This window comes from Grus americana, unplaced genomic scaffold (assembly GCF_028858705.1).
Source record: "Grus americana isolate bGruAme1 unplaced genomic scaffold, bGruAme1.mat scaffold_569, whole genome shotgun sequence".
NCBI classification, from domain to species: domain Eukaryota; kingdom Metazoa; phylum Chordata; class Aves; order Gruiformes; family Gruidae; genus Grus; species Grus americana.
The window spans coordinates 1-52,472 of record NW_026561806.1 but is presented as its reverse complement, the minus strand read 5'-3'; the positions used below and the strand labels follow the sequence as shown (position 1 = coordinate 52,472).

General features: G+C 52.6%; 3 protein-coding genes and 1 long non-coding RNA gene across 10 annotated transcripts; 2 read left to right on the top strand and 2 right to left on the bottom strand.

The window, feature by feature from the left end:
* Nucleotides 1-1,763: 1,763 nt before the first annotated feature.
* On the bottom strand, nucleotides 1,764-6,446 carry LOC129200852 (stearoyl-CoA desaturase-like). Its single transcript, XM_054812103.1, has 2 exons — nucleotides 6,127-6,446; nucleotides 1,764-2,337 (listed from the first exon to the last, which is right to left on the bottom strand). Exons 1-2 carry the CDS (start codon nucleotides 6,151-6,153, stop codon nucleotides 1,942-1,944), a joined length of 423 nt encoding a protein of 140 aa, XP_054668078.1. The 5' UTR covers nucleotides 6,154-6,446; the 3' UTR covers nucleotides 1,764-1,941.
* An 18,516-nt stretch (nucleotides 6,447-24,962) lies between these two features.
* On the top strand, nucleotides 24,963-27,272 carry LOC129200853 (uncharacterized). The gene is made up of 3 exons (XR_008575131.1): nucleotides 24,963-25,288; nucleotides 25,791-25,856; nucleotides 26,207-27,272. It is a non-coding gene; the product is annotated as an uncharacterized LOC129200853 (long non-coding RNA).
* A 2,899-nt stretch (nucleotides 27,273-30,171) lies between these two features.
* On the top strand, nucleotides 30,172-48,709 carry LOC129200850 (uncharacterized). Of its 7 annotated transcripts, XM_054812098.1 has the most exons (5): nucleotides 30,188-30,677; nucleotides 39,682-39,965; nucleotides 44,084-44,148; nucleotides 45,923-46,093; nucleotides 48,372-48,709. In XM_054812098.1, exons 1-5 carry the CDS (start codon nucleotides 30,621-30,623, stop codon nucleotides 48,488-48,490), a joined length of 696 nt encoding a protein of 231 aa, XP_054668073.1. In that variant the 5' UTR covers nucleotides 30,188-30,620; the 3' UTR covers nucleotides 48,491-48,709. The 7 variants fall into 7 exon arrangements, 3 of the variants coding, with proteins under 3 accessions (XP_054668073.1, XP_054668075.1, XP_054668074.1); XR_008575129.1 differs by lacking the exons at nucleotides 44,084-44,148; nucleotides 48,372-48,709 and adding an exon at nucleotides 40,450-40,589 and having other exon boundaries at nucleotides 30,172-30,677; nucleotides 45,923-48,211; XR_008575130.1 differs by lacking the exons at nucleotides 44,084-44,148; nucleotides 48,372-48,709 and adding an exon at nucleotides 40,450-40,589 and having other exon boundaries at nucleotides 39,682-39,870; nucleotides 45,923-48,211.
* Nucleotides 40,233-48,818, bottom strand: LOC129200851 (stearoyl-CoA desaturase-like). The gene is made up of 5 exons (XM_054812101.1): nucleotides 48,687-48,818; nucleotides 44,616-44,898; nucleotides 43,008-43,075; nucleotides 40,469-40,628; nucleotides 40,233-40,367 (listed from the first exon to the last, which is right to left on the bottom strand). The coding sequence occupies exons 1-5, from the start codon at nucleotides 48,711-48,713 to the stop codon at nucleotides 40,333-40,335; spliced, it is 573 nt and encodes a 190-aa protein (XP_054668076.1). The 5' UTR covers nucleotides 48,714-48,818; the 3' UTR covers nucleotides 40,233-40,332.
* Nucleotides 48,819-52,472: the final 3,654 nt, after the last annotated feature.

Sequence of the window (52,472 nt, the reverse complement as noted above, 5' to 3'; positions counted from 1 at the left end):
TCTGCAGCCAGTCCAGAACAGTGCAGTCCCCCCAAACTTTGTGTCCTTCTCCCATTCCCTGAGCAGCTGTCATTCCAGAAGCCACCAAGGAATCTCATAGTGCCTCACAGTGGCAGGAGAGCAACTGGCACTTCACCTCAGAGTCGACTGAGGGAGGGGAGCAGGAGGGACTGGCATCAGGTAAAAAGCCAGGCAGATTCCCAGGAGGTGCCATGGGATGCCATACAGACCTCCCGAACAGGCACGCGGTTGCAGAGACACTGCCTCAGAGACCATTTTGCGGTAAGGTGGGGCTTAGCAGAATGCAAAGCAGCATTAACCTTCTAGATCAAGATGCTCGAGCCCACTTAAGTGTCTCAGCGGAGCTCAAGGGAGAAGGGTTGGATGGATTTGGAAATCACGGTGCATCTCAACAGCTTGACATGAAACCAGTAAACTCGACTCACCTTTTCCCTCCTCCTTGCCCCAATGCCCTGAGAACATCTGGCTGGGCTTGGAGGACCCAGGCTGTCAGCTGAGAGAGAGAGAGAGAGAGAGAAGCCAGCAGCTTCCTAGCCTGGCCTCCAGCTGGGAGCCCAGGGATGGGACACACAGAGCAGGACCGAGAGCCCTGAAACGCTCCTCCAAGGTCATGCTGAGGCTGCACGTTCTGCCCAGTGCTGCCACCCCAGCTAAAAGCACAGCCTGTCAGGTTTTCACAAGGGAAAGGCCCAGCAAAGTCTTCTTTCATAATGCCCCCCACACCCCAAAAGGCCGTGCTGGCTGCACAGGGAAGGTGTCGGCGCCTCTGCTTTTGCAGATGCTGTAGCCAGCCTCTGACCGAGTCCTGTAGCCTCCAGTGATGCTCCTCCCCCCGGCCTCTGCCTGTGAGATGGTCCAGGAGGTTTTAAAAGAGTCAGCCTGGCTGTCCAGGGAGCCATCTCCTTCCCGGTCCAGCTGTGATGCTCACTGCTTGCAGCCATCGGGAGGACGGACTTTGAGAGCATGACAGACCAGGTGACTAGCTCCAGGGCCTGTCCACAGCTGGGCTGGCCAGGACCCTGCTCCCCGCTGAGCTCTTTGCAGGACCACCGCTGAAACCAAAAGCCATGCCAGCAGGTCTCAAACTAGACTGTGGCTTTTTGTTTCAGGATGCTGTTTTACAGGAAGGCAGGGGCTGGATGCAATCTCTCGACCTCCCCACTGGGAGCCGTTTGGCTTCTTGACTCTTCCAGGGGTCCACACAAAGGCTCGTGGAAAGCAAGGCTCCCCTGCAGCGTGGGCCCTGCGCCCAGCTGCCTTTCAAGCAGTCAAAGGAGAAGTTTGGTTCCTACCCAGGACAAGGTCTCTGAGAAAGGGGAGCTTCGCCTAGCTACCTTCTGCTGGGATGTGCTTTCCACTGGAATTTGCTGCCTGGAGAGCTGCTTATTTATTTCTTGAAAGTTGTCAGGCTTAGTTCCGGGAGGATGGGGGCTAATCTGTGCTTTCGTAAGAATAATACAAGACCTGAGCTTCCAACTTAACTCTTGACTTTTATCTTCAGCACAACCGGATTTTGCCTCTTTTCCCTCACACCCGTGGAGGCTCTGCGTGATTTACCCTCCCTTGGTAAGAACAGGAATGGCTCTTGTCTCTGGGCAGCAGCCTCGTGCCGAACGATGCCCTGTACCTTGCCTCCCCAGCCGCCCCTTAAAGTGCTCTTGCTAGCATCTTTCTCCCTAACTTTCTGGGACTGTCAGTACTCCATCAAACATTTTCTATGCTTCACCCTAGAAGTGGCCGTGCATTTGGGTGCGGGCTACTTCCAAGCCTGATGCCTGTGAATCAAGTTTGCTCTCTAAGCAGCCAAGCAGTCCCCTGCCAAATCGTTCCCTCTCATGCATGACCTTACAAGAGACACTAGCAAGCCCTCCCACAGCTTGCTGCAAAGCTGGCTGAGTAGCTGCTTCTAACAGAAGGCTTCTACTTCCTTCTTTCTCCTCCCCGAGTGTGTGGGCCTGGAGGAAAACAAAAATACCACCTCGACCCATAAGGGGCTTGCAGATGCCAAGAAACAAATGGAGGAAGGTGCTTACCCCATGCCAGCGTCTGGATCTTTGCAGAAGGTATCAGCATCAACCCGAATACGGCCCCTAGATGCAGCAGGCTCATGAGGATGATATTCCTCCAGACGTATCGCATGGGGGGCTTGGGGCCCTCTTTCTCCCGGTAGGTCTCATCAAAGATATCGTCTATCATGCCCCGGTCTCCTGCCAGCTCCTCGTGATTGAGGAAGTCCTTCTCCGTGACGGCATCTCCATTCCTGGTCACCCGGGAGGTGACGGTGCCGACGGTGGTGCTGGAAGCGGAGGAGAACTCCTTCGAGAGGTGGCAACGGAGATTTTCAAGAAAGGAAAAAGGGAAAACAAAACAAGAAGTTGGTGGTTACCAATGCAGGGAATAGAAACACGAACAGCTAGGCCGGCAGTACCAAAACTCGTAGCCTGCAGTTTCCCTGGCAGGCTCCGTTCTTTCAGCTGAGCCCCTGGCACCAAGAAGAGCCCGCTCTGGCCCCATGGAGTCATGGCCTGAGAGGGAGGGGGCCTGATCTCTCTGAGGAGAGGAGGGGAATGATGGACAGCGTGCAGAAAGTAAAGCAAAAGACTTGAAAGCCAGTCTTTTTTCCACCAGTGGCTTTGGTGAAATCCTTTGCAGGCTGCAAGGATTTTTGTTTTCCTTCAGTTTTATTAGTGGGCGTTTTTAGGTGGGCTTGCGGTCTGGGCTTGCGCATAAGCAGACAACAATAAAGGAAATCTTGTGAATGAACAAAGAGGTGGGAGAGGAATATGGTCTGAAACACGGTTTTATTATAAATCATTGGGCTGCTCCAGATATCCTGCCTCTCTGTGTCCGCCCAATCCCTAGGTCAGCAATGTCAGCAAGAGCCACAGGGAGATTCCTCTGGGGTGCCTTCTCATCTCCCCTTGCCTCACCTTCCAGGCTGGGACGTGGCAGCCCCGACATGCTCGGAGATAGTGGACGGAAGCAGTCGAGCAGTGTGCTTCCAGTTAAACGTCCTATCCCATAGCTGCTGCTAAGCCTCTTATCCCTCTCCCGCTTTCCACCCACAGGCAAACTGAGGCACGGGAAGACAATCCTCTGAGCCGAGGCCACCAGCGTGCAGAGAGGAAGTTTTAAGCAGCAGGTTGGCTCAGCCTGGCTCCCGGCGCCCTCCTGTAACTGCGACACCACATTCCCTCTGCACACGCTTGTTTGCCCCGGCTGAGTGACAGACAGCCTGCCCGATCAGGCATGCATGACGAAAGGAGCAGGCAGGACTGACCCTAATGAGACCGCTCACTGAACCCTGAATCACCGATTTCCATCTCCATCTCTTTGGCAGGCTCGAGCCCAAAGCGCCCAACGGGGCTCGACCCCGGGGGTGCCAAGCACGTGGGACGCCAGCGGCGGGAGGGCACGCCGCCCCCATCCCCTCGCCTCCTGGGAACCTGCCCGAAGGACTCGTCCCTCTGCTAGCCGCACCGCCGCCTCCACGTGCGAAGGGGCAATAAAGGTCAGCCAGCAGGAACGGGAGAGCCGGGACCGCGGGAGGGAGCATGGCCAAGCTGGGAAACCTCCTTTCCCCATAGAAATCTCTCCTGAATTAGCAGCAGCTTCCCACCCAGGCACCCAGATTCATAACAGACCACCGTCCCGCCATGGCCTAGTTTCCCGGGGGAGGCATTAAAATCAGGCCAGGCGGCTTACGTGGCCACCCCAACTCCTCCCTTTCCCAAGGGTAGAAACTAGAGGGTTACAGACATACCTTCCTACGGGGAGGAGCTGGCAAAGCTGACAGATTCCCCACATTTGGGAAGTAAAATGATCTCTACAGGGGGAGCCCTCTAAGTTTTTCCTTCTGGAATCAGAGGTTAGGAAGGAAAAAACCTGGACACGAAGCAGCCTGCTGCTTTCACAGAACCCAGGCAGCTGCTGCTGAGCTCGGGAGCGGCTCCACTGCATCCCAGCTATAGGCTGTCTCTGCCTGCTTGCCTAATTAATGTTTAGAGGCTGTGATACTCTGAGCTGCTGGAGAATTTAGAGGCAATACCCCCCCTCCAAAAAAAAAAAACCAACCAGCCATGAGAAACATCTTCTCATCCAGAGATTAGGCAAGGAAAAATCCTGCCCGTTCCAAAGCGTCAGATATTCTCATCTGGCATTTTGGCAGGAAGGCACCATTTTCTTCCTTGGCTGGAAGACAATCTACCAAAAAGACCTAAGACTTGTCTATGCAGGAAAAATTCCCAACAGAGATCTGGTGGTATAATTAGACGGGCAACGCTCCCCATATGGACATGCTGCTTCCAGAGTAAGAGTGTGGGCTTGGAGTTGCAGTTTTCCTCCTCTGCGATAGCTTATGTCACTGTCAAAGTTACACAGGGGCAGAGGAGGAGGAGGAGGAGGAGGAGGGAGAGGGCAAAGGAAGTAGCAGAGAGGAAAAAACCCTCTTCTTCCAGAGTCATAGGAGCCACATGAGGAATTTTACCAGCAGACCTATGCTGCTGGAATTACACTGATATAATGGAACCGGTCATTTCTCACATGTAAACTAACCTGAAATCAAAAGGGCTATAAAGCAGCTGTAAAACACAGCTCCACCATTACAGACTTGGCAGGGGGAGCCTGGGGGGAAGAGGGAGGGCGAGTGGGCAGCTATTTAGCTGGAGACCGGGGAAATGAGGAGGAAAGAAAGCGGATTTTTATCCCCTTATGGTCCTAGTGGCTCCTGCGGCTCTCCCTGAGGAAAATGGGATGGGGACTGATCTGGGGTCTAGAGCTGAGAGGGGGAGGAGGCCAACTAAATCATTTTCATCAGCTCTCCCTCATTTCTGAATGACTTTGCAGCTCTCATCTGCAGAACAGATGTGCTCCCCCATCTCCACCCCCCCACCCCCCACCAGCATTGAACACGCCATAGGTGATCCTGGCACCCAGCCAGCTTATACAACCAACTGCAGCTCAAAGGCTCCGGTGCTGGGTTCAGCCTAGGGGCCCCAGGGCACTCCATCTCGGGTCCACTATATTTGAATATGCCCAGCGTGACCCAGGGACAGGATTCTTTCCAGCCTCCAGGATATGCCCCAAAATACGTGCCAACACCATGAAACGTGGTCTGAGCACGCTGCCCTTGGCATCCGTTTCGGGTGCGGAGAGGAGGAAAGTGCTTTCCATCACAGCATCCCTGGAAGGTCACGGCACCTGCACAAAAGGGCCGGGGGAGATCCTGCGTGCTGGCCACAGCCCAGAGAGCAGGGCTGTGATTTACCTCCACTCCTCTGCATAGGCAGGAGGGGGAAGGATGAGAAGGCGGGAGCGGGAATACCAGAATCAAGCCCCTGCCTCCCCTCAGGCAAAGGGTGGCTGCCAGGAGGGGCAAAAATAAAAAAATCAAATCTGTAAAGATCCAGCAACTCTACCTGTCTTCCTGGTGCCGGGTTGTTACCAAAAATGGGCAGTCTCCCCATTGCACATTTGCTTGGCTCAGGCAATGCGGACACAGTCATTCATTTCATCTGGGCAGCTGGCCGCTTTCACCTTGCGTCTGTCCTAGAGACGCTCCCTGCTGCAACATTTGCCTTAAAAATGCGGCAAGTGAAAGCCCTTTACTTATTTAAAAAAAAAAATAAGAGAAGAGGAAGAGAAGGGAAAAAAAAAAAAAAATCACAGCCTGAGCATTACTAAAACCCCCACGACCTCTTGGCACAAAAGACCTTCCTGAACAGCCCTCACCAGCACGCTCAGGCGGATGTTTTTAAGATAAACCTGTGTTTTATGCTCGGTCTATCCGAGGGCAGAGACTCCGCGGGGAGATAATCCCAGCGGCGGCGATCCCCGCTTCATTCACGGTCTTCCCGCGAGGCTTGGGTGATGTCTCAAGTGAGCACCGAATGACTTCGCCTCACGGCTGAGAAGCGGCACAGAGAGGACACGCGCGCACACATACGTGTGCATACGTGGATGTGTGCGTGCACGGACACGCGTGGATGCCCAGACCTTCTTCCCCGAGACAGCAGCAGCGCACCACTGCCGGAGCTGCGGAGGTGAAGGGGCGAGGGCAAGACAGAGCATCCGCACCCCCGGGCCCACCGGCTGCCCCCCGCTTACCTCCTCCTGCAGCAAGTGCGCAGGCATGGGGCCGCCCTGTCTCTGCTCCTCGGCGGCGGTACGCGGGCGCGCAGGTCCCCGGCGGCGGTGGCGGGAGGAGGCTGGCTCTTGTCGGCCCCTCGCCCGGCGAGCTGTGCGGCTCAGGGAGGCGGGCGCGGAGGTATTTAAGCGGGGCTGCTGGCTTGGCGGCTGGCGGGGCCGGGCTCTCTGCGCCCCGGCCTCCCGGTGACCCCCTGCCCGCGGTTGGGATGCGCGGGGTCAGCGCGGCGAGTCGCGGCGGGGGCCCGGCTCTCGGCGTGCCCGGGAGGGGAGGGGAGGGGAGGCGGGGAGGGGAGGCGAGGCGGGGAGGGGAGGCGGGGCGGGGGGCGGGAGAAAGGAAGGAAGGAGGGATGGATGGATGCTGAGGAAGAGGAGGATGGCGAGGGCCAGGCTCTCTCATGATGCCTGCCTGCCTTTTTTTTTCTTTTTTTTTTTCTTTCCTCGGTTTTTTTTTTTCCCCCTCCCCCTCGCGAGCCGATTGGCTGCAGGAAATTTGGTGCCACCTCGGCCTGCCCTCACCATTGGCTGCCCGCAATCTGCTGTTCGCTCCTCGCGGCGCGCACCCTGCGCGCCCGGTTCCGCGCCCGCCGTGGGGAGCGCAGCGCGGCCTGCGCGGGGGGTGCTGCCGGCCCTCCGCATGTCCCCCTTCTCCGCCGCGGGGGCTGCCCCTGATGAAGGAGGAGGCGCCCGAGGGGTGATGGAGCCCCAACCCCTTCCCCAGCTGGCTGCGGAGTGCGGCGGGGCAAGAAGGGGCTTCAGCGTAAAACATCTGCTCCGTACAGGGGATCTGTATGGGGAGCATTATATATGTATGTAGATATAAATCATACCTCTCTGCAAAGAAAAGCACACCCACAACTGTATATCCGGATAGGCATGTATATCTGTGTGCGGTTTATCTCGGGAAGCAACAACAGTCTGGAAAACGTTGGCTGTTGATGTTTTAAAATGAATCCTGGCCATTTCCCACCAGAACACAGTTCCTTTGGGGCAGAGAGCAGAAGGAAAAAGCAGCGGCTCAGTTTGCTATCAGCTATTTTCCATAACAACCTTCTCGCCAGCCAGTAATGCCAGCAACAGGAAAATCCAAGCTCTGTCCCAAGGAGATGTCCACCATTAAAAGTGAAAAAGAGAGCCCTTAGAAATAAAACCTCGCTGGTGGCAGAGCCTGGAGGCAGATCTCCTAACCCCACCGTGTGGTCACCGTGCCAGGCACCCTCAGCTGTTTGGCAGCAAGGCTTGGGGTGCCCTAGTGCCATCCCCCTGGCCAGGACCTGTTTCAGCTCCTTCCCTGTCTCATGGTGTGCCCCGTGTTCAATCTCTGCCCCCCCCCCCCCCCGGCCCCCGGCCCTGCTGACACATGAGTCATTCTGGGAGTGGAACAGGGATGTCAAAAGCCGTTTTGAAGTGTGTCCACATCCCCCTGACACATCTGCTGTCCAGGCAGCTATCCTGCAGCGATGGAGCTGACCACACGAGGTGCAGAGGGACAACCGAGAGACATCTTGATCTTGTAGAGTCTGTCCCTGGGCTCAGACATAGCGGGGCTGAATCGGTGGCAGCTGGCAAAAGTGAGCTGCATTGTAGTTATTGGGAGGGAAAAGCGACAATGCAAAACAACAGTAGCCCAGTTGTCCTCTGGATTTAGAGGTGTCCAGCAAAGGGGGATAAAGACGTCTTTCCTTTTTCATCTCGCTGCCATGGATGAAGAGGTCTGAGAGAAGTCTGTGTTTTAGTTTTACATTAGGAACTTGAGTCTTGGCTACTTTCTGAGACCCAGTATTAAAACAGAGAGCCCACATCAGAAGATGTTCCTAGACGGTGAAAGCTGACATGAGTCAGAGTCGGACTTTTAATACTCTGTGTTAAATGCTTGGTTAACAACACCGAGGGTTACTGAACACTGAGGAGAAAGGATGTTTTAATTAAAGATTCTACCTACTTTCTATGTGAGTGTTGGAAGAACTGTAAACTGTGATAAAAACTGCCCTAAGCAAATCAGACTCCTGCTATTTCCAAAAGAAAACCAGAAAGGAAATAAACAAGAAAAAAAAAAAAAGCAATACTTGTTGATTTAAAAAAATAATCTGCAGTTTATGCCACATGGGGAAAATAATCTCAGTGCTGCGAATGAGGGGGAGAACTGGAAACGATACTGGTGGGTGAAAATGAGGCTTCTGGGGATTCAAGGTTTGCAGATTTGCAGATACTCAGACCCACCAGAGCCCCTTCCTTTCCCACCTGTTTCTTTCCTCAGACGTGAAGCATGGCAAAGAGGGAACTTACAGGGCAGCTAGACTTTTCATCCTCTAAAATTAACACCAGGTCTGGCTGCCAAACACTTAAGAGAACCAAAATTAAAAAGTTACTTTCCCAAAGTTAAAAATAACCTGGGATCCAGAGAGCAGGGAGACATATCCATTCCGAGCTGATGTCTGAATCCCCGATGTTTCTTCTCCTTCTGGAGAGGTTTCCAATGGACTCCTGGTGGGGGAAGCAGGCATACCCTGATAGGGAGAAACTGGTGGGACTGCCCTGCGAATGCATAGGTGCTGCCAGTATGAGGAGCAGGAGGGACAGAGGGGGAACTCGCTGGACCCTCATCCCACCCTTCCCTACTCTACACTTAGCAGCGGCACACGAGGGAAAACCCCACAGATGGGGCGTGCCTCTCCCTGTCTGCCACCCCCAACTTTGCCTACATCCATACCACAGTGAATGCTCTCTTTCGTCTCGTGCGCTGGGAGTAGAGCAGAGAGCTGTCTTTGTATTCCTCCAGAGGCCAGCCCTGTTTTCCCTCCTCTCCCTCTTTGCTTATCCTGGTGAAGAGCTCTGTCTTGTGAGCAGCATTTTTTTAATCTATAAAGCAGGGGTGGTACTTGTGTCCTTTGTCCAAGTCCATTCACAACTGAAAATCGTTCAGGATTCCCACCTGAGCAGAGTGCCTCCCCACCGTGACGTGTGACGTGTGACGGGCTGCAGCAGTGTGCGTGGCTGGCCAAGGAAAGGGCATTCGGAGCCCTGAAGGAGAGAAGTGCTACAAGCTGCTACGTTCCTGGACGGGAACACATTCACGCATTCACACAGCAGGCGTTCGGTGTGTTTTATCGTGTCGGGCCGTTTTATCCCTGAGTCCATAAGAAGGTAAGGTAAGGACAAAGTAGCGGAGTCGTATGGCTTTTTGGTATAGAGTTACGTGATGTTATCACAGCTGTTCTTAGCCTCCTAGTTTTACCTAGATGAGGATGGTTGCAGAGGTTTTGGGAAGCAGGGCTAAGAGCACCCACTTTCAGTCTGAGGATTGCTGGAACGGCGTTGGGATCCATACCCGCAGTGTGGATCTCCGTGTTTCCCTGCTGCTATATGTGATGGAAGACAGATGAAGCTTCCTACTTCTGCAGACTGTACGGGACAAGGAGGAGGGGAAAATGTGTTGGAGGTCGCACTGCTTAGACTTCCAATAAGGTCTGGGCAAATGGGATGCACAGACTGCAATAAATAAGATGCAATTCACTCGACAAATACAAAGTTCTAGCTTGACGAGAAGAGTCACCTCTCCACACCTACACTGGGAGAGTAACTTGGTGAGATAGCAGTTCTGCAGATAAGGGTTTGGGGGCAACAGTGAAGCACGTGCTCATAACATCCTGCTACTGCAAGCAGAGCAAACTGTAGATGTAGAAAGAGTGGCATAGGAAAGGCACGTGGAGTATCCGTCTGGCTCTGCTTGGCACTGGGGACGCCTTAGCTCTGAGGTTTTGCTTTGTTGGTCCATTGTGCCATTCTGCTTTTTAAGTAGTCTGCTGGCTCTGTATTGCGCCTTGGGAATAACAACTCTGCAAGAGGAATTGTGCGTAAAGATTAGCAACCCTAAAACTTGGAAGAGCCTCCCTGAACAGAAGAAATAACACGGGCAGAACCCAGGCAAACTTCCCCTGTCCTGCATGCACAAAAGCTTTGGTTGCATGTGTGACACCAGGCTGTGCAGCTCTGGGGGATGGATGCCTGTCAGGATGGCACCTCTCAAACCACTAGCAAGGGACTGCAATGTCACGCACCACACCCCCTGCCCCGAGGATGTCCCCACCTGGTCACAACTTCAGAAAAACACTGAGAGCACCCCAGGATCCCAGCTAACGTGCCTGAATGCTGGGACAGAATAATCTGGAAAGCGCTGGCACACAGATAAGGGCTAGCTGGTGTGCAAACACACAATGTTGCCAGTGACTGGTAGGGCCCTGACTCCTCCTTCACCTCCTCTTTCTCAATCAGTCAAGTTTATCCTTCAAGACCTGGCTCAGCCAGGTGATGGGCTCATCCCTGAATATCAAGCACGTGCGGCATCTAATCCCAAAACTGATGCCAGCCTCTGGCTTTTCAGATGGTCACCTGAGCCCTGCCTAGCTTGTTTTCCCATCTGTAAAAGGGGACCTTCATGGATTATTTGGAATTACGTGCTCAGGAGTGCGTAGAGGAAGACAAGAGCTGTGCGGCACAGGACTCTGCAGGTTGAGTTGATATCGTTGAACTGAGGGCAATGGTCTTCATCTAAACAATGATTTGGTTACAGAAAACCAATGGACAGAGGTGGGAAGGTAGGGAATCATTTGCAGCTCCTGAGGAATCTGCCCCTCCGCTCTGTAGCCAGGACTTGGCCAGCACCGGCTCCCCCCAAAATCAGTGGAGTGAGCTCAGGACATGGTGGGGTAGGACTAGGGCTGCTCTTTGGTGCCTGGGGGGGGTCCCTGCCTTTGTTTGCAAAGATGCTAGGACTCCTTGTTGTGCATTGCCTCCCTGGGGCTCACAGCTGGATCTCAGGAGGTGCCAGGCCCTCAGGTGCAGGGACCCAGCTCTTCCCCTGGTGCTGCTGGTTCTATTATGGCCAGTTCTTTCCCCCTTGGGGACGGGGTCTCTCCTCTTCAGCACATGGGTGCTAGTGTGAGTCTCAGCCAAAATGTCAGTGGTTGACACCTGTGCAAAGGGCAGAGGGATACTCCTGCAGCAAGTGTCAGAGATGATTGGGGTTTTGCTCTGGAGGTCCCCGATCTCAGTGTGTCTCATCCCTTAAGTTTGCTCCAGGCATGACAGGAACAGGCAGAGTGAGTTCCCCTGGACAAGAATGAGTTACATGACAGTTAACCAGTGCTGAGGGTGTAAGTTTGAACTGCCAATCCACTTTTATCTCCCCCCTCTCCCCCCCAGCCCCACCCCTATGGCCTTTCCCTCAATTATCTGCATGGGCTATCTGCATTGTCTGCCCCTGCCAGAAGGCCCTGAGAGGTGGGAGGGTTCCCAAGGCCTCTCACCCAGCCCCTCTCAACATGCAGTGATTAAACTGCAAAGAGCCTGGCAACTTTCAGCAAGTAGCTGCTGGTGGGGACTGTATGTCCTCCAGGGCCTCCATGGCATGTGTCTGTCCCTCATGCTGCAGGGTGTGGATGACATGCAGGGAGCAGCAACCAGCCAGAAAAAGCTTTCCCAGGTGGAATAAATTGCACTCCCTTCATCCCAAACACCTGCACTGGTCCTCAGGCAGGGCTGATAGCTGAGTGCTGTGCTGGGCTCTTGAAGAAGCCTGGCTGCTTCTCACCTAGTTAGCAGCTGTCTCTGTAGCTCTGTCCTGGCAGTGACAGGATGGGTCTTGCTGGGGCTGTGCTGGCTCTGCTGGCATTGTCTTTGTTAACCAGGGTGACGGAGTAGGCAGTAATGGACTGTGTTTCATCGAATCCTAGAATGGTTTTGGCTTGGAAGGGGCCTTAAGGATCATCTAGTTCCAATCCCCCTGCTGTAAGCAGGGACGCCTTCCACTAGACCAGGCTGCCGAAAGCCCCGTCCAACTTGGCCTTTGGCAGAGGACAGCACCACTCTGGTGTGGGAGGTGAGTGCTGGTGGGACTGGGATTCCCGGTGCTTGTGGCTGCTGGGGGACGTGGTCCCAGGCAGTAGGAGCCACCTGAGGAGGGGGCCGCACAGGCAGGAACAACCAGCTGCACAAAGGGGACAAGGCAGCCTGTGCCTGGCCCAGGAGGCCTTTGTGGAGCTGCAGCTGGACCCAAGTCAGTAGTGCCAGAGGGCTGCTAAATAAGCTAACAAAGCTCAGGCTGTAGCAGCAGGAGCAGCAGAGGTCACTATGCAGAGTGATCCCAACACCATGATGGCACCAGCTGGAGAAATGTGCTCAGCAGTGGGTATGGTGCCCTCTAGGAGGGAGCAAATCTGAGGACAACTGAGAAGGAGTGAGGAAAATAGGAAGGAATGCGAGGTGTGTGCTCAGCCGGAAGGAGCTGGCTGGTGGCAGCCGCAGGAGACATGAAGGGAGGCAAGGGCAAGGTTGGAAGGAGATGATGATCCACTTCTTCTCTGCACTGAACAAGAGAGAGTGGGGTTATGTTGCAGTGAGATGTCGATCAGGCCTAACTCTGGCTCGCCAATCGTGCTTAACCTGGTGGTATGGTGGTCCGGCCGGTGCCTCCCCCCTGCTGTCCTCTGGCCTGACACGGGCAGGCACCTGGGGAAGTCAGTGGATGAGATGGTTTGCCATCACCCCGAGGTGCCATCTCCCCCTCTGCCCGTAACCTGCCTGGGACTGGGCGCACCCTTGAGGATAAGGCAGCAGCTCCAAAGCCCCGTTGCTGGGTGGCCCCTGGGACAGCAGTAGAGGTTTGTCCTCGCAGACGGGCTTTGCTGCACGTGCATCGGAGGTCTGGGCCACCCCTGCTCCTACGGAAGGACCACCCGGTCGTGGTGGGAAAACGGCGTTACCCGGCCGGGGTGAAGAGCACACGGCGGCCGTGGCGGCGGGAGGACGGAGCGCTGCTGCCACCCGGTGGCCGGGGCCCGGGCGGCACCTCGGAGGTGGCGGGGCAGAGAGCGCGGGCGAGGTGGGAGGGAGCCCAGCCGCCTTCCCAGCGGGGCCGCCGGCTCCCCAGGCCGGCACAGGCAGGGCAGCAGGGATGGGAGAGGGCGAGGTGCCGCTGCCGTCTCACCTGGGCTCTGCTGGTGGTCTGCCCTTGTCCTTCCCATCAAGCTGCCAGTCTTCTGTTCCATGTGGGCCCCACAGCCCACAGTTCACGTGGTCCTGGAGAATTTTACCTTTGGGCTGTTTACAGGGGGAAGGGGAGAAACTGAGAGACAGACCCGGTCCATCTAGCAACCCTGCAGGGTTGCTAAAGTCCAGCAAAACCTGGAAGTATAGGAGTGAAACCCTCGAAGCGTCCCACAGAGCTCAGCTGCTGGATTGCACCCCAGTCAGGGGGAGCAAGTGTCTGAGGTAGGCTGGACCCAGATTGCTAAGGGGTTTGAGCGCCAACCTCGTGGGATGCATCCAGAAAGTCAGAAAAGGTCCGTGATGCTCCGGGTGAGCTTTCCCAAACAGGGCAGCCCTGTGCCAGTTTGTAGCCAAGAGGCACGTGCTGCCCAGCAAAGCTAGGTGGTCACAACAGTGAGTTTAAGAGCTTTACTAAACTCGTAAGCGTGTAATTGGCGTGCTGGTGCATCTAAAGTGGGAATACCAGCAGGAACGCAAGTTCAGGAGGAAGGGAGGAATGCCACAACAAATGCCTTCTTTTCCTAGTCCCCCGTTATATGAATTACGGTATTCCCTCAGGAAGGTGTGTGTAGTGATGCTGTTTTCCATCGCGCCTGCTCCTGTTAACAAAGCTGATGGAAAGTCCCATCTCCTCTCGCACTTCTAAAGCTTCCTGTTATTTTTTCCTGTGCGCTAGCACAACTTTCACCAGCTTCGGCCTGTATTGTCTTGTGAGCTGCTTCTCTTCAACTAGCTCTTCCTACTTCTGCGGATTTAAACTGCTCCTTACACTACCTTATCATAGAAGCATACCGAGTGCTAGTAGGGAAGGCCTCTTTGGGACTAAAGAAACAAGGTATTGACTTCTTGGATGCGGACCTCTTCCTGTTGGGCTTGAGCTATAGGAAGGCAGACTACGTTGGCCAGAAACCTGGTGGGCCGGGAGGTCTTCCTTGCTCGGCTCTCTTTGCCTGCCATAGGTCGTCCAGCCAAGTTTCTTCACCTCTGTGCCTTTTATTTTCTTGCCTATTCATGTAACTTGCAAGTCCTCGAAGGGAACGGGCTATGCGGAGGCTAAGGCAAGGCCTTGATGGTGTAATGATTTTCTCTAGTTGTATAACCCTCCACTTACTGGCTGGCTCTTCACTTTGTGCAGAGATATTGAGGGAAAGCAGCAAGCGGTCTGTCTGACTAGTCGGTGGCTAGGCTGACGGGTTCAGAGGAACAGGCCTTCCAAGCAGGTGTTTAAAACCCAGCCTGTGCCTTTTCAGGAGCAAACCAAGGAGTGGTCAGCATCCCTTCCTCTCATCACACTTATTCAACACGACCTTGCAACCTGCCATATTCCCAGGGGTATTACGGAGGGCCTCGCCTGCATCTGGCAGACAGCTGGGCTGGGGAAGAAATCTTCCGTCTCTGAGTCCTGCTTTGTCTTTGCAGGGACACCGGCAGGTGTTTTTTGTGGTACGCCCTGGGACACAGGCTGTGTGCGCCTCTCTCTCTGCTGGCTGTGCTAAGTCTGGGTCAAAGGAGCAGCCTGTAACCAAACACCGTGCCAGTGGCACTGACAACACCCCAGCCTACGGGAAGCTGCTCTTTGAGCACCTTGAGGGAAGCTGTTTGCCTCTCTAAGCCTGGGTCAGCTCTGGGAGTGAACTGCTGCTTGATTGCCACCTCAGAGCCAGTTGCATTGCAGAGGAGGAAGTACCTTTTGCTTTCAAGCCAGGCCCCTTAGGGCACTTGTGCTTCTTCAGGTGTGGTGCCCACCTGGGTGTTCATCCCTGCCCAAGGTGCTTCAAAGACTGACTTTCCTCTCCATAATGCCAGTACAACGTTCACGCAGACAGCTCCTAGGAGCACAGAGCATGCTTGCTGCAGAGATGCTGCATCAGAGCTGTTAGCCAGATTCTGGTTCTTGCACTGCCATGATGTCACATCAGGGCTCACCAAGGCTGGACCAGCCCTGCTGGAATCGGGGCTGCAAGGGCTGTGCAGCTGCTGGAGGGTCATCAGCATAGGAGTGCTCAAGGCCCTGAGCAGCTGGTGGGAGCCGCGGGGCATAGACGGTCCCATCCTAGACCCCCATTCGCTTTGGCCAACTGAGACTGCCGTGCTGAACATCCTGCGTAAAACCAGGGGGAAAGATGCCCACCAGGCCTCAAATTCACAGAGACAATGTGATTGGAAGTGCAGGCTTTAATGCTTGTTAGCTGATATGGAACTCAACAGAAGATATTGTAGTAGGGCTGTGTGTGTACACGCGCGCGCACAGACGTGTGTGTATGTATTGCAATGGCAGTTTAAGAAAACAACATCCTGCAGAGCAATAGTGAAAGATGTTAATCATAAAAATAATACTAAACAGATGACGACTATTTAGTTGTTATATTCCGAAAAGAGGAAAAATGGTCATTGTCTTGTAAAGGACCTTGTAACTTTCTCCTCCACCTGCTTCCTTCTGCTGAGCCAGAGTTGCAACATTCCCTGTGAGTTTGCAGCCAGGCAGTGAAGCCCCCACTGAGGGCCACCGCACAGGTGTATGAAAGCAAGAGAGCTCTCCAACCTGTTAGGAAATATGTAAGTGTTAGTAAATATATATTTATAGACATACAAATATTTATGGAGACTTATTGCTAAGTTGTACAACACGGTAACAAGTTTCTGTAGCTGAATTTCAAGCTGTGCTTGTCTAAGATGCACTTCTTCTCCACAGATAAAGCTATCTGGATGGACTGGGGACGTGTAGGAGTGCTTACTGACACAGTTCCTATGGCTGGGTCTGCAGATAGCAGCTTTCACCTTCCGTGCTGGTTCCTCAACAAGTCTCTCATGAGATGGTTGGGTACGTTAGCCTCTGCACATTCTTAGGATGAGAACGCTGTCAAGTAATTTGAACGCAGAGTGCATCCACTGGTGTGATGCTAAAATTGAGATAGCCAGGGAAAACTTGATTTAAATGAAAAGTAATGAAAACACATCTATGTCAATACACTGTGCCGGGAGAATTTTAAAAATGCAGCATAAACAGCGTACTCAGTAGCAAGGTAGTCTGCTTGGAAGTCTGCTTTTTTCTTCTGATGTTTAACAGCTGATTAGCACTGCCCCCCCCCCCCCCAGTTTCCCATCCTCTCACCCTGATGCAATCCCCAGGGATAACCACCAGCTCTAGCTCAGCTCACGTTGTCTGGAAGAGGGAACCAAATGCTTGTGTATGAGTTGCATGGGAACCTGCTGAAAAAGGATTCTTGCCAAGAGAATGAGCATAGCATCATAAATAAGAAAATGGGAACTTGGGTGTAGAATTAGTTATTCATGGCTGTGTCTTTTTTGTGGGGTTTTTTTTTTGTTTGTTTGTTTGGTTGGTTGGTTGGTTTTGGCTTTTGGGGGTTTTTGGGGGGCAGTTGGGTTTTTTTGTTGTTTTAACTGCAGCAAAGAGTGCCTACAGTATATTGTGTAGTGCCATAACTTTGTTGTGCAAGGTTTCTCAAGAATGAGGCACCTGGGAAACCTTAAACCTCCGAGATGATCATTAAGCTGCTGGAAGAAAATGAAACGGACTGTTCAAAATCCAGATAGAAGCTGGTTTGTTATAGAGCGGGACACTTCAGTCCTGGTCCTCCAGCAAGAGGTTAGAGGTAGGGGTGGGGAAGCGAGGACCTTTGGAGCTGAGCTTCCAGTCCTGCTGAGCGCAGAGAGTTAGTCTGTAACTGGTGTCCCAGCATCATCTCTAACTGATAACAAAAGTTCTCCTCAGGGGTGCTTCGGCAGTGGCTGGTGAGCTCCTGGAGAGGCTGCCCTATTGGGTTTGGCAAGCAGATTTACCTCCAGTGTCTCAACGAGTGTCTGCTCTTTATTAAGTGATTGAACTTTTTCCTAACGGTGAAATCGAAATGCTTTGTACTTCTAATTCGGTGCTTGATACTGCTGGCTTGGGGAATTTATGAACTCTTTGGTGCTCTCTTCTCCTTACACTAAGGCTTGAAGAGCGGGACGTTGTCTAAAGGTATGCGTGCTTGGCACTGCAACCAGCAAATGGGATTTTTTTGATGATTTGAGCTAAAGCAGCAGAAAGGATGCAGTCCTCTAATCTGCGAGGTGGAAATGACACGAAATCGGCTGTGTCGTGTTGTCCTGCGACCCTCTCCTGTCACAGCGATGGAGGTGGCGGAGCCCTCAAGCCCAGGCTGTCCCCGGGCTGCCTCTGCGCGAGCGGGACAGCGGCGCTCTGCAGCCGCCGGCGCGTGGCGCGGCATCCCGGCGGTCCCGGGGCGGGAGGCGGGAGGCGGGACCCGGGACCCGGTGCCGGGTTCGGACGAGATTGGCTCGTACAGCGGGATGGGCGGGGACGCGCTCCACAGGCGCGTGCCGCGTGGGCTCAGTAGCGCGTGCTAGCGGGTGCGTTGTCAGAGGCAGGGCGCAGCAGCAGGAGGTGTGAAGTGTGGTGGGGCAGAGGGTAAGCGAGGGGCTGGCGGGTGAACACTGAGGTGATGTGGTGGGGCCACCCTGATACCGGGTGAGGGGGGAGGCTGGAGGGTGAGGGACAAGGTGGTTTGGGAAGGAGGAAGGCGAGGGGCAGCCATCCGGCGGGCACGACGGGGGGATGCCGAGGTGCCTCGGCAGCCGCACCACCACGGCCCCGGGCGGGGGAGGGACCGGGACGAGGCGGGCAACACGAGCGCGGCTTTGAGGAGAGCCCCGGGCTGACGGTTTGGCAGGGCTCAGATGCGGGCGGTGGGGCTGAGGGTGAAGCCCACGAGGACGCCAGGGCAGAGGAAGGAAAGTGAGTGTGAGGGGACAGCGCCGGGTCGGGAAGGTAAAGGCTGAAGCGGCGCAGGGCGAAGACAGCGCCGCTGTTGGGCCGTTGAAGCGGGCGAAGGGCAGCGGCTGCAGCACCTCAGAGAGGGGACGGCGCCGAGTGGGCTTCAGCGGGAAAGGCTGAGGGACCTCGGTGGCGGGGGGGGGGCGGGACACGGCACCGGGGGGGGTTCTTCAGCGATAACTATAGAGGGACCTCGGGGGAGGGGGGGACGTCACCGGGGGCCGCATCGGATGGAAAGGCTGAGGTACCTCGGGAGGGAACGGCACTGGGGGGACCTTCAGCGGTAAATGCCGAGGGACCTCGGGGGAGCAGGGGGGGACGATACCGGGGGCCGCTTCGGCGGGAAGGGCTGAGGTACCTCGGGAGTGAACGGCGCCGGGGGGGGGGGGGGCCTTCAGCGGTAAATGCTGAGGGTCCTCGGGGCGAGGACGATACCGGGGGCTGCTTCGGCGGGAAAGGCTGAGGTACCTCGGAAGGAAACGGCGCCGGGGGGGGGGGCCTTCAGCGGTAAATGCCGAGGGACCTCGGGGGAGGGGGGGGACAGGACCGGGGGCTGCTTCGGCGGGAAAGGCTGAGGTACCTCGGGAGGGAACGGCGCCGGGGGGCCTTCAGCGGTAAATGCCGCGGGACCTCGGGGGAGGGGGGGGGGACGGCACCGGGGGCCGCTTCGGCGGGAAAGGCTGAGGTACCTCGGGAGGGAACGGCACCGGGGGCCCTTGAGCGGTAAATGCTGAGGGTCCTCGGGGCGAAGACGATACCGGGGGATGCTTCGGCGGGAAAGGCTGAGGTACCTCGGGAGGGAACGGCGCCGGGGGGACCTTCAGCGGTAAATACAGAGGGACCTCGGGGGACGGGGGGGGACACGTCACCAGGGGCCGCATCGGATGGAAAGGCTGAGGTACCTCGGGAGGGAACGGCGCCGGGGGGGGGGGGCCTTCAGCGGTAAATGCCGAGGGACCTCGGGGGAGGGGGGGGACGGCCCGGGGGGGGCTTCGGCGGGAAAGGCTGAGGTACCTCGGGAGTGAACGGCGCCGGGGGGGAGGGCCTTCAGCGGTAAATGCTGAGGGTCCTCGGGGCGAGGACGATACCGGGGGATGCTTCGGCGGGAAAGGCTGAGGTACCTCGGAAGGAAACGGCACCGGGGGGGGGGCCTTCAGCGGTAAATGCCGAGGGACCTCGGGGGAGGGGGGGGACGGCCCGGGGGGGGGGCTTCGGCGGGAAAGGCTGAGGTACCTCGGGAGGGAACGGCGCCGGGGGGACCTTCAGCGGTAAATGCCGAGGGACCTCGGGGGGGGCGGGGGGGACGACAGTGGGACGGCGACGGCACCGGGGGCCGCTTCGGCGGGAAAGGCTGAGGTACCTCGGGAGGGAACGGCACCGGGGGCCCTTGAGCGGTAAATGCTGAGGGTCCTCCGGGCGAAGACGATACCGGGGGATGCTTCGGCGGGAAAGGCTGAGGTACCTCGGAGGGGAACGGCGCCGGGGGAGTTTCAGTGGTAAATGCTGAGGGACCTTGGGGGAGGGGGGGGGGTGCGCTACCGGGGGCCGCTTCGGAGGGAAAGGCTGAGGTACTCGGAGGGGAAGGGCACCGGGGGGCCTTGGGAAGGGGACAATATCGGGGGATGCTTCAGCGGGAAAGGCTGAGGTACCTCGGGGGAGGGGGCCTGGCACGGAGGCCACCTCGGTGGAAAATGCTGTGCTACCTCAGGGAGAGGATGTCATCGGAGCGGGGGGGATTCAGTGAGAAACGCTGAGGGACTTCAGAGAAGAGAAGACACTGAAACATGTCACATGGATCAAGAGTGTGTTTAGGACAGAAAACTCTTCCGTGAAACATCCATGCAAAGTGAGGGAGAATGGCAAAAATCTTATCAGGCCTCCAAGGATGCCTGCAAGCTTGGGACAGGGCTGTTGAGGTTGTTAATCCTGTCCTAAATACTTCTCTCTCCCTCTCTTTCTCTCTTTCCCCAGCAGCACCTGACTGGACAGAAAAGCAAGCGCACAAGAAGATCCTGCGCCAGAACCCAGATAAAATTTCTTACTCTCCGCTTCAGAGACCTGCAGAACCGTTCCCGTCTTGCCTTTAAAAAGGCCTCTGCTTATACCCTTCTCCCAGGGAGAACACAGATCCCCCAATAAAATGCTGTATTAAGCCATAGGGTGTACACTGCAACTTCCAAGCCCACCTCTGCATTAACTCACACCGACAATATTGCGCTGCACATGCAATTTTAACTTTGCGCTAGTTGTTGCAATGTTTGGCTTTGGTGACGACAGTGTGTGTTTGTCAGCAGTTAGTGTAGGGTGGAATCTTCAGGTGAAGTTTTTTGTGTTGGAGTTGGTTGGTGTTGGCGTATTATTGCGGAAGTTGCGGTGCAGGTGTTTGATGTCAGAGTATTATTGCAGGATGAGTGGCTTTGTGAAGGCTTGTCTATGAGATACATAGTAGGGAGAGCATTTTAGAGCGAAGGATGAGATGTGGAGAGTTTGTAGGTAGGTTTTGGAGAGTTGTCAGTTGAAGTGTTGGACAGGTACGAGTTAGGTGTAGGGTAAGGGCTGAAGTTGACTTTGCCTGTGCGGTGCAATTGGATTGGTGTGGAAAGCTAATGGGAAGGGGGCTTTTGCAAGTGACACTACACCTCAATATCCCACTGGCAGCTCTAGAAATTTTCCTGCTGCCTGGCTGGTCTGAGGAGCGTTGTGCATGGCTAATGGAGCGATGCACGGCAAGGTTGGATCTCCAAAAATTTTAAGGCCACAGGCAAAGGTTTTGGAAATTACTGGAGCTGGATAGAAAATATATATAAGACATTAAATTGGGGGTCAACTTGCAGTCAAGAGTGATGAAGAAAGAAGAGGAAAGTGGATGAGGCGCGAGTCAAGACTAATTAGGTAAGATGAAGACGGAGGTAGACCTTCATGTCAAGACTGATGAAGAAAGTAGAGGAAAGTGGTAGGCCTTCAAGAGAAGAATGTGGACCTCCGAGTCAAGAGGGATGAAGAAAGAAGACGACGGTTGTGGACCTTCGAGTCAAGAGGGATGAAGAAAGAAGACGACGGATGTGGACCTTCGAGTCAAGAGGGATGAAGAAAGAAGGGGATGGATGTGGACCTTGGAGTCAAGAGGGATGAAGAAAGAAGACGATGGGTGTGGACCTTCGAGTCAAGAGGTACGAAGAAAGAAGACGACGGAGGTGGACCTTGGAGTCAAGAGGGATGAAGAAAGAAGAGGATGGATGGGGACCTTCGAGTCAAGAGGGATGAAGAAAGAAGATGACGGATGTGGACCTTCGAGTCAAGAGCAAAGAAGAAAGAAGACGACGGATGTGGACCTTCGAGTCAAGAGCAAAGAAGAAAGAAGACGACGGAGGTGGACCTTCGAGTCAAGAGCAAAGAAGAAAGAAGACGACGGAGGTGGACCTTCGAGTCAAGAGCAAAGAAGAAAGAAGACGACGGAGGTGGACCTTCGAGTCAAGAGCAAAGAAGAAAGAAGACGACGGAGGTGGACCTTCGAGTCAAGAGCAAAGAAGAAAGAAGACGACGGAGGTGGACCTTCGAGTCAAGAGCAAAGAAGAAAGAAGACGACGGAGGTGGACCTTCGAGTCAAGAGCAAAGAAGAAAGAAGACGACGGAGGTGGACCTTCGAGTCAAGAGCAAAGAAGAAAGAAGACGACGGAGGTGGACCTTCGAGTCAAGAGCAAAGAAGAAAGAAGACGACGGAGGTGGACCTTCGAGTCAAGAGCAAAGAAGAAAGAAGACGACGGAGGTGGACCTTCGAGTCAAGAGCAAAGAAGAAAGAAGACGACGGAGGTGGACCTTCGAGTCAAGAGCAAAGAAGAAAGAAGACGACGGAGGTGGACCTTCGAGTCAAGAGCAAAGAAGAAAGAAGACGACGGAGGTGGACCTTCGAGTCAAGAGCAAAGAAGAAAGAAGACGACGGAGGTGGACCTTCGAGTCAAGAGCAAAGAAGAAAGAAGACGACGGATGTGGACCTTCGAGTCAAGAGCAAAGAAGAAAGAAGACGACGGAGGTGGACCTTCGAGTCAAGAGCAAAGAAGAAAGAAGACGACGGAGGTGGACCTTCGAGTCAAGAGCAAAGAAGAAAGAAGACGACGGATGTGGACCTTCGAGTCAAGAGGGATGAAGAAAGAAGACGACGGATGTGGACCTTCGAGTCAAGAGGGACGAAGAAAGAAGACGACGGAGGTGGACCTTCGAGTCAAGAGGGATGAAGAAAGAAGACGACGGATGTGGACCTTGGAGTCAAGAGGTACGAAGAAAGAAGACGACGGATGCGGACCTTCGAGTCAGGAGGGATGAAGAAAGAAGACGACGGATGCGGACCTTCGAGTCAAGAGGGATGAAAACAGAAGACGACGGATGTGGACATTCGAGTCAAGAGGTACGAAGAAAGAAGACGACAGATGTGGACGTTCGAGTCAAGAGGGATGAAGAAAGAAGACGACGGATGTCGGCCTTCTAGTCAAGATGTACGAAGAAAGAAGACGACGGATGTGGACCTTCGAGTCAAGAGGTACGAAGAAAGAAGACGACGGATGTGGACCTTCGAGTCAAGAGGTACGAAGAAAGAAGACGACGGATGTGGACCTTCGAGTCAAGAGGGATGAAGAAAGAAGACGACGGAGGTGGAACTACGAGTCAAGAGCAAAGAAGAAAGAAGACGACGGATGTGGACCTTCGAGTCAAGAGGGATGAAGAAAGAAGACGACGGATGTGGACCTTCGAGTCAAGATGTACGAAGAAAGAAGACGACGGATGTGGACCTTCGAGTCAAGAGGGATGAAGAAAGAAGACGACGGCTGTGGAGCTCCGAGTCAAGAGGGATGAAGAAAGAAAAGGAAGGTGGTGGACCTTCGAGTCAAGAGGGATGAAGAAAGAAGACGACGGTTGTGGACCTTCGAGTCAAGAGGGATGAAGAAAGAAGACGACGGATGTGGACCTTGGAGTCAAGAGGGATGAAGAAAGAAGGGGATGGATGTGGACCTTGGAGTCAAGAGGGATGAAGAAAGAAGACGATGGGTGTGGACCTTCGAGTCAAGAGGTACGAAGAAAGAAGACGACGGGTGTGGACCTTGGAGTCAAGAGGGATGAAGAAAGAAGAGGATGGATGGGGACCTTCGAGTCAAGAGGGATGAAGAAAGAAGATGACGGATGTGGACCTTCGAGTCAAGAGCAAAGAAGAAAGAAGACGACGGATGTGGACCTTCGAGTCAAGAGCAAAGAAGAAAGACGACGACGGATGTGGACCTTCGAGTCAAGAGCAAAGAAGAAAGAAGACGACGGAGGTGGACCTTCGAGTCAAGAGCAAAGAAGAAAGAAGACGACGGAGGTGGACCTTCGAGTCAAGAGCAAAGAAGAAAGAAGACGACGGAGGTGGACCTTCGAGTCAAGAGCAAAGAAGAAAGAAGACGACGGAGGTGGACCTTCGAGTCAAGAGCAAAGAAGAAAGAAGACGACGGAGGTGGACCTTCGAGTCAAGAGCAAAGAAGAAAGAAGACGACGGAGGTGGACCTTCGAGTCAAGAGCAAAGAAGAAAGAAGACGACGGAGGTGGACCTTCGAGTCAAGAGCAAAGAAGAAAGAAGACGACGGAGGTGGACCTTCGAGTCAAGAGCAAAGAAGAAAGAAGACGACGGAGGTGGACCTTCGAGTCAAGAGCAAAGAAGAAAGAAGACGACGGAGGTGGACCTTCGAGTCAAGAGCAAAGAAGAAAGAAGACGACGGAGGTGGACCTTCGAGTCAAGAGCAAAGAAGAAAGAAGACGACGGAGGTGGACCTTCGAGTCAAGAGCAAAGAAGAAAGAAGACGACGGAGGTGGACCTTCGAGTCAAGAGGGATGAAGAAAGAAGACGACGGAGGTGGACCTTCGAGTCAAGAGGTACGAAGAAAGAAGACGATGGATGTGGACCTCCGAGTCAACAGGGATGAAGAAAGAAGAGGATGGATGTGGACCTTCGAGTCAAGAGGGATGAAGAAAGAAGACGACGGAGGTGGACCTTCGAGTCAAGAGGGATGAAGAAAGAAGACGATGGATGTGGACCTTGGAGCCAAGATGTACGAAGAAAGAAGACGACGGATGCGGACCTTCGAGTCAGGAGGGATGAAGAAAGAAGATGACGGATGCGGACCTTCGAGTCAAGAGGGATGAAAACAGAAGACGACGGATGTGGACCTTCGAGTCAAGAGGTACGAAGAAAGAAGACGACAGATGTGGACGTTCGAGTCAAGAGGGATGAAGAAAGAAGACGACGGATGTCGGCCTTCTAGTCAAGATGTACGAAGAAAGAAGACGACGGATGTGGACCTTCGAGTCAAGAGGTACGAAGAAAGAAGACGACGGATGTGGACCTTCGAGTCAAGAGGTACGAAGAAAGAAGACGACGGATGTGGACCTTCGAGTCAAGAGGGATGAAGAAAGAAGACGACGGAGGTGGACCTACGAGTCAAGAGCAAAGAAGAAAGAAGACGACGGATGTGGACCTTCGAGTCAAGAGGGATGAAGAAAGAAGACGACGGATGTTGACCTTCGAGTCAAGAGGGATGAAGAAAGAAGACGACGGATGTGGACCTTCGAATCAAGAGGGATGAAGAAAGAAGACGACGGATGTGGAGCTCCGAGTCAAGAGGGATGAAGAAAGAAGAGGAAGGTGGTGGACCTTCGAGTCAAGAGGGATGAAGAAAGAAGACGACGGTTGTGGACCTTCGAGTCAAGAGGGATGAAGAAAGAAGACGACGGATCTGGACCTTGGAGTCAAGAGGGATGAAGAAAGAAGACGACGGATCTGGACCTTGGAGTCAAGAGGGATGAAGAAAGAAGAGGAAGGTATTGGAACTTCGCGTCAAGAGGGATGAAGAAAGAAGAGGAAGGTGGTGGACCTTCGAGTCAAGAGGGATGAAGAAAGAAGAGGAAGGTATTGGAACTTCGAGTCAAGAGGGATTAAAAACCAACAGGAAGGTGGGGGAACTTCGAGTCAAGAGGGATGAAGAAAGAAGAGGAAGGTGGTGGACCTCTGAGTCAACAGGGATGAAGAAAGAAGACGACGGAGGCGGACCTTCGAGTCAAGAGGGATGAAGAAAGAAGAGGAAGGTATTGGAACTTCGAGTCAAGAGGGATGAAGAAAGAAGAGGAAGGTGGTGGAACTTCGAGTCAAGAGGGATGAAGAAAGAAGACGACTGAGGTGGACCTTCGAGTCAAGAGGGATCAAGACAGAAGAGGAAGGTGGTGGAACTTTGAGTCAAGAGTGTTGACGCCCTCCATGTAAGTCTGGGTGTAGCATTTGGTCTTGTGTCCTTTGGCTACCAGGCTGTCTTGCTAGCTTCTTGGTTGATGGGAGCGTGTGTTTTCAAATGGTCCTGTATCGTTGTCTTTTCACTCCCTAGAATTTTCCTTTGTGACATCCCAGCTTAAGTTCTTGGGAAATTCATGGTCCAGCCCATCAGTACCACCTCTTGGCACTTCTACTGTCTTCTGGTCTGGATTTTAATTTTCGTTAGATCGCTGGGCTTTGCTTTTGAACTCCTGATCTCTCCCTGTCTGCATGATGTAAGCTATGTTTTTACGTACTGCTTTCTCTTCTGTGAATATTCTTTGGGGCTCCTGTCTTCTTTTCTCTTCTTCTTTTTCTTTTCCTTAACAGGCAGACTTTGAGAGCTCTCCAAGTAAGGGCGTTAGCTCCTCATCCCTTTTTTTGGTATTTTCAGATTATGAGCAGCGTCCCACTTTAGGCTCAGTCTCATGTTTTTCTTCCTTTCTTCCCCAGGTTTGGAATACCAGGAATTCTGCATCCAAGCTGCACGTTTCCTGTTCAACACCGTAGGAGGTTCGGGTAAGGTGGAAATGCGTGAGCTGATGAGAAGAAACATCACCCGGTCCTTTCCCTTTTCAAGATGTTATTTTTTACCATCCTGGTAGTTTTTCAGAGTATTTGCGATCTTCTTGCACTAGCATCTGCCTGAAAAAGAACACAAACACTTTGGGTGCCTCCTCAAGAAATATTTGCTGTGCGATTCTGTTAATTGCCAGGCTTTTGGAGGGGGGATAGAGTAGCGTAAATCTTATCAGGCCTCTCGGGATGCCCGCAGGCTTGGGTTAACTGTGCTTGGGACAGGGCTGTTGAGGTTGTGAATCCTGTCCTAAATACTTCTCTCTCCCTCTCTTTCTCTCTCTCCCCAGCAGCACCTGATTGGACAGAAAAGCAAGCGCACAAGAAGATCCTGCGCCAGAACCCAGATAAAATTTCTTACTCTCCGCTTCAGAGACCTGCAGAACCGTTCCCGTCTTGCCTTTAAAAAGGCCTCTGCTTATACCCTTCTCCCAGGGAGAACACAGATCCCCCAATAAAATGCTGTATTAAGCCATAGGGTGTACACTGCAACTTCCAAGCCCACCTCTGCATTAACTCACACCGACAATATTGCGCTGCACATGCAATTTTAACTTTGCGCTAGTTGTTGCAATGTTTGGCTTTGGTGACGACAGTGTGTGTTTGTCAGCAGTTAGTGTAGGGTGGAATCTTCAGGTGAAGTTTTTTGTGTTGGAGTTGGTTGGTGTTGGCGTATTATTGCGGAAGTTGCGGTGCAGGTGTTTGATGTCAGAGTATTATTGCAGGATGAGTGGCTTTGTGAAGGCTTGTCTATGAGATACATAGTAGGGAGAGCAGTTTAGAGCGAAGGATGAGATGTGGAGAGTTTGTAGGTAGGTTTTGGAGAGTTGTCAGTTGAAGTGTTGGACAGGTACGAGTTAGGTGTAGGGTAAGGGCTGAAGTTGACTTTGCCTGTGCGGTGCAATTGGATTGGTGTGGAAAGCTAATGGGAAGGGGGCTTTTGCAAGTGACACTACACCTCAATATCCCACTGGCAGCTCTAGAAATTTTCCTGCTGCCTGGCTGGTCTGAGGAGCGTTGTGCGTGGCTAATGGAGCGATGCACGGCAAGGTTGGATCTCCACACGTTCCAGAGAAAGTGTAGCAAGGGGGCAAAACCTCATCTTGAGTGATACTATCTTGTCTATGGATGTTGAATTGCCCTCTGTTCAGCAAGATTGGTCTAAATGTGCCACTTGGTCTTTTTCCCAAATTTCCTTTTAGACTGTGTTCCACATTGTCAAAATAGAGCTTCCCCCCCCTTAATTCTTATCATGTTATTGTAATTAGAATGAATAGAGATATTCCAGCTTGTCTCAGCTAAACTGGAAGAAGGGCAACATCCATGTTTATTTTTTAATAAAAATAAAATCAAATCTGCCATCTCGTTATTTTTGAGTGTTTTACTGTGATTAATTGCCTCCCAATATACTGTGCATATTAAGGCCTGACATCCACCACCACAGTGGATGAATCTAATGTTGACACTTAAATAACAGGAACCATACTTTCTGCAAAACTTTTTTTTTTCTATCTAGATATCCTAGATAGCATTGGTGATGTATTTTTTTTTTTTTTGGTAGGAAAAGAGCACATCGTGAACCTGAAGAACTGTGTAATTGTTCCATTATACACATTCACTGCTCTTTTCTCTGCTTTAAACTATTTGTAGCTTTTAAAAATTGGACTGATTGAAAAGGACATTTATTTTGCTCAGCATCGGCAGCCTGATATTCCTTTACAAGGGCCTTCTACTTGAGTTTACCAGGCGTGTAGCATGTGATCGTTGCGCTACATGTTGCTATCAAAATTAGCTGTGCCTTATATTTCTCCTGTAAAACACTTACAAAAACACAAAATAATGATCATGACAGGAACTAACTTCACAGTGAATATCTGAAGGAACCTACTGATAATATATTTTTTAATTGTTATTTGGATTATTCAGATGCCACAAAGCCCCCTACTTTCTTATCCTTTGCTATGCAGAAGGTGGTTGGACTTTTCTATAGCAGATTCAATCACTTGCTGTAAAGCAAAATTGGAGTCTCCTGTGAAGAAGCAGGGCAGATTTATTCATACCATATGAGCACCATAGATTAGCTGTAGAGAGGAACACTTTAAAAACAAGCATGCCAAGAAAAACAGCCAAAACCCCCACAAAACCCACAAAGGCTCCTGCGTGTCCACCCTTTAAGTGCCGTGATGTCAATTTTCCTGAGAGCCTTTGAGGGGATATCCTCATCATTAGAAACACAGGTAAGCCAAATTGTATGATGTCACTGAGAGAAAAATGCTATGTTACCCCAATCAGATTAGCTCACAACCCTGTGAAAAGCTGGTGAAAAAGGGTAGGTTTGGAGCAGGCCAAGAGGCTGGTTACAGGCTCACGGCAATGCCATGTAAATTTGTGAATACCAAGTGTGCAATTGCTACAACAGTCACAAGCACTGGACGTGTACCTGGCTTGTGTGTTCCTTTTCCCACCATCACTTTCTGTCCTGTTTCTGGAGATCTTTGCACGGGATTCTTTGAGAACTATTTCTGAAGGATGCAAGGCTTCTGGAGTTGCAATGCCTGCCCAGCTGCAGCTGAACTGTGGGTAAGTGCTGTGGAGTTTAACCTTGTTGCAGTAGCAGAGTTGCTTATAGCTGTCAATCAACCAAGTTATTGCTATAAACAAGAGCAGGGGTGTGGTGAAAGGCAATATATTTTATTAGGCCAGAAGACATCATTGGGAAAAACATCCTTTTAGAAATGCAAGCCTATGATTTTCTTTTGAGTGAGAAGATTTGCAGGAACCTGAAGGAAGGTTTACACACTCAGAAGCGGGTCTCTTGTTTCCTAACTACAGCAGTATAATAAAGGATATTCCTTGATCTTACAGACTGTCTTTTTTGTGACAGCAGCATTACTTAGTAGGCAGTATCTTTCTGTTTTGTCCTATGTAGTGTTGCTCATCGGTAGTGGCTCTAAGGCTTTTAGTTGGTGGGGATCTCGGTGGAAAATTGTAGTGGGGGTGTGGTGGTGGGGGGGTGTACCTCAAGATAACTTTATTTTTTTTTTATGTTAAGCATTTTGCTTCAATTAGCCATTTGAATCAGTACTTTAAATCAAGCCAGAGCACTGACAACATTATACAAACCCTATACCAGGGTTAAGATTATTTGTTGGATTTTTTAAAGGTAACTCTTCTCCCTTTCTCCTCACATTATTTCCAACAGATGAAATCTCTTAATTAATGTTAAAAAGTCATTACTCCCTCCAGCATGGAAGTACTCTTTCATTCACAGGTGAATGCTGGCCAGCTTGCAGATGCTGTTCCAGCAGTGCACTGCTGTAGCCTACTGCAAGACTTGAGGCAGTCAGGGGGGCTAGCCCAGGGGCCACCCTATTCAGGGGGGCTAGCCCAGGGGCCACCCAAGGAAGCCACTGGCCACTTGACAGGGACTGGAGGGCTAATCCTAGCATCACATACCTCTGTGATGGAAAGGGCCTTTAGAGATCCTCTAGCCTCTCTCCCTCCTCTCTCTCTCTCCTTATCATCCCTAAGACAGCTTCACCTAGCAACATTCTCCAACAGCAGGGAACATAGCCCCTCCCTAGGGGGGGAATGCTGGCAACCCTTAGCTATTATTATTTCCAGTTTTGCCTGGTATAATCCTGTTTTTTCTCAGCTTTGCCTCGAGGCCAGCAGGCACTGCAGGGCTTATGGAAATTCTGCAAAAGCAGAAGAGTCCAGCCCCTGGTTTCCAAAACCAACGCTAGAAGTTTACTCCCACTTTTTACTCCTGCTTTTAACAATGAGAAAGCAAAGAGGACGATGTGGAAACGCTGACCGGGATCACGTTTTAGGCCAAACCCCAGCTTCTTCCTGAAGCGTCCGCAATGCTTGCACGCGAATTGCAAAGCCTCCGAGCCCGAGGGCAGGCAGCTGACCGCGGCGAGCTGCCGGTGCCCCCCGCCCGGCGCCGCGCTGCCGCCGCTCACAGGGAGCGTTTCTGCGCTTTGGAGCTCCACTGAAAATTCAAGACTTCCCCGAGTCCCGGAGCAAAGGCTCCCCGTCCCATCCGGCCCCGCGCAGCCGGGCGCCCACCCCTCTCCCCACCAGCGCTTGCACGGGACCCCAACACGGCTCCGTGCCCTCGCTGCGCCCTGCCGGAGCTTCACCTGGAGCTGATCTCGGCTCCTGACGCTCCTCAGGCAGCCTGAGGGATCCAATTAAATCTCAGCCGCCGCCTCCTCCTCCTCCTCCTCCTCCTCCTCCCCCCTTCCCTTCCGGAACTGTCTCCTAGCAGCCTCCTCTTCCAGGCGGTGTCTGGGTCTGTTACCTCCCTTGCAAAGCAAACGAAGGTCTCTTGGGCTTGTTGGTGTTCCCAGGGCTGCTGGAATAATAGGGCTGTCGGGGGTTCCTAACAACGGGTAGTGCCACCCCCTTGATAGGTGTCACCAGCTGAGCTGGAATAAAATGGAGAGAGCATGTGTGGCCCCTTCCTGGGTTGCTGAGGTGGACAAGCTGCTGAGGCGCACTTTCAAGCCTCAGAGGAGCATGAACTGGAGGCAGTGGGGAAGAAAGCTTGGGATAATCCTGTTTACAATGGCTCTCCCTCTACCTCCTTGAAGATTTGAGCCATCTACAACCCCAAGTCCATCCTGGAGAATCCCTATGAGAACTTTGAAGAGGTGAGGGATCTGCTGCCCTACCAGGAAAAGCAGAGCAAAGCTGTGGATGGGAAGACAAGTCCTTTTCTCAAGCGCTGTTTCTACATCTTCAGAGGCATTTGAGGTAAAGCTCCGATATCTCGCTAGGAAGGATTTACTAGCCCTTGGGAAGAACAGGGGTATGGGGGTGGTGTGAGCGTGGGGATGCAGAAAGTAGAAACCCCATAGTATCTGTGTAGCCCAGGAACCTGCTCAACACAGATGAGCATTACTTCAGAGATCATCTTTGGCTGACGTGGAAGGAGCATCCTCATTCCGTGTGCCTTGCTGGAGCTCCAGGGTCTGTCCTGTTACCTTTGCTACAAGGCAGGAGGTACAGCCAGCCTTAGCGGTGTGCTCATGGTCATGCAATGAATCCGTTGGCAGAGCTTAGGTGTCCTGAATCCACAGGAGCCATTGCTCTGGTGATGAGACTATTCTGTCTTTGTGTGCATTTTCTAGATGGAGTCGTGCTGGCCCCTGTGTTACAGTAAATGAGGAGCGGACATAAATATCCACCAGAGAAAACCTAGCATTGTCAGGCCTGAAATGCAGACGATAACAGGAACGTATCAAACAAAGTTTTGCTTGAAGACAGCTGAAAGAAAGAGGTGCTAGTTTCCAGTTTAAAAGACAAAGGGGAATGAAACGTTATGTAGGTTTATTCAGAGGCAATCAGAAAGCTTGGAGCGAGTTAGGTCTGCTGTAAGGAAACAGCCCTGGGCAAAGGTGTTTGTTGAACAGCTTCTTATAGAAGGCATAAAGTCCTAATGCTGTAAAAACAGGGGAAGAAAAAGCAGTAAACTCTTTTTCAGGAAATTACAGTTTTCTCACCAATGTGTCTTTCTTCCTGCGTTCTTAGCCCGGTGCCCATGGCTTGTTTTCACGCGTGCCTTTTCAGACCCTTCAGAGGATGACAAGTGTTTGGTTTCTTATCCTGTCCCTCCTCTGTGAGTCATTAAGATTTACTCATTGCCCTTTCTTTCCCAGTCTGAGAGCCTGCAAAAGTTACCCCTAGCTGTGTTGATGACCTGGTGAGCTGCTAAGCTCAGTGCCACTGACACCTGCCACTCCTGGTGTTCCGCACCCAGACTCTCATTTACTCTCCATTCAGACCTATCTTAGCTTTTCTGTTATGATTCTCTACACACACACACCCCCCACCCCACCCCACCCCACCCCCCCTCCCCAGGCTTTCCCGAATTAGTGCCAAGTGTCTCCTGCCCTAGGACACCCACCTGCCCTTCAGTGGTTCCTGGGCAGTTGTGGACAACTTCTGCCCCTTTTGCATGCACGAGTCATCTCCACTTACATGGCAGTTTCCAAACAAGGAGAGAAAAAACAGGCCTGGAGAGGAGCAGAGCAGCACTGTCAAAAAAATTGAGATGCCCTGGCCAAGACCAGCACCAGGCAGTGGCTCTACTGAGAGAAACAGCTAACTGTTGAGATGCACCTGGGACCTGTGGAGCATAACCAGTTGGGCAAGCTGGAAGGTGAATACAAGGAGCTCTGGCATAAGCAGCTTAGGAGTATGGAGCTTTTTGCTGTGGCATTCCTGGGTGAGCTGTGCAACCAAGTGCTTCCTTCTTTTTGTTCTTCCCTTCATCTATGTTACTGCTTTCATCTTTAAGTCAAACTTCTAGTCTGGCCTACTGCTTTGGGTTCTCTTTGATAGCACTTGCTACCTAGTGATTCCCTGTCTTTCTGCCTCACTTTCCCCATTGGTGAATGAGATTTTCCCTCAGCCTACATCAGAGTAGGGAAGAGCTGAGATTTCTGAACCTTTGCGCTTTGCCTTTTTCTTCCACCTAACGGGGTGCTCTGCCCTGTGTTAGAAGGACATGGCGCGGTAGTTCTCTGTCAAGGTCATGTAGCACTGTTAGGCACCTGGAACGCAAAAAGGAAGGGGGAAGTTATGGATGAGATAGAGCTAGTTTCTTCTCTCTCCTCCAGAATACAAGCTGTTTACTGTCAGGCTATCTCTCGTTCGGCTGTTGTGCAGTGTCCCTTTGGGGAAGGACACTGCGACTCTGGGTGTAGAGCGCCTACTGCACAAAATTCTGTATCTGTTCTGGGCTGCCACCGCAAATGCTGATGGCGGCAGCTCAGGCCTTGGAAGTGGATAAAAGTTAAACAGGTTTTAGGAATGGCTGGTGGGGCAGCCTGGACTTTGCTCCTGAGGAGGGAGGTGAAATGTCTACATAACATGGTGTATGTCAACATTCACGTCTAGCGAGGGAGCTGACCTCTGGAGAGCTGAGTTGGGACAGATGAAACATACTTTAATCCTGTTGACCTCCTGCGGGCTCTGAGGGCCTCAAAAGGGAAGCGGAATGACGGAGTGCCCATTCCCGACTTGCCAATAGCAATGCAAACCGTACTGGAGGGAGTCCTCCGTCCAGGAGCTTGGGCTGAGCGTGGGAGAATCTTGCACTGGGGAACTTGTGTTGCTGCCCCAGCTTAGCTTGGTGCTGCTGCTTAGTTTGCAGTCCCAGGCTTTGGCCTAAAGGTGTGAGAACATGGGGCAGTCACGACTGCTGTCTTTCCAGATCTGCTTTGCTAGAGAGGACATGGGGCCTCCCTTCCTCCCTTCCTCCCTCCCTCCCATCCCAGCAGGGTCCCAAAGCTTACCTCCCTAACAGCTGCTGTACAGCCTGCCTAAGATGTATCCCTGGTCTAGCGCTCTGTTCCCAGCTTGCTTTCTGCTCCCTCTGCCTGCGTTATCTCCCTATCTTCACAGTCTATGTAGACTGTGAGGAAAGGAGCGTCTCTCTATTCTTATTGTATATCTTATGGTAGTCCTAGGTTTCCTGTAACGTTCCTTAACAGCAGCTACTTGGAGCTGTAAATACCTGAGCACATTTGTGATGTTAGCTTTCTGACTTCTGAAGAACTGCAACAGTGGTTTAGATGTGCTAGATACTTTGGAGTACAGATATTAAATCCTTGTCTGATTACTTGCTTTACCCACATAACACCCGTGTGTAGTTCTACTGATCCTGTAGTTTAGCTATTTGTGATTTCTGTCAGAGTCGAGCCCGCAATATCTCAGTGTAGTGCACTAGTTAAATATTGATTTCCTTTACTCTCAGATTTGCTTGAATCCTTTCTTATCTTTAACCGGTTAAGGATTTAGTGCTACTATGGATTCAGATAATGGACTAAATGATTAACAAAACTTGACAAAGTCAGATTTCTTCTACAGAAGCTGCAAGTCTGGCAAAGCCAACTTCCCCAAGGCAAGCAGCACTTGAACCAAGTAAGGGAGGCCAGTCAGCACTGGTGGAAAAGGCAAGATGGGAGGGTTTTTTTTCTTTTGGTTTTTTTTGGTGCCTAGGGTGGTGAATTTGTAGATGCAGCAGATTTAGCACATGTGTACACGTCTCTACAGGGTGTGTCTCTTAGAAGAGATCACTGGAGCTTTTGGAAAAGAAGAGCTAGGAAATATCTCTCGTGCACCTTGTCTGATACTGCTGTCTTCTGCATTGATCTCTGGGCTGCTTTTGTACAGAGAGCATTGGAATCTGCTTCTTGCTGCATTCGGTAGAGAAGGCAATAGTACTCATCAGCAGGCAGTTCCTCCTGCACATATTTCTCATGCACTCTCTTGCTGGCTCAAGTCCCTGAAATATTTTACGAGCTTTATGAAACTCAGCATTAGGCAGGATTAAAAAACCACCTGGATCCTCAGGGCAATGGAAGCAGCATCCTAAAGCAAGCAGTGGAAAAACAGATCTGAAAATTTTGTGTCCAGTGATTCTGCTAGACAAAGCCATATCTGACTTGATCAAGGGGTGGCAAGTCTTGGCTCATGTGGCAAGCTGGACTAGGGGGAACCCTCAGCACCCCCTTCAAACAGGTGTTTTTTGTGATGCCGTGGCTCAGGCTGCAGGAAGATGGGAAGAAGAGACCAGGACCTTCAGCAGAGAGGGGAACTCCTAGTTCTCAGTAACTTCTTATCCACTCTGTGTGCTGGGGCACATGCAGGACGTGTCGAGCGTGAGCAGAACCCATAGGACAGGAGCAATGTTCACATCGGCTGCAAATGAGAATGGTGCTTTTCAGTGGGACTCCTCGAAGCTGGGCTTTCTGCAAGGTCCCTTCCCCAATGCCCAGGACAGTATCACGGTCTCTCCTGCTCTGCGATGCTGTAGCAGTAGACAGAGAGAGGCTCAAGGCAGCAGGGGCTCAGGAGCAAGAGCAAAGACACCAAACCTGCGCTAAAACCTGCATGAGATCTGAAACAGGACCCAGGTTGCTCTTGCCTTGCTATCACAGTGTACCAAGGCAAGGCCTGTAGCGTTATTTGTTGGATGTCGCTCGGTAAAAGCAACAGAACTTTGTAGCTTGGTGCTTGCTAGAGCTTTACGCTGGGCTAATGCCTTTGTTGTCTTTCTGTGATGACCACATCCCTTCGTCAGAAGCAAAGGCTGACAGTTTACAAGGCAAATGCCCCTCTCTGTAGAGCTGCAGCAGAAAGCAGTGCTGGCACCCACCGACTACCGAGCAGTGCCGTGAGAGGAAAGTACCGTGCGTAACATCGGGCTCTCCTCAGGCTTGTTACGAGTATCCGGAGCCTTAAAAAACACACCCCTGGCCACTGTTTTCTGCCCACGTACTGGCAGCAATCTTCCTCAGCAACAGTATGAGCTAGATCAACCGGATCAGTAAAATGATACAGTTGAAAAGTACTCCCAGCTGGGGTAGGAGATGGAACAGGCTGAGGATCAAAAGGCAACATTGAAGAAGCCCAGAAGACTGTTGCTTCAAGAATGGGCCCGAGGCTCCAGCCAGATGCTCTAGTTGGCAGGTGCAGTTCCTCCCCATGTTTCAGGTCTCTCTCTATTTCTATGCCATCGGGATGTGCTTAGGCACAGGGGGCCGAGAAGTGGTTTTCCATTCCCTGAAGTGTGGGAGGAGCGGCACTGTTTCCCAAAATTGCCAGCATGAAGGCATCCATCGCCTCTGTCTGAGGAGCAGTGAGCAACTGAAACTGACTGCCAAGAGTAACCGGCACCTTTAATTGTGCTCCTTTAGTGAGTGTTTCTCCTGCACCGCTGTGCAGGCACTATGTGGAGCAGCAAGTTCATGACTCAGAAAATGCTCACCTCTGCTCCCAAGCACACAGATGGTTTTGGTTTTTTTTCCTCACTGTCCCAGGCACATGATGAGAGGGTTGTCACTGCAGCACACTGAGGGGTAGTGAGTATTCAGGTTTGAAATACGCTTGGAGACAGAGATGGGCATGCTTGGGGAAACACTAGGGCAAAAGTCTTCGATGTAGGCAGTTTTTCCTCAAAAAAGGAAGTTAAACCCCAAATGAAACATGAACTCAAGTCCTCTTCTGAGCCACAGAGTGACTGAAGATAACATCCTTATTCAGCAAGCCTGCTCCTTGGATGTGCCTATGGCAAAACTTGCTCTCCTGACAGATCTCTAAGGCTATTTCAACACCCCCTAATCCCACCTGCTCTGGACTCCTGTCAGCCCTGTGGAGCAATGCAGCTGCATGGGGTGGGAGTGTCTCCTGTCTAGTGCAGCAGTGTGCCTGGAGGGAGGCAGATGTTGGGAAGAGGACAGGCGAACCTTTGGAGTTTTTATTACTGCTATTGGTTGGGTAGCTGGAGGTGTGCTTTGGTTTAGCTGCGACTTAAATTGATCTAGCAAGAGGTGGTGTTAGGAAAAAGCAATGCTGTACAGAACTGCAGAGGGTAGTCAAACCGGAGGCAATTAATATGGTGACTTGACAGCACTTATATAAACCCCATTTATAAACCATAAAAGCGAGCCCTTCCTGCATTCACAACACCAAGGAGTCTAGGGAGAGCAAGCTTATTGATAAAGACAATAGTGCTTGGGAACAGGAGGCTGAGGAGAAACCTTGACAGCAAACTGAAGGAAATCCAATCTTCCTGCTTTCACCCATTCTCCTAGCTGGGAACACAGAGAGGCAGCCCATGGACAACGGGTAACCCTTGGACCCAGCGGGGAAACACCTGAGGAGCACACTGCCTCTGAAGGTGGGAGATCAGTGGGGCTTTATCACCCTCGGAGTGCCTCACAGGATGCCTCTGGCTCCACCCGACCCAGCTGGACTGGAACCATCCCCGAGAGTGATGACCTTTCCAGAAGGTGGGAGAGCAGGAGAGAGTGTAGATGCTGCCTCCCACCCCGCAGCTGCAGCCCTCGGGGGCGCAGGGGCCTTGAGCAATTTACAGGGCATCCCCCGTCCGATGCCCGTTCCCCCCCTTCGGTGGGCGAGAACAAGGTTGCTTCCCCCCACCTCCCGCCCCTCCCCAGGAGGGCGGGGAAGCAGCGGGGCAGCCCTGGGCATCCCGGCGTACGGGGGCTCCGCCGCGCCGCCACCCCGGACCCAGCGCCGCCGGACGGGGGAACCGGCTCCTCCAGCGCGGCCCACGCAGCCGGGGGCGGCCCGACTGAACGGCGGCACCGCCGCGGGGGTCGCGCAGCCGCGGGCCGGGCCTGGCGGAGCGGGGCGGGGCGGGGCTCCATCGCCACCGCCGCTGCCTTCGCCCGCCTCCCGGCGGGGTCTGCGTGACAGCGCCGGGCACTCCCCGCCGCCGGTTTATGTAACCCGCCGCCCGGACCCGGTTATAAAACGCCGCCGAGGCAGCGGCGTCGCCAGAGCCTCGCCGCTGCTGCCGCCCGGAGCGCCGCGGTAGCCGGGAGGTAACGGCGCGGGCCCGGGGCGGGGTACGGCGCGGCGGAGCCCTCCGGCGGGCAGCGCTCCCGGCGCGGCTGGATCGGGGCGCGGGGCCGCCCCGCTGGCGGGCGGGGGCTTGGGGAGGAAAGCGGGGCTCGGTCGGCCGGGTCGGTGCGCGGCTCCGGCTTAGTATGGGAACCGGTGCGTGGGGGCCTGGGGGGCACTGCTTGTGAGGTGCTGCTGCTGCCTGGCCCTGCCTGTAGCCTCTGCTAAGCTTGTGTCATCTTCCTCTCATCCTTGCACGTACCTGCAGCAGTGCTTTAGCCTGCCAGTGCCAATCAGTAACTCTGCAAAAACCTGTATAAAAGGGTTTATGGTGAAATGAACTACAGAACCTATCCAGAGCAGATGTGAGGTATGCAAGCTGATCAAATGTTCAAAAGTCTAACCAGGTGTTTGCCCCTGGTGTCGCTGTCATCCTGGTGGGTTGGGGTTGGTTTTTTTTCCCCTTCTGATCTGTCGTGCAACCTTCCAGTATTACAAGCCTTCTCTCGCTGATGTAACCAGCGTATCCTTTCTTGCTTCCCATAAGCAAGGCTTTCCCAGGGGTGGCCAGCCTTAGAGTTCGGGATGCGTCCAAGCTGAACAAGCCTTCCTTCTCCCTACAGCTTTTATTTTACTTATACAAGAAAAAAATCTACTGCAACTGCTTGAGCTTTTAAGTGATAGGAAGGGGCAGAGAGGAAAGGGCAATTCCTGTTTCTTTAAATCTGGCTCTTAAAGTTCCCGTTTCTTAAAAGGATGAGCATCTCTCTCTCTCTCTCTCCCCCCCCCCTCCCCGAGAAATCCACTACTTCTGCAGTGGTGGGTGTTGTTGGTGTGGCTCGTTATCACCCTCTCAGCCCTGGTGGGAAGAAGGTGATTGGTGGGATACACCTATGTTCCCACAAAACTCAAGTAACCAGCAATGGATGTCTTTGTGGTCTCCTTGCTCCTCCCAGTTAGCCTCAGTTAGAGTGGTGACCACCTCGGCTTTCTGCAACATCACAGTTCATTTTTAGGTTTCCAGCAAACACCTTCATGCCAGCAGCTAGAAGGGCAGTAAATGATCAGACCAACTTGTCTTAGTCTAACCTGTCACATTCCAGTTCTGGAAGGGGCATGTAGTAATTCCTCTCTTCCTTGCTGTGCTTCCCTGGAAAGGGGATGGGAAGGTTTACAGCTGCCGAGGGCACCTGGCTGAAAGGCAGGGAACAAGTAATGCCCAGGCCTTGCACAGGCTGCAGAACTTGAGGACTGCAGGGTTTCCAAGTTCTTCGCATGCAATGTCAAGGCAAGAACTTTAAACTTTTCTTTTTTTTTTTTTTTTTTTTCTTTTTAAAATGAGTGAAGGGATCCAAACTTGGTCTCCCATCAGTTACAGCAACAGAAAGGGAAGCAGCCTCTTGGCAAAAGAGCTCTGCTGCTGTGACTAATAAGTGAATCAATATTAATGGTTATACCCATCTATTTCCTCCTATGTAGGCTCTGATGGGTGGCCAGGGAGAACAGGTCCTTCCCTTTGCTGTTCACATGTCCTGCCTTTCAGGTGCTCCCACCTTGAGCTACAGAGGCAGCTTATCTGCTTGAACCTGGTTCTAACTTTGTGATTACAAATAGATACCATATTTAATTTTCCTTAATGTACCAGTTTGTGCCATGTTCTTCCTTACTGTGGGATGTCCCAGACCCCTCCCTGTGGGAGGGGGAACTCCTGCTGTTCTTCAGGGTAAACGGTGCCTGCAGACACCTCTCTTCCTATTTGTAGTTGTGAAGTATCTTGATCCTGGTGTGACTGAAACCTGATAAGCAACATGTGTACTTGTAATGACATTGGTGTCTCTGAAACAAACTTAGGCCAGCAAGCAAGGTGCATGTGACTGGCCTTCATTTTCATAAGCGCAACTGTTTTTCTTCCTGTGGTTCTTTGTGCAGATTCATTAATAGGTTTTCTCTGCTGGCTTTGTGTGGGTGTGAGGGGGGGTAAGCACGTTACACCTCAGGGAGGGGAGCTTGAGTCCCTTTAGCTTAAGTGGTAGCAGCTTGCGTTTGTAGTCCCCACCGTGTTGAGCAAGATGGTGACCATCACAGATGGACTTGGGTTTTAGCTCCTCAGATGTTCTTTGAGCTGGCATCGCTTCAAGAACACGCATGTCTCATTCTTAAAGGCTTTATGTGTATTGTTCTAAATCTGTGGGTTTCCGTGCCTTTGGGGACTACTGGATGTCTTCCAGTGTGGATGTCCATCCTTTTGGAAATGTGGCACATGTAAGGACTGGTGTGGTGTGCGTGACACTTGCTTTTCCCAGACGCTTTGTGCGGAAATCTTTGCTCGCGTGTTGCCATCCCTGCTTGGTTTTTTTTTTTGCGTTCTTTGTCTCAACAGATGGGAACTGCTGAAAACAACAGTGACCTCAAGAACCTCCATGCAGTGGAGCTTGACCTGTGTAACAAGGACATGACGGCAGACACATTTGATCACAGCGTTATTTCTGTTGGAGAAGAGGAAGGACCAGGCAATTTCCACCGTTCTCTTCCGACACGAGAGTCCCTCCGATCCCCTCGGGGCTCTGTTGTGAGTTTCCATAACATCCAGTACTCCGTTAAGCAGTCCAGTGGATTCCTATGTAAACAGAAAACTGTGGAAAAGAGGATCCTTCATAATGTTTAGTAAGTTCTTGCCTAAATAAAATACTGGAGGGTAGGAATGAATCTGCTGCTGTGAATCAGTGACCTCACTGTCACCTTCCCCATCCAGCTGTGCTGGTAAAGAAACGACTACCCTCCTGCCAGTGTGCAGTTCGTGTGAGCGCGTTCTCATTTGCCTTTAGGCAAAATAGCCAGGATATAGCTGGAGCAGTTTCAGTTCTTGATCTGAGCAAATTAGGACCAAACCTGTGTGAACACTTCTGCCAGAAGAGCTGAGGGTTCCCTTAACTATGGTTCCAGCTGCAGTCGGAGGAAACGAGCAGTTGTTTCTTCTTGTCAAGACCCAGCTCAGCAGGGAAGACACTTAATTTCTTTTGTAGATTGCTTTTTATGCCCAGCTCTGGTTCTGTTCTGACTGGCAGCCTGGGACAAGAAAGAAAAAATGCTTATTGATTTCTGATTTAAGGAGAAGTTTTTAATAATCTCTAAGTTTTGCTTTCAACAGCATTTTGTTCACACCTTACCTCTACTATGAGCTGCATGTGAGCAGTCCTCCATTTGGAAAGAACTCCTTCCTTCCTCCAGTGGCATTATGAAGCCAGGCTTGAATGCTATCCTGGGGCCAACGGGGAGCGGTAAATCTTCGTGAGTACTTTCTTCTGCTCCTTCAGATGGACAGTCAGCCTGGAAGAGGAGAAGGGAGGGATGCTGGAGCAGGGCGTTTGGTTCAGATCTCCTTTTGGCCTTACTGACAGGAAAGTACTGATGCTGGACACCGTGAAGGTCTCACCCAGCGCCATGGCGCTGACTTGAAAGTTATGAACCAGCTCGTGACCAGTTCCCCGTTGGTTTTAGATTTTAAGACTCATTTTAAATCAGTCACTATCTGCACGGATTCATCCAGAAGAGCAAACCTTGAAAAAGCACCTAACGTAGGACTCTGATTTGCAGAGCCTCCTGGCCTCAGACACTGCAATAACAACGAAACCCGCTCCTGGATGTCCCCAGACACTTCCTGCTAGCGGCAGGAGCGTGACTCACCACCACTCTCCCTTGAACGTAGCCACCTATACCCTGCAAACCACATTTCATAAAACCTCTGGGCAACTTTATACCTACAGTGCACACCTCAGTAGCTGAGGTAGACTTCCAAGGGGTGACAAGCAGTTTATGGCAGAGGCCTGCAGGAAGATGACTCTGGCTGAGGACTGTGGTATTTAAGCTTTGCAAGAAGGAAGCTCATCCGTATCTCTTTCACGGAGGCAATTCTCAGAATTTGGCTCTGGATATCCCCTTTGGGAAAAGATGACACCAGCAAGGAAGACCTATCAGCAAGCGCAAGGAATCACAAAAGAGACGTGGTGGGGACACTGACAGGCCCAGAAACCAGACAACCCAGTACTTGCTGTCGGGTAGCCTTGCCTGAAAGCGTTTGTTAAAAATTTGGAAGAGTACCCACTGCTTTCGAGTGCCCTGGCATAGAACAGTCCCAGCCTTCATCCAGAGCCCTTGAACCTCAGCAGCTTACGTTGACTTCTCTTGGAGCTGCGTGCCAGGTCTCTACAAACGGCCACAACTCTCTAAGGATAATCCCGTGCTGCCTTGCCTCTTGCCCATATGCAGCAGCTGTAATTTATCTAAGGAGCAGACATTTTCTGTGGGAAAGGAGCTGATTCTCAGTCTGTGCATACATGGCACCCAGGCTCACAGAAATCCAAACTCTACTTGGGGACGATTGGCTCCATCAGCCATACCACTAAGAGTTGTTGTGACAGTGACAGGACATGGACAAGAAGATTGAAAAGCTGGGTGGAAAACAGAAGAATGCAGCACCCTAATGATTCAGAAGGTTCATCCCCACAAACGGTACAATGATCACTGCATAGCCAGGGAATCGGCATCTCACAGGGAAGCAGAAAAGCTCCTCCAAGATCATCCAATACAACTGGTTTCAGAGGGACAGGAACATCAAGGGGACGGTGGCCTGGATGAAGAGGGTATAAGCAGGGGATTGCTCCGTATAATAAAATATAGAAGGTAGAGCAGCTACCAGGCACCACAGCTGCCTGTAGTATCACAGCAGAGAACATCTGGGGCCATGTTAATCTTGTATCTTATGTACCACAGCCTAAGGAAGGAATGATCTGAAAAACAAAGAAAGAAACAAGCAAAAACCCCAGCAGCTCCAGAACTACCACTGGGAGAGCTGCTCTGCCATAAACCCATGGTGTATTGCCGGGAGCAACCTAAGTTTCTGCTGCTCTATCCTTGTGTGCAAAATGGGAAGCGTAGTCCTCTCCTTGATACCAGGGCGTGCTGGGAAAATAACAGCAAGTCAGTGAGATGACAGCCACAGATGCCTTGTATGTGCTAAAGAAAAGTATGACCTGAGAAAAGGGCAATGCAGGAAGGAGCAAGGAGCCTTGCTGGGAAGCCAGATCTGTGGAGGATCAGAGTATCCCAGCTCCAGCCAGCACTGGAGGAGAATGGACTACAGGGGAAAGCTCTGACTTGGCTGCAGGGTGCAGGGAAGGGTGCTCCTTTCCCAGCACAAGTGCCAGGGATGCAGGACAGGGAGCTCTGTGGAGCTACTCCAGCTTTGGTAAGGCAGGATGGATCTGCAGCCAGTCCAGAACAGTGCAGTCCCCCCAAACTTTGTGTCCTTCTCCCATTCCCTGAGCAGCTGTCATTCCAGAAGCCACCAAGGAATCTCATAGTGCCTCACAGTGGCAGGAGAGCAACTGGCACTTCACCTCAGAGTCGACTGAGGGAGGGGAGCAGGAGGGACTGGCATCAGGTAAAAAGCCAGGCAGATTCCCAGGAGGTGCCATGGGATGCCATACAGACCTCCCGAACAGGCACGCGGTTGCAGAGACACTGCCTCAGAGACCATTTTGCGGTAAGGTGGGGCTTAGCAGAATGCAAAGCAGCATTAACCTTCTAGATCAAGATGCTCGAGCCCACTTAAGTGTCTCAGCGGAGCTCAAGGGAGAAGGGTTGGATGGATTTGGAAATCACGGTGCATCTCAACAGCTTGACATGAAACCAGTAAACTCGACTCACCTTTTCCCTCCTCCTTGCCCCAATGCCCTGAGAACATCTGGCTGGGCTTGGAGGACCCAGGCTGTCAGCTGAGAGAGAGAGAGAGAGAGAGAAGCCAGCAGCTTCCTAGCCTGGCCTCCAGCTGGGAGCCCAGGGATGGGACACACAGAGCAGGACCGAGAGCCCTGAAACGCTCCTCCAAGGTCATGCTGAGGCTGCACGTTCTGCCCAGTGCTGCCACCCCAGCTAAAAGCACAGCCTGTCAGGTTTTCACAAGGGAAAGGCCCAGCAAAGTCTTCTTTCATAATGCCCCCCACACCCCAAAAGGCCGTGCTGGCTGCACAGGGAAGGTGTCGGCGCCTCTGCTTTTGCAGATGCTGTAGCCAGCCTCTGACCGAGTCCTGTAGCCTCCAGTGATGCTCCTCCCCCCGGCCTCTGCCTGTGAGATGGTCCAGGAGGTTTTAAAAGAGTCAGCCTGGCTGTCCAGGGAGCCATCTCCTTCCCGGTCCAGCTGTGATGCTCACTGCTTGCAGCCATCGGGAGGACGGACTTTGAGAGCATGACAGACCAGGTGACTAGCTCCAGGGCCTGTCCACAGCTGGGCTGGCCAGGACCCTGCTCCCCGCTGAGCTCTTTGCAGGACCACCGCTGAAACCAAAAGCCATGCCAGCAGGTCTCAAACTAGACTGTGGCTTTTTGTTTCAGGATGCTGTTTTACAGGAAGGCAGGGGCTGGATGCAATCTCTCGACCTCCCCACTGGGAGCCGTTTGGCTTCTTGACTCTTCCAGGGGTCCACACAAAGGCTCGTGGAAAGCAAGGCTCCCCTGCAGCGTGGGCCCTGCGCCCAGCTGCCTTTCAAGCAGTCAAAGGAGAAGTTTGGTTCCTACCCAGGACAAGGTCTCTGAGAAAGGGGAGCTTCGCCTAGCTACCTTCTGCTGGGATGTGCTTTCCACTGGAATTTGCTGCCTGGAGAGCTGCTTATTTATTTCTTGAAAGTTGTCAGGCTTAGTTCCGGGAGGATGGGGGCTAATCTGTGCTTTCGTAAGAATAATACAAGACCTGAGCTTCCAACTTAACTCTTGACTTTTATCTTCAGCACAACCGGATTTTGCCTCTTTTCCCTCACACCCGTGGAGGCTCTGCGTGATTTACCCTCCCTTGGTAAGAACAGGAATGGCTCTTGTCTCCGGGCAGCAGCCTCGTGCCGAACGATGCCCTGTACCTTGCCTCCCCAGCCGCCCCTTAAAGTGCTCTTGCTAGCATCTTTCTCCCTAACTTTCTGGGACTGTCAGTACTCCATCAAACATTTTCTATGCTTCACCCTAGAAGTGGCCGTGCATTCGGGTGCGGGCTACTTCCAAGCCTGATGCCTGTGAATCAAGTTTGCTCTCTAAGCAGCCAAGCAGTCCCCTGCCAAATCGTTCCCTCTCATGCATGACCTTACAAGAGACACTAGCAAGCCCTCCCACAGCTTGCTGCAAAGCTGGCTGAGTAGCTGCTTCTAACAGAAGGCTTCTACTTCCTTCTTTCTCCTCCCCGAGTGTGTGGGCCTGGAGGAAAACAAAAATACCACCTCGACCCATAAGGGGCTTGCAGATGCCAAGAAACAAATGGAGGAAGGTGCTTACCCCATGCCAGCGTCTGGATCTTTGCAGAAGGTATCAGCATCAACCCGAATACGGCCCCTAGATGCAGCAGGCTCATGAGGATGATATTCCTCCAGACGTATCGCATGGGGGGCTTGGGGCCCTCTTTCTCCCGGTAGGTCTCATCAAAGATATCGTCTATCATGCCCCGGTCTCCTGCCAGCTCCTCGTGATTGAGGAAGTCCTTCTCCGTGACGGCATCTCCATTCCTGGTCACCCGGGAGGTGACGGTGCCGACGGTGGTGCTGGAAGCGGAGGAGAACTCCTTCGAGAGGTGGCAACGGAGATTTTCAAGAAAGGAAAAAGGGAAAACAAAACAAGAAGTTGGTGGTTACCAATGCAGGGAATAGAAACACGAACAGCTAGGCCGGCAGTACCAAAACTCGTAGCCTGCAGTTTCCCTGGCAGGCTCCGTTCTTTCAGCTGAGCCCCTGGCACCAAGAAGAGCCCGCTCTGGCCCCATGGAGTCATGGCCTGAGAGGGAGGGGGCCTGATCTCTCTGAGGAGAGGAGGGGAATGATGGACAGCGTGCAGAAAGTAAAGCAAAAGACTTGAAAGCCAGTCTTTTTTCCACCAGTGGCTTTGGTGAAATCCTTTGCAGGCTGCAAGGATTTTTGTTTTCCTTCAGTTTTATTAGTGGGCGTTTTTAGGTGGGCTTGCGGTCTGGGCTTGCGCATAAGCAGACAACAATAAAGGAAATCTTGTGAATGAACAAAGAGGTGGGAGAGGAATATGGTCTGAAACACGGTTTTATTATAAATCATTGGGCTGCTCCAGATATCCTGCCTCTCTGTGTCCGCCCAATCCCTAGGTCAGCAATGTCAGCAAGAGCCACAGGGAGATTCCTCTGGGGTGCCTTCTCATCTCCCCTTGCCTCACCTTCCAGGCTGGGACGTGGCAGCCCCGACATGCTCGGAGATAGTGGACGGAAGCAGTCGAGCAGTGTGCTTCCAGTTAAACGTCCTATCCCATAGCTGCTGCTAAGCCTCTTATCCCTCTCCCGCTTTCCACCCACAGGCAAACTGAGGCACGGGAAGACAATCCTCTGAGCCGAGGCCACCAGCGTGCAGAGAGGAAGTTTTAAGCAGCAGGTTGGCTCAGCCTGGCTCCCGGCGCCCTCCTGTAACTGCGACACCACATTCCCTCTGCACACGCTTGTTTGCCCCGGCTGAGTGACAGACAGCCTGCCCGATCAGGCATGCATGACGAAAGGAGCAGGCAGGACTGACCCTAATGAGACCGCTCACTGAACCCTGAATCACCGATTTCCATCTCCATCTCTTTGGCAGGCTCGAGCCCAAAGCGCCCAACGGGGCTCGACCCCGGGGGTGCCAAGCACGTGGGACGCCAGCGGCGGGAGGGCACGCCGCCCCCATCCCCTCGCCTCCTGGGAACCTGCCCGAAGGACTCGTCCCTCTGCTACCCGCACCGCCGCCTCCACGTGCGAAGGGGCAATAAAGGTCAGCCAGCAGGAACGGGAGAGCCGGGACCGCGGGAGGGAGCATGGCCAAGCTGGGAAACCTCCTTTCCCCATAGAAATCTCTCCTGAATTAGCAGCAGCTTCCCACCCAGGCACCCAGATTCATAACAGACCACCGTCCCGCCATGGCCTAGTTTCCCGGGGGAGGCATTAAAATCAGGCCAGGCGGCTTACGTGGCCACCCCAACTCCTCCCTTTCCCAAGGGTAGAAACTAGAGGGTTACAGACATACCTTCCTACGGGGAGGAGCTGGCAAAGCTGACAGATTCCCCACATTTGGGAAGTAAAATGATCTCTACAGGGGGAGCCCTCTAAGTTTTTCCTTCTGGAATCAGAGGTTAGGAAGGAAAAAACCTGGACACGAAGCAGCCTGCTGCTTTCACAGAACCCAGGCAGCTGCTGCTGAGCTCGGGAGCGGCTCCACTGCATCCCAGCTATAGGCTGTCTCTGCCTGCTTGCCTAATTAATGTTTAGAGGCTGTGATACTCTGAGCTGCTGGAGAATTTAGAGGCAATACCCCCCCTCCAAAAAAAAAAACCAACCAGCCATGAGAAACATCTTCTCATCCAGAGATTAGGCAAGGAAAAATCCTGCCCGTTCCAAAGCGTCAGATATTCTCATCTGGCATTTTGGCAGGAAGGCACCATTTTCTTCCTTGGCTGGAAGACAATCTACCAAAAAGACCTAAGACTTGTCTATGCAGGAAAAATTCCCAACAGAGATCTGGTGGTATAATTAGACGGGCAACGCTCCCCATATGGACATGCTGCTTCCAGAGTAAGAGTGTGGGCTTGGAGTTGCAGTTTTCCTCCTCTGCGATAGCTTATGTCACTGTCAAAGTTACACAGGGGCAGAGGAGGAGGAGGAGGAGGAGGAGGGAGAGGGCAAAGGAAGTAGCAGAGAGGAAAAAACCCTCTTCTTCCAGAGTCATAGGAGCCACATGAGGAATTTTACCAGCAGACCTATGCTGCTGGAATTACACTGATATAATGGAACCGGTCATTTCTCACATGTAAACTAACCTGAAATCAAAAGGGCTATAAAGCAGCTGTAAAACACAGCTCCACCATTACAGACTTGGCAGGGGGAGCCTGGGGGGAAGAGGGAGGGCGAGTGGGCAGCTATTTAGCTGGAGACTGGGGAAATGAGGAGGAAAGAAAGCGGATTTTTATCCCCTTATGGTCCTAGTGGCTCCTGCGGCTCTCCCTGAGGAAAATGGGATGGGGACTGATCTGGGGTCTAGAGCTGAGAGGGGGAGGAGGCCAACTAAATCATTTTCATCAGCTCTCCCTCATTTCTGAATGACTTTGCAGCTCTCATCTGCAGAACAGATGTGCTCCCCCATCTCCACCCCCCCACCCCCCACCAGCATTGAACACGCCATAGGTGATCCTGGCACCCAGCCAGCTTATACAACCAACTGCAGCTCAAAGGCTCCGGTGCTGGGTTCAGCCTAGGGGCCCCAGGGCACTCCATCTCGGGTCCACTATATTTGAATATGCCCAGCGTGACCCAGGGACAGGATTCTTTCCAGCCTCCAGGATATGCCCCAAAATACGTGCCAACACCATGAAACGTGGTCTGAGCACGCTGCCCTTGGCATCCGTTTCGGGTGCGGAGAGGAGGAAAGTGCTTTCCATCACAGCATCCCTGGAAGGTCACGGCACCTGCACAAAAGGGCCGGGGGAGATCCTGCGTGCTGGCCACAGCCCAGAGAGCAGGGCTGTGATTTACCTCCACTCCTCTGCATAGGCAGGAGGGGGAAGGATGAGAAGGCGGGAGCGGGAATACCAGAATCAAGCCCCTGCCTCCCCTCAGGCAAAGGGTGGCTGCCAGGAGGGGCAAAAATAAAAAAATCAAATCTGTAAAGATCCAGCAACTCTACCTGTCTTCCTGGTGCCGGGTTGTTACCAAAAATGGGCAGTCTCCCCATTGCACATTTGCTTGGCTCAGGCAATGCGGACACAGTCATTCATTTCATCTGGGCAGCTGGCCGCTTTCACCTTGCGTCTGTCCTAGAGACGCTCCCTGCTGCAACATTTGCCTTAAAAATGCGGCAAGTGAAAGCCCTTTACTTATTTAAAAAAAAAAATAAGAGAAGAGGAAGAGAAGGGAAAAAAAAAAAAAAATCACAGCCTGAGCATTACTAAAACCCCCACGACCTCTTGGCACAAAAGACCTTCCTGAACAGCCCTCACCAGCACGCTCAGGCGGATGTTTTTAAGATAAACCTGTGTTTTATGCTCGGTCTATCCGAGGGCAGAGACTCCGCGGGGAGATAATCCCAGCGGCGGCGATCCCCGCTTCATTCACGGTCTTCCCGCGAGGCTTGGGTGATGTCTCAAGTGAGCACCGAATGACTTCGCCTCACGGCTGAGAAGCGGCACAGAGAGGACACGCGCGCACACATACGTGTGCATACGTGGATGTGTGCGTGCACGGACACGCGTGGATGCCCAGACCTTCTTCCCCGAGACAGCAGCAGCGCACCACTGCCGGAGCTGCGGAGGTGAAGGGGCGAGGGCAAGACAGAGCATCCGCACCCCCGGGCCCACCGGCTGCCCCCCGCTTACCTCCTCCTGCAGCAAGTGCGCAGGCATGGGGCCGCCCTGTCTCTGCTCCTCGGCGGCGGTACGCGGGCGCGCAGGTCCCCGGCGGCGGTGGCGGGAGGAGGCTGGCTCTTGTCGGCCCCTCGCCCGGCGAGCTGTGCGGCTCAGGGAGGCGGGCGCGGAGGTATTTAAGCGGGGCTGCTGGCTTGGCGGCTGGCGGGGCCGGGCTCTCTGCGCCCCGGCCTCCCGGTGACCCCCTGCCCGCGGTTGGGATGCGCGGGGTCAGCGCGGCGAGTCGCGGCGGGGGCCCGGCTCTCGGCGTGCCCGGGAGGGGAGGGGAGGCGGGGAGGGGAGGCGGGGCGGGGGGCGGGAGAAAGGAAGGAAGGAGGGATGGATGGATGCTGAGGAAGAGGAGGATGGCGAGGGCCAGGCTCTCTCATGATGCCTGCTTGCCTTTTTTTTTCTTTTTTTTTTCTTTCCTCGGTTTTTTTTTTCCCCCTCCCCCTCGCGAGCCGATTGGCTGCAGGAAATTTGGTGCCACCTCGGCCTGCCCTCACCATTGGCTGCCCGCAATCTGCTGTTCGCTCCTCGCGGCGCGCACCCTGCGCGCCCGGTTCCGCGCCCGCCGTGGGGAGCGCAGCGCGGCCTGCGCGGGGGGTGCTGCCGGCCCTCCGCATGTCCCCCTTCTCCGCCGCGGGGGCTGCCCCTGATGAAGGAGGAGGCGCCCGAGGGGTGATGGAGCCCCAACCCCTTCCCCAGCTGGCTGCGGAGTGCGGCGGGGCAAGAAGGGACTTCAGCGTAAAACATCTGCTCCGTACAGGGGATCTGTATGGGGAGCATTATATATGTATGTAGATATAAATCATACCTCTCTGCAAAGAAAAGCACACCCACAACTGTATATCCGGATAGGCATGTATATCTGTGTGCGGTTTATCTCGGGAAGCAACAACAGTCTGGAAAACGTTGGCTGTTGATGTTTTAAAATGAATCCTGGCCATTTCCCACCAGAACACAGTTCCTTTGGGGCAGAGAGCAGAAGGAAAAAGCAGCGGCTCAGTTTGCTATCAGCTATTTTCCATAACAACCTTCTCGCCAGCCAGTAATGCCAGCAACAGGAAAATCCAAGCTCTGTCCCAAGGAGATGTCCACCATTAAAAGTGAAAAAGAGAGCCCTTAGAAATAAAACCTCGCTGGTGGCAGAGCCTGGAGGCAGATCTCCTAACCCCACCGTGTGGTCACCGTGCCAGGCACCCTCAGCTGTTTGGCAGCAAGGCTTGGGGTGCCCTAGTGCCATCCCCCTGGCCAGGACCTGTTTCAGCTCCTTCCCTGTCTCATGGTGTGCCCCGTGTTCAATCTCTGCCCCCCGGCCCCCGGCCCTGCTGACACATGAGTCATTCTGGGAGTGGAACAGGGATGTCAAAAGCCGTTTTGAAGTGTGTCCACATCCCCCTGACACATCTGCTGTCCAGGCAGCTATCCTGCAGCGATGGAGCTGACCACACGAGGTGCAGAGGGACAACCGAGAGACATCTTGATCTTGTAGAGTCTGTCCCTGGGCTCAGACATAGCGGGGCTGAATCGGTGGCAGCTGGCAAAAGTGAGCTGCATTGTAGTTATTGGGAGGGAAAAGCGACAATGCAAAACAACACTAGCCCAGTTGTCCTCTGGATTTAGAGGTGTCCAGCAAAGGGGGATAAAGACGTCTTTCCTTTTTCATCTCGCTGCCATGGATGAAGAGGTCTGAGAGAAGTCTGTGTTTTAGTTTTACATTAGGAACTTGAGTCTTGGCTACTTTCTGAGACCCAGTATTAAAACAGAGAGCCCACATCAGAAGATGTTCCTAGACGGTGAAAGCTGACATGAGTCAGAGTCGGACTTTTAATACTCTGTGTTAAATGCTTGGTTAACAACACCGAGGGTTACTGAACACTGAGGAGAAAGGATGTTTTAATTAAAGATTCTACCTACTTTCTATGTGAGTGTTGGAAGAACTGTAAACTGTGATAAAAACTGCCCTAAGCAAATCAGACTCCTGCTATTTCCAAAAGAAAACCAGAAAGGAAATAAACAAGAAAAAAAAAAAAAAGCAATACTTGTTGATTTAAAAAAATAATCTGCAGTTTATGCCACATGGGGAAAATAATCTCAGTGCTGCGAATGAGGGGGAGAACTGGAAACGATACTGGTGGGTGAAAATGAGGCTTCTGGGGATTCAAGGTTTGCAGATTTGCAGATACTCAGACCCACCAGAGCCCCTTCCTTTCCCACCTGTTTCTTTCCTCAGACGTGAAGCATGGCAAAGAGGGAACTTACAGGGCAGCTAGACTTTTCATCCTCTAAAATTAACACCAGGTCTGGCTGCCAAACACTTAAGAGAACCAAAATTAAAAAGTTACTTTCCCAAAGTTAAAAATAACCTGGGATCCAGAGAGCAGGGAGACATATCCATTCCGAGCTGATGTCTGAATCCCCGATGTTTCTTCTCCTTCTGGAGAGGTTTCCAATGGACTCCTGGTGGGGGAAGCAGGCATACCCTGATAGGGAGAAACTGGTGGGACTGCCCTGCGAATGCATAGGTGCTGCCAGTATGAGGAGCAGGAGGGACAGAGGGGGAACTCGCTGGACCCTCATCCCACCCTTCCCTACTCTACACTTAGCAGCGGCACACGAGGGAAAACCCCACAGATGGGGCGTGCCTCTCCCTGTCTGCCACCCCCAACTTTGCCTACATCCATACCACAGTGAATGCTCTCTTTCGTCTCGTGCGCTGGGAGTAGAGCAGAGAGCTGTCTTTGTATTCCTCCAGAGGCCAGCCCTGTTTTCCCTCCTCTCCCTCTTTGCTTATCCTGGTGAAGAGCTCTGTCTTGTGAGCAGCATTTTTTTAATCTATAAAGCAGGGGTGGTACTTGTGTCCTTTGTCCAAGTCCATTCACAACTGAAAATCGTTCAGGATTCCCACCTGAGCAGAGTGCCTCCCCACCGTGACGTGTGACGTGTGACGGGCTGCAGCAGTGTGCGTGGCTGGCCAAGGAAAGGGCATTCGGAGCCCTGAAGGAGAGAAGTGCTACAAGCTGCTACGTTCCTGGACGGGAACACATTCACGCATTCACACAGCAGGCGTTCGGTGTGTTTTATCGTGTCGGGCCGTTTTATCCCTGAGTCCATAAGAAGTAAGGTAAGGACAAAGTAGCGGAGTCGTATGGCTTTTTGGTATAGAGTTACGTGATGTTATCACAGCTGTTCTTAGCCTCCTAGTTTTACCTAGATGAGGATGGTTGCAGAGGTTTTGGGAAGCAGGGCTAAGAGCACCCACTTTCAGTCTGAGGATTGCTGGAACGGCGTTGGGATCCATACCCGCAGTGTGGATCTCCGTGTTTCCCTGCTGCTATATGTGATGGAAGACAGATGAAGCTTCCTACTTCTGCAGACTGTACGGGACAAGGAGGAGGGGAAAATGTGTTGGAGGTCGCACTGCTTAGACTTCCAATAAGGTCTGGGCAAATGGGATGCACAGACTGCAATAAATAAGATGCAATTCACTCGACAAATACAAAGTTCTAGCTTGACGAGAAGAGTCACCTCTCCACACCTACACTGGGAGAGTAACTTGGTGAGATAGCAGTTCTGCAGATAAGGGTTTGGGGGCAACAGTGAAGCACGTGCTCATAACATCCTGCTACTGCAAGCAGAGCAAACTGTAGATGTAGAAAGAGTGGCATAGGAAAGGCACGTGGAGTATCCGTCTGGCTCTGCTTGGCACTGGGGACGCCTTAGCTCTGAGGTTTGCTTTGTTGGTCCATTGTGCCA

Bases quoted from the DNA above. Each gene is read 5' to 3' on its own strand.
- LOC129200852 (XM_054812103.1), bottom strand. From the start codon at position 6,153: ATGCCTGCGCACTTGCTGCAGGAGGAG. The intron at 2,338-6,126 runs GTAAGCGGGGGG...CACCTCTCGAAG, and splicing joins CGCACTTGCTGCAGGAGGAG to GAGTTCTCCTCCGCTTCCAG.
- LOC129200850 (XM_054812098.1), top strand. From the start codon at position 30,621: ATGGGAAGACAAGTCCTTTTCTCAAGCGCTGTTTCTACATCTTCAGAG. The intron at 39,966-44,083 runs GTAAGTTCTTGC...TTTTATCTTCAG, and splicing joins AGGATCCTTCATAATGTTTA to CACAACCGGATTTTGCCTCT. The intron at 44,149-45,922 runs GTAAGAACAGGA...TCTCTTTGGCAG, and splicing joins GCGTGATTTACCCTCCCTTG to GCTCGAGCCCAAAGCGCCCA.
- LOC129200851 (XM_054812101.1), bottom strand. From the start codon at position 48,713: ATGCCTGCGCACTTGCTGCAGGAGGAG. The intron at 44,899-48,686 runs GTAAGCGGGGGG...CACCTCTCGAAG, and splicing joins CGCACTTGCTGCAGGAGGAG to GAGTTCTCCTCCGCTTCCAG. The intron at 43,076-44,615 runs GTAAGCACCTTC...TCTCTCTCTCAG, and splicing joins GATCCAGACGCTGGCATGGG to CTGACAGCCTGGGTCCTCCA.